At 47.9% G+C, this 71,376-nt stretch overlaps 3 protein-coding genes across 6 annotated transcripts in view; 2 read left to right on the top strand and 1 right to left on the bottom strand.

The window, feature by feature from the left end:
- Positions 1–4,446: 4,446 nt before the first annotated feature.
- Positions 4,447–26,107, top strand: LOC138662335 (myoD family inhibitor-like). 3 transcript variants are annotated; one of them, XM_069747834.1, is made up of 5 exons: positions 4,447–4,594; positions 5,685–5,818; positions 6,012–6,170; positions 12,828–13,093; positions 25,736–26,107. In XM_069747834.1, the coding sequence occupies exons 2-4, from the start codon at positions 5,695–5,697 to the stop codon at positions 13,082–13,084; spliced, it is 540 nt and encodes a 179-aa protein (XP_069603935.1). In that variant the 5' UTR covers positions 4,447–4,594; positions 5,685–5,694; the 3' UTR covers positions 13,085–13,093; positions 25,736–26,107. The 3 variants fall into 3 exon arrangements, with proteins under 3 accessions (XP_069603935.1, XP_069603936.1, XP_069603937.1); XM_069747835.1 differs by lacking the exon at positions 25,736–26,107 and adding an exon at positions 15,914–15,934 and having other exon boundaries at positions 4,474–4,594; XM_069747836.1 differs by lacking the exon at positions 12,828–13,093 and having other exon boundaries at positions 4,474–4,594.
- A 13,632-nt stretch (positions 26,108–39,739) lies between these two features.
- On the top strand, positions 39,740–48,655 carry PCSK1N (proprotein convertase subtilisin/kexin type 1 inhibitor). Its single transcript, XM_069747838.1, has 3 exons — positions 39,740–40,112; positions 45,948–46,534; positions 47,164–48,655. Exons 1-3 carry the CDS (start codon positions 40,047–40,049, stop codon positions 47,459–47,461), a joined length of 951 nt encoding a protein of 316 aa, XP_069603939.1. The 5' UTR covers positions 39,740–40,046; the 3' UTR covers positions 47,462–48,655.
- A 21,632-nt stretch (positions 48,656–70,287) lies between these two features.
- Positions 70,288–71,376, bottom strand: part of LOC138662337 (LHFPL tetraspan subfamily member 3 protein-like) — a 16,663-nt gene continuing 15,574 nt past the window's right edge. For both annotated transcript variants that reach the window (XM_069747839.1, XM_069747840.1), the window contains exon 4: positions 70,288–70,428. In XM_069747839.1, coding sequence (XP_069603940.1) covers positions 70,406–70,428 — 23 coding nt within the window. In that variant the 3' untranslated portion in view covers positions 70,288–70,405. The remainder of the gene's footprint in view (positions 70,429–71,376) is intronic.

Raw genomic sequence — 71,376 nt, forward strand, 5'->3', positions numbered from 1 at the left:
CCGGTGTTTCCTGGATGGGCCTCTTACTGTGTGGTAATAATGACCCGGAAACACGGATCTCAGGGTCGGCTGCCCTGCCGGTGTGTCGTGGATGGACCTCTTACTGTGTGGTAATAATGCCCCTGTAACGTGGCTCTCCGGGTCAGCCGCCCTGCCGGTGTGTCCTGGGTGGGCCTCTTACTGTGTGATAATAATGGCCCGGTAACGTGGCTCTCTAGGTCGGCCGCCCTGCCGGTGTGTCCTGGGTGGGCCTCTTACTGTGTGGTGATAATGGCCCGGTAACGCAGCTCTCCAGGTCGGCCGCCCTGCCGGTGTGTCCTGGGTGGGCCTCTTACTGTGTGGTGATAATGGCCCGGTAACGTGGCTCTCCGGGTCGGCCGCCCTGCCAGTGTGTCCTGGATGGGCCTCTTACTGTGTGGTAATAATGCCCCTGTAACGTGGCTCTCCAGGTCAGCCGCCCTGCCAGTGGGTCTCTTACTGTGTGGTAATAATGACCCGGTAACGCGGATCTCCGGGTCGGCCGCCCTGCTGGTGTGTCCTGGGTGGGTCTCTTACTGTGTGGTAATAATGACCCGGTAACGCAGCTCTCCGGGTCAGCCGCCCTGCCGGTGTGTCCTGGGTGGGCCTCTTACTGTGTGGTAATAATGGCCCGGTAACGTGGCTCTCCAGGTCGGCTGCCCTGCCGGTGTGTCCTGGGTGGGCCTCTTACCGTGTGGTAATAATGCCCCTGTAACGTGGCTCTGCGGGTCAGCCGCCCTGCCGGTGTGTGCTGGGTGGGCCTCTTACTGTGTGGTAATAATGACCCGGTAACGCGGATCTCCGTGTCGGCTACCCTGCTGGTGTGTCCTGGATGGGCCTGTTACTGTGTGGTAATAATGACCCAGTAACGCAGCTCTCCGGGTCGGCCGCCCTGCCGGTGTGTCCTTGGTGGGCCTCTTACTGTGTGGTAATAATGACCAGTTAACGCAGTTCTCCTGGTCAGCCACCCTGCCGGTGTGTCCTGGGTGGGCCTTTTACTGTGTGGTAATAATGACCTGGTAACGCGGATCTCCGGGTCGGCCGCCCTGCCGGTGTGTCCTGGATGGGCCTCTTACTGTGTGGTAATAATGACCTGGTAACGCAGCTCTCCGAGTCAGCCGCCCTGCCGGTGTGTCCTGGGTGGGCCTCTTACTGTGTGGTAATAATGACCAGGTAACGCAGTTCTCCTGGTCGGCCGCCCTGCCGGTGTGTCCTGGGTGGGCCTCTTACTGTGTGGTAACAATGACCAGGTAATGCAGCTCTTTGGGTGGTTCGGCCGCCCTGCCGGTGTGTCCTGGGTGGGCCTCTTACTGTGTGGTAATAATGACCTGGTAAAGCAGCTCTCCAGGTCGGCCGCCCTGCCGGTGTGTGTCCTGGGTGGGCCTCCTGCTGCACTTACTGTGTGGTAATAATGACCCGGTAACGCGGCTCTCACTGTGACACTAAACTTGTTCGGTATTTTTCTCTTTGGTACCAACAATAGATTCTGAAGTTTTGGAAAAAACTTGTCACCGTACTTTGAGTCCTGTAGTTATTTGTCCATTGCTGGAGACGTGTTGGTTTTTCTTTTACTTAATACGGAGATAGTTTACAATATTTCAGACACCATATTTTAGTGTCTTCACAATGGCTGCAAGTCCCAAGACCCCTGAGCCTAGATCACTATGGAAACCTTCACTTAAAAGGTTATTCCCTCTTCACGATGCGATTTTGTCAGATGATGCTTGTGAATATAAGCACGTTTGCAATTTACTGCTTTTTAACATTTGCTGCTGTTCTTGTGATACACATAGTGATGAGTGAACGTGCTCTCATGAGGTGTTATCCCAGCATGCTCGGGTGCTAACCAAGTGACTTGGGCATGATCGAAAAATAAAAAGTCCCCGCGGCTGCATCTCTCATAGCTGTTCAACAGCTAACAAACAGCCAATCCCCGCATGTGTTGCAGCTGTTAACAGCCGCAATGACTCAAGCATATTATTCAGTCACACCGAAGACACTCATTAACACCCGAGCATGCTGAGATAACACCTTATACAAGCATGCTCTCTCATCACTAGATATGAACACTTCTGGTTACAGCTCTTTGCCTAGGAGACAGACAGCAGCAGTGGTCTATTGTAAACGCTGCGCTCAAGCTGGCCAACAATACGCAGTAACCAAACTCCAGCCATCCTGGTCAGCTTCAAAACAAGGGCTTACAAGTTCAATAGAAAAAAAAGCTGGTACGCACTGCACATGCTCTGCTGTTTAGCAGCAGTGGTTGGTCTCCAAGGTAACGTTTTTTTATTTTTAACTAATGAGACACTTTTACGGCCAAGGGGGTAAGGCTACTTTCACACTAGCGTCGGAATCTCCCCGTCGCAATGCGTCGGGCAGAGATTCCGACGCTAGCGTTTAACGCACTGCACAACGGGGCAGCGGATGCATTTCTCCGGCGCATCCGCATGCCCCATTGTGAGGTGCGGGGAGGTGGGGGCGGAGTTCCGGCCGCGCATGTGCGGTCGGAAAAAGCGGTCCGTCAGGAGCAAAAAACGTGACATGTAGCGTTTTTTTGCTCCCGACGGTCCGCCAAAGCACGACGCATCCGTCGCACGACGGATGTGACGTGTGGCAATCCGTCGCAATGCGTCGTCAATGCAAGTCTATGGGGAAAAAACGCATCCTGCAAGCACTTTTGCAGGATGCGTTTTTTCTGCAAAACGACGCATTGTGACGGATTGCAGTTAACGCTAGTGTGAAAGTAGCCTTAGAATGTGGTTGTACTAATTATTTATTTTTTAATCAATGTTGTTGTTTTTTTGTACATTAAATCCTTTTCTTTTTAGTCCCATTAGTGGACATGAACGTTCTTGATCACTCATAATACACAGAGATACTTCTGGATTGCAGTGTATTATGCCTGTCAGTAGAGTTGAGCAAAATGATTCACAGGACCCCAGTCCAGCTGCCACTTTGATAGTCCATAGCCAGCAGACCTCCTCCTCATTGCCAGGCCCGGCGCCATGTCATGTGTGCGTCATATTGCAACAATGGCACTGGACAGGGTTTACTAATCAAAAGTAGTCTGGATGCCGGCAAGTAGAAGGTTCACAGGGCTCTGATCCGGCAGCCTTGGACTATAGGTGCGGCTGCTGGACCAGGGTCCTGCAAATCTTTTTACCCAACCCTACCTGTCCAATAAATACTAACACTACTGAGGAGACTGTGCCAAATACGAGACCAAGATGGCAGCGATGGGGGGCCATTGTTAGCCCCCTATATGCCCCTCATTACCCTTCATTCGAGAACTGTTTAGATTCGTGTTAATAGTACCAGTGTGCTGTATAAATTGTGCCAGAGTGACCTTATTAATAGCGTCCGTGTATTTATAAATAGTGGCGTTGTTGCCCTTTAAATAGTTTGAGTGCCCCCATAGGTAGATCACTCCTTCTACTTTATGAGTAGTTTTATGGAGACATGAGAGGACACCACCAAGCTTGAATTTCTGTCTGGGGTTGCCGGAGTCATTTTCTTGGACTATGCACCATTTTTGGTGACTATTCCCACCTGCCCCTCTTCTCGAGCTTCCTGTGAGACCGAGCACTCTCCGCATCTCAACATGGTACATAAGTGCGGTATATCCTCCTCTCGGGATCAGCCGCAAACAGTGATTGAAGGCCTGGCGTGAATAATTCATCTCCGCATTCCTCTGCTGGCTCTCAGCCGCAGATTTCCATCATTCATCCCCTTACACAGCAGTAATCAAGGAGATCTTGGGGCTTCCCAGAGACTCCATAATGTATGTGCTCGCCGGGCCTGATTCATTATTTGTTGGCTTGTGGGATTCTTTCACCATTTTTGCGCCAAATTCTTCAGAAATGTACAACGTGGTTCAACGATCTTTATTTTTGTCTTAATCCTTTTTTTTAATACAACTTTTCAACGCAAAAGGTCTTCAGCAGTGGCTCCTAAGACAAAAATTGGGACGGTCTAGGACTGCCCGATATGTCGCAAGCCAATGCAACATTTTTTTGTGTGCGCAATTTGTTAATTTTTATGCAAGGAGGGAGACGAACCTGTCACATGTCGCCCGCTTTCGTGGCAAAAACTGTGACTTTTCCTGGAATTTAAAAATGGTTGCCACGCAAATGTATGAGCATTTTCTTTCCTAGAGGAGATTTGATTTCGAATTACACTTTTCATTTAACCTTAATAATGTACTATGAAAAAAGTTGGTGACAAAAATGCAATATCGTTATTTTTTGGGGGAATTTGTAAACAAATAAAAATTTTCATTATAAGAGATTTTCTTCTACAAATGTAATATCCATCCTGTGACCGTTCTAGGGCTCTGGATTGCGGGGTGCTTCCTGTTGTGTTGTGTGATGTTTTCTTTTCCATCCTCGCTATCCCTCTCATCTCTGTACATCTCTCCCTCCTCCTCAGCTCAGGATACGGTGACGCCAGCAAAAGCTTTTTAACACCATCCACAATTTAATGATGTGAGAGAAGTAGAAAGGGTGTGAAGACGAACACAGTGAGCACGGGAGTAATGAGCCTGGAGCCATCCATATCACTGATAAAACCTGCAGGGGTGAGTATACTGACTACACTGCACAGCAGACAAAATGACCATCAGGTGACACAATGAATGATTGTACCACAACGTATAGTGACCATAGAGGACAGGCCGTGTGTGTGTGTGTGTGTGTAGTGACCAGAGGGGGACAGGCCGCATGCGTAGTGACTGGAGGGGGCTGTGTGTGTGTGTGTGTGTGTGTGTGGTGATCGAAGGGGGATGGGCGATGTGTGTGTGTGGTGACCAGAGGGGGGCCGGGCCTGACCATGTGTGTGTAGTGACCGGAAGGGGCCTGGCCGTGTGTGTGTGTAGTGACCAGAGGGGGACAGGCTGTGTGCGTAGTGACCAGAGGGGGACGGACCGCATACATAGTGATCAGAGGGGGACAGGCCGCGTGCATAGTGACCGGAGGGGCCCAGGCCGTGTGTGTGTTGTGACCGGAGGAGACCTGGCCATGTGTGCGTAGTGACCGGAAGGGGTCTGGTCGTGTGTGTGTGTGTAGTGACCAGAAGGGGACAGGCCGCGTACGTAGTGACCAGAGGTGGACAGGCTGCATATGTAGTGACCAGAGGGGGACAGGCCGCGTGCATAGTGACCGGAGGGGCCCAGGCCGTGTGTGTGTAGTGATCGAAGAGGGATGGGCCGTGTGTGTCGTGACCGGAGGGGGCCTGGCCATGTGTGTGTAGTGACCGGAGGGGGACATGCCGTGTGTGTAGTGACCGGAGGGGGACATGCCATGTGCGTAGTGACCAGAGGGGCCCAGGCCATGTGTGTAGTGATCGAAGAGGAATGGGCCATGTGTGTAGTGACCGGAGGGGGCCAGACCTGGCCTTGTATGTGTGTAGTGACTGGAGGGGCTGTGCCATATGTGTAGTGACTGGAGGGGCTGTGCCATATGTGTAGTGACTGGAGGGGCTGTGCCATATGTGTAGTGACTGGAGGGGCTGGGCCATATGTGTAGTGACTGGAGGGGCTGGGCCATATGTGTAGTGACTGGAGGGGCTGGGCCATATGTGTAGTGACCGGAGGGGATGGGCCGTGTGCACGCTGACCAGAGGGAATGGGCCGTGTGTGTATAGTGACTTGAATTTCCTTATTTTCTCAGGTATTACAGGATGAGTGACTTGGCCTCCAGCAGTGCTGAAACATTAGTGAGAACATCGGAGTGTCTTCCTACTGCAAAAAAATCTGCAAAAATCCATTTTGGGGAAGTGATTGATGACCACGGTGCTGTGCTAGGTGATCAGCGGTGTATGATGAATCTCTGAGCCCCTCATAGTACAGATATAATACATCCCTTACAACCGCTAGGTCTGAATAGACCCGTAGGGCTAATCAGGTTTTCGCTGTTTGGATTCACTGACAGTAAGCAGAGATCCTAGAACACATTTGCTTTGTCCAGTCTTATCCCACTGTCCATTACTTTTCCTAGGAGACCTCCAGGCAGTGACGCAGCCACCTCACCAGCAGGTTTTCAGAAGTGCAGATGTCACCGGCAAGAAGCAGAAATCCTCCCGGAGAAGCGGCAAAATGAGCAGCGTGCAGGGACCCGTGCTCTCCGCCAGCCACATAGAGGAGGCTGCAGGGGATGGTGAGTCTTGGGATCCGCTGAGCACATGGAAATAGGTAAAACAAACAGCAGATGCAGTAAAATTCACACTTCTGTAACCACTAGTGTCACCAGTTCTGTCTCACAGGGCGGAGTTTTATGCACAGAACACTTTCTTGTGATTTTCTTGTGACACCGATGACTACATGAAGTGACGACTGACCTATGTACTGTAGTTGGCATCAAAATCCCACCTGCCCAATGCAAATCAGGTTCATTAGTAAAATGGGCAAACTTTCTGCCGTTTGTTCTTGTTTCACTGGTTTATTGCAATGTGAAAAGCTGAGCAACTAATATAACAAGTGGTTTCTCCAAATTCACCACAAAATGCCACTTTTACAGACTCCACAGTCTCAGCATTATTCACGCTTTCATGACCAACACTTTAGTATATAGCAGATCTCCTCTGGCTGTCATAACCTGCTGTAGATGTGATACACAGCCAGATACCATCTTCTGGCAGAGTTCTTGATGAATCTTATCTCATTCCTCATGAAGAATGGCCTCAAGGTCACTAATAATCTTGGGATTGTTGTAGCTGCCTGCTTCACATCCTACCAAACATTTTCTATGGGGTTCAGGCCAAGCAACTGTGACGGCCGCTCAAGAATCTTCCTGGACTTAGGGTACCGTCACACTGAAACGACGCTGCAGCGATACGACAACGATGTCGATCGCTGCAGCGTCGCTGTTTGGTCGCTGGAGAGCTGTCACACAGACAGCTCTCCAGCGACCAACGATCCCGAAGTCCCCGGGTAACCAGGGTAAACATCGGGTTACTAAGCGCAGGGCCGCGCTTAGTAACCCGATGTTTACCCTGGTTACCAGCGTAAACGTAAAAAAAACAAACATTACATACTTACATTCTGTGTCTGTCCTCCGGCGCTGTGCTTTCCTCTGCACTGTCAGCGCCGGTCAGCCGTAAAGCAGAACGGTAACGTCACCGCTCTGCTTTCCGGCTGGCCGGCGCTGACACAGGATGCAGGAGGAGTGCAGAGAAGCAGAGCGCCGGGGACAGACAGCTGAAGGTAAGTATGTAGTGTTTGTTTTTTTAACGTTTACGCTGGTAACCAGGTGTTTACCCTGTTTACCAGTGAAGACATCGCTGGATCGGCGTCACACACGCCGATTCAGCGATGTCAGCGGGAGATCCAGCAACGAAAGAAAGTTTCAGACGATCTGCTACGACGTACGATTCTCAACGGGGTCCCTGATCGCAGTAGCGCGTCAGACACAGCGAGATCGTAACGATATCGCTGGAACGTCACGGATCGTGCCGTCCTAGCGATCAAAGTGCCGCTGTGTGACGGTACCCTTATTCTTAAACCAAACCTTGGTGTACTGTGAGGTGCTGAGATCAGTGTCCTACTGGGAGGTCCAATGATATCAAAACTACAGTTTCCTTGAAGAAGGACTGACAATTTCCATAATACATTAAATTCATCTTGCCCTCCATACGCCACAGGTTTCCAATGCCAGGAGGAGGCAAAGCAACCCCAGAACATCACTGAGCCACCACCATGCTTCACTGTAGACATAATCAAGCTACCACCATGCTTCACTTTAGTCACCACAAAGCACTCCGCCATGCTTTACTGTAGGTATCACCCAGCTACCATTATGTTTCACTGTAGACATTACTGAGCCACCACCATGCTTCACTGTAGACATTATTGATTCACCACCATGCTTCACTGTAGACATTACTGAGCCACCACCATGCTTCACTGTAGACATTACTGAGCCACCACCATGCTTCACTGTAGACATTACTGAGCCACCACCATGCTTCACTGTAGACAATACTGAGCCACCACCATGCTTCTCTGTAGACACTACTGAGCCACCACCATGCTTCACTGTAGACATTACTGACCCACCACCATGCTTTGCTTCACTGTAGACATTACTGAACCACCACCATGCTTCACTGTAGACAATACTGAGCCACCACCATGCTTCTCTGTAGACACTACTGAGCCACCACCATGCTTCACTGTAGACACTACTGAGCCACCATCATGCTTCACTGTAGACACTACCGAGCCACCACCATGCTTCACTGTAGTCAGTAAAAGTGGCATTTTGTGTTGAATATGGAGAAACCACTCATTATATTGGTTTTGTTCTTGTTTCATTGTTTTTGGGTTGTTTTTTTTTTTAGAAATAGCAGAAAGTTTGCACATTTTGCTAATGAACCTAATTTCCATCATTTTGATTGCAGTTGTGTATCTAATGGTGGCGGCCGCCATAGCACAGCAAACTTACTGCACATTTTCTTTAATGCGGCACTGACAGCAGTGTCAGGTTTATGAGATCTGTCCGAAGAAAAATGATAAATTAATTGGATCTTGTTACATGTCAGCAATAAACTGTATACACTGCCAGTGATGAAGACACCAGCTTCAGAGGATCGGGGATGGTGCATTATCAGGCATAAACAGCTGCCCTGACCAAAGAGAAGCACCCATACGTGAACCCCAGGCAGCTCAGAAATTACAGAAATCCCTTAGTTGCTTTATATTTAGTTTATTCATTGGTAGAAATTATTTCCCTGCAGATTCCACATGTAATAAGATTATTCTGTTTTGGGGCCAGATGCATAAACAAGTGAATTACATGTAAAAAAAAAAAAAAATTGCAGCTGCATTTTCCATTATTATATAATATAATATGCAGTAATGCTCCACCTACATTTACTCATCAATGAATTCATATTACAGCATTGGGTGTTAATCGCCATCAGAGAGAATCCCCAAATAAGTGTCCGCTATAAGCAGTTCCTATAAACAGTGCGAACCACAGAGGTACCCTGTGGAACTGCTACAAACAGTGCCAGCCATAGAGAGCCTCTATAAGTGTCAGCCATGGAATTCCTTAAAGTGTCAGCCATGAGAAGTCACTATATATAGTGCCAGCCATAAAGAATCCATATAAACAATGCTATTCATAAGTCCCTCTAAACAGTGTCAGGCGTGGAGAGTCCCTCTAAAGAGTGTCAAGGGTACAGAGACCCTCTAAAGAGTGTCAAGGGTATAGAGTCCCTCTAAAGAGTGTCAAGGGTACAGAGTCCCTCTAAACAGTGTCAGGGGTGGAGAGCCCCTCTAAACGGTGTCAGGGATGGAGAGTCCCTCTAAACGGTGTCAGGGGTGGAGAGTCCATCTAAACGGTGTCTGGCGTGGAGAGTCCCTAAACGATGTCAGGGGAGGAGAGTCCCTCTAAACTGTGTCAGGGATGGAGAGCCCCTCTAAACTGTGTCAGGGGTGGAGAGTCCCTCTAAACGATGTCAGGGGTGGAGAGTCCCTCTAGACTGTGTCAGGGATGGAGAGTCCCTCTAAACGATGTCAGGGGTGGAGAGTCCCTCTAGACTGTGTCAGGGATGGAGAGTCTCTCTAAGCTGTGTCAGGGATGGAGAGCCCCTCTAAACGGTGTCAGGGGTGGAGAGTCCCTCTAAACTGTGTCAGGGATGGAGAGCCCCTCTAAACGGTGTCAGGGGTGGAGAGTCCCTCTAAACGATGTCAGGGGTGGAGAGTCCCTCTAAACTGTGTCAGGGATGGAGAGTCCCTCTAAACGGTGTCAGGGGTGGAGAGTCCCTCTAAAAGGTGTCAAGGATGGAGAGTCCCTCTAAACGGTGTCAGGGATGGAGAACCCCTCTAAACTGTGTCAGGGGTGGAGAGTCCCTCTAAACTGTGTCAGGGATGGAGAGTCCCTCTAAACGGTGTCAGGGGTGGAGAGTCCCTCTAAACGGTGTCAAGGATGGAGACTCTCTCTAAACGGTGTCAGGGGTGGAGAGTCCATCTAAACGGTGTCTGGCGTGGAGAGTCCCTAAACGATGTCAGGGGAGGAGAGTGCCTCTAAACTGTGTCAGGGATGGAGAACCCCTCTAAACTGTGTCAGGGGTGGAGAGTTGTTATGACCTGGTGGTCAGGACAATAATGGACCTGGTGGTTAGGACAATAATGGACCTGGTGGTAAAGAGCACACGGAAAGACCTGATAGTTACTGATAATAAAGGACGAGCTCTGAGACGTGGGATCTCTGCTGACCGCAATCCCTAATCCTATCAAACACACTAGAAATAGCCGTGGATTGCGCCTAACGCTCCCTATGCAACTCGGCACAGCCTAAGGAACTAGCTAGCCCTGAAGATAGAAAAATAAAGCCTACCTTGCCTCAGAGAAATTCCCCAAAGGAAAAGGCAGCCCCCCACATATAATGACTGTGAGTAAAGATGAAAATACAAATACAGAGATGAAATAGATTTAGCAAAGTGAGGCCCGACTTACTGAACAGACCGAGGATAAGAAAGGTTACTTTGCGGTCAGCACAAAAACCTACAAAAAGACCACGCAGAGGGCGCAAAAAGACCCTCCGCACTGACTCACGGTGCGGAGGCGCTCCCTCTGCGTCCCAGAGCTTCCAGCAAGCAAGACAACAATAAAAATAGCAAGCTGGACAGAAAAAAAGCAAACCCAAGAAATACAAGCTGGAACTTAGCTTCTGCTGGGAAGACAGGTCACAAGAACGATCCAGGAGTGAACTAGACCAATACTGGAACATTGCCAGGTGGCATGGAGCAAAGATCTAAGTGGAGTTAAATAGAGCAGCCTGCTAACGAATTAACCTCGTCACCTGTGGAAGGAAACTCAGAAACACCCACCAGAGGAAGTCCATGGACAGAACCAACCGAAGTACCATTCATGACCACAGGAGGGAGCCCGACAACAGAATTCACATCAGAGAGTCCCTTTAAACGGTGTCAGGGATGGAGAGTCCCTCTAAACGATGTCAGGGGTGGAGAGTCCCTCTAAATGATGTCAGGGGTGGAGAGTCCCTCTAGACTGTGTCAGGGGTGGAGAGTCCCTCTAGACTGTGTCAGGGGTGGAGAGTCCCTCTAAACGGTGTCAGGGGTGGAGAATCCCTCTAAACGGTGTCAGGGGTGGAGAGTCCCTCTAAACGGTGTCAGGAGTGGAGAGCCCCTCTAAACTGTGTCAGGGGTGGAGAGTCCCCTTAACGGTGTCAGGGGTGGAGAGTCCCTCTAAACTGTGTCAGGGATGGAGAGCCCCTCTAAACAGAGTCAGGGGTGGAGAGTCCCTCTTAACAATGTTAGGGGTGGAGAGTCCCTCTAAACGGTGTCAGGGGTGGAGAGTCCCTCTAAACTGTCAGGGGTGGAGAGTCCCTCTAAACTGTGTCAGGGATGGAGAGCCCCTCTAAACGGTGTCAGGGGTGGAGAGTCCCTCTAAACGATGTCAGGAATGGAGAGTCCCTCTAAACGGTGTCAGGGGTGGAGAGTCCCTCTAAGCTGTGTCAGGGATGGAGAGCCCCTCTAAACGGTGTCAGGGATGGAGAGTCCCTCTAAACGGTGTCAGGGGTGGAGAGTCCCTCTAAACGATGTCAGGGGTGGAGAGTCCCTCTAAACGATATCAGAGGTGGAGAGTCCCTCTAAACGATGTCATTGGTGGAGGGTCCCTCTAAACGATGTCATTGGTGGAGAGTCCCTCTAAACGGTGTCAGGGGTGGAGAGTCCCTCTAAACGGTGTCAGGGATGGAGAGCCCCTCTAAACGGTGTCAGGGGTGGAGAGTCCCTCTAAACGGTGTCAGGGATGGAGTGTCCCTCTAAACGGTGTCAGGGGTGGAGAGTCCCTCTAAACGGTGTCAGGGGTGGAGAGTCCCTCTAAACGGTGTCAGGGATGGAGAGTCCCTCTAAACTGTGTCAGGGGTGGAGAGTCCCTCTAAATGGTGTCAGGGATGGAGAGTCCCTCTAAACTGTGTCAGGGATGGAGAGTCCCTCTAAACGGTGTCAGGGATGGAAAGTCCCTCTAAACGGTGTCAGGGATGGAGAGTCCCTCTAAACTGTGTCAGGGATGGAGAGTCCCTCTAAACTGTGTCAGGGATGGAGAGTCCCTCTAAACGGTTTCAGGGGTGGAGAGCCCCTCTAAAGGGTGTCAGGGGTGGAGAGTCCCTCTAAACGGTGTCAGGGGTGGAGAGTCCCTCTAAACGGTGTCAGGGATGGAGAGTCCCTCTAAACGGTGTCAGGGGTGGAGAGCCCCTCTAAACGGTGTCAGGGATGGAGAGTCCCTCTAAACGGTGTCAGGGATGGAGAGTCCCTCTAAACGGTGTCAGGGGTGGAGAGTCCCTCTAAACGGTGTCAGGGATGGAGAGTCCCTCTAAACGGTGTCAGGGGTGGAGAGTCCCTCTAAACGGTGTCAGGGATGGAGAGTCCCTCTAAACGGTGTCAGGGATGGAGAGTCCCTCTAAACGGTGTCAGGGATGGAGAGTCCCTCTAAACGGTGTCAGGGGTGGAGAGCCCCTCTAAGCTGTGCCAGGCATAGTCTCTATATAGAGTGCTCTTCATGAAGTGTCCTTATACATATAGTTAATTAGAGAGAGCTTCTTCATGCAGTGTCGGCCATGTAGTGCCCACACAGTGCCGCCTGTAGTGTCCCGATAATCTGTGTCAGTCAGAGCGTGCTCCCATAATTGTGCTACGCAGTGCCCATATACAGTGCGAGGCAGAGAGTATTCCTATAATTGTGGCAGTGTACGAATATTGATCTGGTTGAATTAATGGCAGACTGAATCATGTTTGGGCCTCAGCCTGAAGGATGTCTCACCGATTTTTGTCCTTTCCTCACACAGTGTCGGACCTCACGGCCTCTCTACTCCTTGCATGCCTCTTCTGCCATTTCTCAGACTGTGTGGTCCTCATCCCGAGCACCTGTAGCTCAGGTGTGCGCTGTCTCTGCTCTCATAGCTGTCTCCCGGACCTGTATGACCTCTGCTGCTGCCCCTCCTGCTGCTGCACTAACACCTGCTGCGAGTTTCTGGATGTGTGTCGGCATACGGCCGAGTGTCTGGAGCTGGCCATGGAGATCTCCGCGCTGTGCTACCACTGACTAACCCAGGTCATTGTCTCCTGACTGCTGTCATTATAGTGTCCCGCACAGCGCCGAACATGTGGCCGTGTCTGGTACTGCAACCCAGCCCAAGAGCTATAGAAATAAGATGCCTGGCCACGTCTATTAAGGCCACTCCACAGGCATCCAGGTAGCTGAAATATGAGGTGTTCTATCTACCAGGATCCTCATACTCAGCACATACAGACCGTCTGTTGCTATACAATGACGTAAAAGTTTGGGCACCCCTGGTCAAAATGACTATTATTGTGAACGGTTAAGCAAGCTGAAGATGACATGATCTCTAAAAGGCCTAAAGTTAAAGATGACACATTTCCTTTGTATCTTTGGAAAAAAACATATATTGTCATTTTTTACATTTTCAAAATTACAAAAAGGAAAATGGGCTGATGCAAACGTTTGGGCACCCTTGGAGATTTGTGTGCTCTGATAACTTTGACCAAGATTTCAGACCTTAATTAACCTGTTATGGTTATGGATTGTTCACTATTATTGAAGGAAAGGCCATGTGATGCAAATTTCCCAGCTTTATAAAACCCAGCCTCCACTAACCTTGTGCCAAAAAACAGCAGCCATGGGTTCTTCTAAGCAGCTGCCTAGTACTGTGAACATGAAAATGGTGGAGGCTCACAAAGCAGGAGAAGGCTATAGAAGATAGCAAAGTGTTTTCAAGTTGTCCTTTCCTCAGTTCAAAATGTAATTAAGAAATGGCAGTTACCAGTAAGGGTACCGTCACACACTGCCATTTCGATCGCTACGACGGTACGATTCGTGACGTTCCAGCGATATCGTTACGATATCGCTGTGTCTGACACGCAGCAGCGATCAGGGATCCTGCTGAGAATCGTACGTCGTAGCAGATCGTATGGAACTTTCTTTCGTCGCTGGATCTCCCGCTGTCATCGCTAGATCGGTGTGTGTGACACCGATCTAGCGATGCGATCTAGCGATGCGTTCGCTTGTAACCAGGGTAAACATCGGGTAACTAAGCGCAGGGCCGCGCTTAGTAACCCGATGTTTACCCTGGTTACAAGCGTAAAACTAAAAAAAAACAAACAGCACATACTTACATTCTGGTGTCCGTCAGGTCCCTTGCCGTCTGCTTCCCGCACTGTGACTGCCGGCCGTAAAGTGAAAGCAGAGCACGGCGGTGACGTGTGCTTTCACTTTCACTTTACGGCCGGCAGTCACTGAGTGCGGGAAGCAGAGACGGCAAGGGACCTGACGGACACCAGAATGTAAGTATGTGCTGTTTTTTTTTTTTTACGCTGGTAACCAGGGTAAACATCGGGTTACTAAGCGCGGTCCTGCGCTTAGTAACCCGATGTTTACCCTGGTTACCCGGGGACCTCGGCATCGTTGGTCGCTGGAGAGCTGTCTGTGTGACAGCTCCCCAGCGACCACACTACGATTTACCTACGATCACGGCCAGGTCATATCGCTGGTCGTGATCGTAGGTAAATCGTATAGTGTGACGGTACCCTAACAGTGGAGGTCAAGATAAGATCTGGAAGATCAAACAACATTAGAAAGGCAAATCAGAACCTCTGCTTGACTGCAAAATACCTTCAGAAAGATTTAGCAGAGTCTGGAGGTGTGGTACATTGTTCTACTGTAGAGAGACACCTGTACATATATGGTCTTTATGGAAGAGGCATCAGAAGAAAACCTCTCCTGCGCCCACATCATAAAATTCAGTGTCAGAAGCATGCAAGAGAGCATCCAAACAAGCCTGATGCATTTTGGAAACAAGTCCTGTGGACCGATGAGGGTAGAATATAACTCTTTAGCCACAATGATCAAAGGTTTGTGTGGAGAAAAAAGAGCACAAAAATTTAGGAAAAGAACATCTCACCAAACATTAAGCATGTGGGTGGATCAATCAAGCTTTGGGGTTGTGTTGCAGCTAATGGCACGGGGAACAGTTCATGGGTAAAGGGAAAAATGGGTCTAATTAAATTTCAACACATTCTTCATGCAAATATAACACCATTTGTAAAAAAAGCTGAAGTTGAAAAGAGGATGGCTTCTACAAATGGATAATGATCCTAAACACACGTCAAAATCCACAATTGACGACCTCAAAAGGTGCAGGATGAAGGTTCTACAATGACCCTCACAGTCCCCTGATCTGAACATCATTGAAAATCTGTAACTAGACCTCAAAATAGCAGAGGATGCAAGACGACCCAGGAATCTCACAGAACTGGAAGAGTTTCCCAAGGAAGAATGGATGAAAATCCCCCAAACAAGAATTGAAAGACTCTTTTCTGACTACAAAAATGATTTACAAGCTGCGATTCTTGCAAATGGAGGTGCTACTCGGTACTAACCATGCAGGATGCCCAAACTTTAGCATAAGCCCATTTTCCCTTTTTGTAATTTTAAAAATTACATTTTTTTGCCTAAATTAAAAAGGAAATGTCTCATCTGTAACTTTAGCTTTTAGTTTGTGTAACTGTTCACTATAACAGTAATTTTGACTAGGGGTGCCTAAACTTTTACATGCCACTGTACCTGCTCTCCCCTGCCTAATAACCATGTAGACAATTGTGCCCGCTATCTCCCTTTTGACCTCTGTCTCTCTCTCTGTAGACAGGTGTGCATGCTGTCTCTCTCTCTCTGTAGACAGGTGTGCCCGCTGTCTCTTTCCTGACCACTGTCTCTCTCCCTGTAGACAGGTATGCCCGCTGTCTCCCTCCTGACCTCTGTCTCTCTCTCTGTAGACAGGTGTGCATGCTGTCTCTCTCTCTCTGTAGACAGGTGTGCCCGCTGTCTCTTTCCTGACCACTGTCTCTCTCCCTGCAGACCGGTGTGCCCGCTGTCTCCCTCCTAACCACTGTCTCTCTCCCTGTATACTGGTGTGCCCGCTGTCTCCCTTCTGACTACTGTCTCTCTCCCTGTATACTAGTGTGCCCGCTGTCATCCTCCTGACCACTGTCTCTCCCTGTATACTAGTGTGCCCGCTGTCTCCCTCCTGACCACTGTCTCTCTCTCTGTAGACAGGTGTGCCCACTGTCTCTCTCCCTGTAGACAGGTGTGCCCGCTGTCTCCCTCCTGACCACTGTCTCTCTCCCTGTAGACAGGTGTGCCCACTGTCTCCTTCCTGACCACTGTCTCTCTCCCTGTACACAGGTGAGCCCGCTGTCTCCCTCCTGACCACTGTCTCTCTCCCTGTACACAGGTGAGCCCGCTGTCTCCCTCCTGACCACTGACTCTCTCCCTGTACACAGGTGTGCCCGCTGTCTCCCTCCTGACCACTGACTCTCTCCCTGTAGACAGGTGTGCCCGCTGTCTCCCTCCTGACTACTGTCTCTCTCCCTGTAGACAGGTGTGCCCACTGTCTCTCTCCCTGTAGACAGGTGTGCCCGCTGTCTCCCTCCTGACCACTGTCTCTCTTCCTGTAGACAGGTGTGCCCGCTGTCTCCCTCCTGACCATTGCCTCTCTCCCTGTAGGCAGGTGTGCCCATTGTCTCTCTCCCTGTAGACAGGTGTGCCCGCTGTCTCCCTCCTGACCACGGTCTCTCTCCCTGTAGACAGGTGTGCCCACTGTCTCCCTCCTGACCTCTGTCTCTCTCCCTGTAGACAGGTGTCCCCGCTGCCTCCCTCCTGACCACTGTCTCTCTTCCTGTAGACAGGTGTGCCCGCTGTCTCCCTCCTGACCACTGTCTCTCTCCCTTAGACAGGTGTGGCCGCTGTCTCCCTCCTGACCACTGTCTCTCTTCCTGTAGACAGGTGTGCCTGCTGTCTCCCTCCTGACCACTGTCTCTCTCCCTGTAGACAGGTGTACCCGCTGTCTCCCTCCTGACTACTGTCTCTCTCCCTGTAGACAGGTGTCCCCGCTGCCTCCCTCCTGACCACTGTCTCTCTCCCTGTAGACAGGTGTGCCCGCTGTCTCTTTCCTGACCACTGTCTCTCTCCCTGTAGACAGGTGTGCCCGCTGTCTCCCTCCTGACCTCTGTCTCTCTCTCTGTAGACAGGTGTGCATGCTGTCTCTCTCTCTCTGTAGACAGGTGTGCCCGCTGTCTCTTTCCTGACCACTGTCTCTCTCCCTGTAGACAGGTGTGCCCGCTGTCTCCCTCCTGACCACTGTCTCTCTCCCTGTAGACCGGTGTGCCCGCTGTCTCCCTCCTAACCACTGTCTCTCTCCCTGTATACTGGTGTGCCCGCTGTCTCCCTTCTGACTACTGTCTCTCTCCCTGTAGACAGGTGTGCCCGCTGTCATCCTCCTGACCACTGTCTCTCCCTGTATACTAGTGTGCCCGCTGTCTCCCTCCTGACCACTCTCTCTCTCTGTAGACAGGTGTGCCCACTGTCTCTCTCCCTGTAGACAGGTGTGCCCGCTGTCTCCCTCCTGACCACTGTCTCTCTCCCTGTAAACAGGTGTGCCCACTGTCTCCTTCCTGACCACTGATTCTCTCCCTGTACACAGGTGTGCCCGCTGTCTCCCTCCTGACCACTGACTCTCTCCCTGTAGACAGGTGTGCCCGCTGTCTCCCTCCTGACTACTGTCTCTCTCCCTGTAGACAGGTGTGCCCGCTGTCTCCCTCCTGACCATTGCCTCTCTCCCTGTAGACAGGTGTGCCCATGGTCTCTCTCCCTGTAGACAGGTGTGCCCGCTGTCTCCCTCCTGACCACGGTCTCTCTCCCTGTAGACAGGTGTGCCCACTGTCTCCCTCCTGACCTCTGTCTCTCTCCCTGTAGACAGGTGTCCCCGCTGCCTCCCTCCTGACCACTGTCTCTCTTCCTGTAGACAGGTGTGCCCGCTGTCTCCCTCCTGACCACTGTCTCTTTTTGTAGACGGGTGTGCCCGCTGTCTCCCTCCTGACCACTGTCTCTCTCCCTTAGACAGGTGTTGCCGCTGTCTCCCTCCTGACCACTGTCTCTCTTCCTGTAGACAGGTGTGCCTGCTGTCTCCCTCCTGACCACTGTCTCTCTCCCTGTAGACAGGTGTCCCCGCTGCCTCCCTCCTGACCACTGTCTCTCTCCCTGTAGACAGGTGTGCCCGCTGTCTCCCTCCTGACTACTGTCTCTCTCCCTGTAGACAGGTGTCCCCGCTGCCTCCCTCCTGACCACTGTCTCTCTCCCTGTAGACAGGTGTGCCCGCTGTCTTTCTCCTGACTACTGTCTCTCTCCCTGTAGACAGGTGTGCCCGCTGTCTCCCTCCTGACTACTGTCTCTCTCCCTGTAGACAGGTGTGCCCGCTGTCTCCCTCCTGACCACTGTCTCTCTCCCTGTAGACAGGTGTGCCCGCTGTCTCCCTCCTGACTACTGTCTCTCTCCCTGTAGACAGGTGTGCCCGCTGCCTCCCTCCTGACTACTGTCTCTCTCCCTGTAGACAGGTGTGCCCGCTGCCTCCCTCCTGACCACTGTCTCTCTTCCTGTAGACAGGTGTGCCCGCTGTCTCCCTCCTGACCACTATCTCTCTCCCTGTAGACAGGTGTGCCCCCTGCCTCCCTCCTGACCACTGTCTCTCTCCCCGTAGACAGGTGTGCCCGCTGTCTGCCTCCTGACCACTGTCTCTCTCCCTGTAGACAGGTGTGCCCGCTGTCTTTCTCCTGACCACTGTCTCTCTCCCTGTAGACAGGTGTGCCCGCTGTCTCCCTCCTGACTACTGTCTCTCTCCCTGTAGACAGGTGTACCCACTGTCTCCCTCCTGACCATTGTCTCTCTCCCTGTAGACAGGTGTGCCCGCTGTCTCCCTCCTGACCACTGTCTCTCTCCCTGTAGACAGGTGTGCCTACTGTCTCTCTCCCTGTAGACAGGTGTGCCCGCTGTCTCCCTCCTGACCACTGTCTCTCTTCCTGTAGACAGGTGTGCCCGCTGTCTCCCTCCTGACCACTGTCTCTCTCCCTGTAGACAGGTGTGCCCGCTGTCTCCCTCCTGACCACTGTCTCTCTTCCTGTAGACAGGTGTGCCCGCTGTTTCCCTCCTGACCACTGTCTCTCCCTGTAGACAGGTGTGCCCGCTGTCTTTCTTCTGACCACTGTCTCTCTCCCTGTAGACAGGTGTGTGTTATGATACGGTGACCTTGGAGCCGCATGGAACTTTCTCTGGAGTTGGTGGAAACTATACTGACCGCAAATCCTGAACTTAACTCTGCAACTAGAAGTAGCCGTGGGGTGTACCTAACAAATCCTAGACACCTCGACACAGCCGGAGGACTAAATACCCCTATAGATGGAAATAGGAATTCTACCTTGCCTCAGAGCAGAACCCCAAAGGATAGGCAGCCCCCCACAAATATTGACTGTGAGTAGTAGAGGAAAAGACACACGCAGGCAGGAAACAGGATTTAGCAAAAGAGGCCACTCTAGCTAAAATAGGAAAGGATAGGACCGGATACTAAGCGGTCAGTATTAAAACCCTTCCAAAAATATCCACAGCAGAAAATACCAAAAAACTCCACCATCTAACTAAAGATGTGGAGCGTATATCTGCAACTCCAGAGAATCCAGCAAGACTGAGAAAACACTGACAGAATCTAAGCTGGACAAGAGAAAACAAATGAATAGCACAGAATTATTAAGCACACAGCACGTGTGCCACAGAAACAAAAAACAGACACTTATCTTTGCTGAAATGGCAGCAAGGCAGGAGGAACCAGACAAAGATCCAAAACCTCCCAGAACCATGGACAACTGGCAAGGACTAATGAATCCTGCACACCTAAATACCCCAGTCAGAGCTGCAATCAGCAGATACACCTGACCAGGACTGCAACTCAGGGACAACTGCATTAACACCTACAACCACCGGAGGGAGCCCAAAAGCAGAATTCACAACAGTACCCCCCTTGAGGAGGGGTCACCGAACCCTCACCAGAGCCCCCAGGCCGATCAGGATTAGCCAGATGAAAGGCACGGACCAAATCAGCAGCATGGACATCAGAGGCAAAAACCCAAGAATTATCCTCCTGGCCATAACCCTTCCATTTGACAAGGTACTGAAGCCTCCGCCTCGAAAAACGAGAATCCAAAATCTTCTCAACCACATACTCTAACTTTCCATCAACCAACACAGGGGCCGGAGGATCAACAGAGGGAACAGCGGGCTCCACATATTTCCGCAATAAAGATCTATGGAAGACATTATGGATAGCAAAAGAGGCCGGAAGCGCCAATCGAAAAGACACCGGATTAATAATCTCAGAAATCCTATAAGGACCAATAAACCGAGGCTTAAACTTAGGGGAAGAAACCTTCATAGGAACATGACGGGAAGACAACCAGACCAGATCCCTAACCCGAAGCCGGGCACCAACACACCGACGACGGTTAGCAAAACGTTGAGCCTCCTCCTGAGACAACACCAAATTGTCCACCACATGAGCCCAAATCTGCTGCAACCTGTCAACCACAGAATCCACACAAGGACAGTCAGAAGGCTCAACCTGCCCAGAAGAAAAACGAGGATGAAAACCAAAATTACAAAAGAAAGGCAAAACCAAAGTAGCCGAACTAGCCCGATTATTAAGGGCAAACTCGGCCAATGGCAAGAAGGCCACCCAATCATCCTGATCAGCAGACACAAAGCATCTCAAATAAGTCTCCAAAGTCTGATTAGTTCGCTCGGTCTGGCCATTTGTCTGAGGATGAAATGCAGAAGAAAAATACAAATCAATGCCCAGCCTAGCACAAAAGGCCCGCCAAAACCTAGAAACAAACTGGGAACCTCTGTCGGACACAATATTCTCCGGAATACCATGCAGACGAACCACATGCTGAAAAAACAACGGAACCAAATCTGAAGAGGAAGGCAATTTAGGCAAAGGCACCAAATGAACCATCTTAGAGAACCGGTCACAAACAACCCAGATAACAGACATCTTCTGGGAAACCGGAAGATCAGAAATAAAATCCATAGAAATATGCGTCCAGGGCCTCTCAGGGACTGGCAATGGCAAAAGCAACCCACTAGCACGGGAACAACAAGGCTTGGCCCGCGCACAAGTCCCACAGGACTGCACAAAAGAACGCACATCACGTGACAAAGAAGGCCACCAAAAGGACCTACCAACCAAATCTCTGGTACCAAAAATACCAGGATGACCAGCCAACACAGAACAGTGAACCTCAGAAATCACTCTACTAGTCCATCTGTCAGGAACAAACAGTTTCCCCACTGGACAGCGGTCAGGTCTGTCAGCCTGAAATTCCTGAAGAACCCGTCGTAAATCAGGGGAAATGGCAGAAAGGACCACCCCTTCTTTCAGAATGCCGACCGGTTCAAGAACCTCAGGAGAATCAGGCAAAAAACTCCTAGAGAGGGCATCAGCCTTAATAGTCTTAGAACCCGGAAGATACGAAACTACAAAATCAAAACGGGAAAAAAACAAGGACCATCGAGCCTGTCTAGGATTCAGCCGTTTGGCAGACTCGAGGTAAATCAGATTCTTATGATCGGTCAAGACCACAATACGGTGCTTAGCTCCCTCAAGCCAATGTCGCCATTCCTCAAACGCCCACTTCATAGCCAACAACTCCCGATTGCCGACATCATAATTGCGTTCAGCAGGCGAAAACTTACGGGAAAAGAAAGCACACGGTTTCATCAAGGAACCAACAGAATCCCTCTGAGACAAAACGGCCCCTGCCCCAATCTCAGAAGCGTCAATCTCAACCTGAAACGGAAGAGAAACATCCGGTTGGCGCAACACCGGAGCGGAAGTAAATCGGCGTTTAAGCTTCTGAAAGGCAGAGACAGCCGCAGAGGACCAATTCGCCACATCAGCGCCTTTCTTCGTCAACTCGGTCAAGGGTTTAACCACGCTAGAGAAGTTAGCAATGAAACGGCGATAAAAATTTGCAAAACCCAAAAATTTCTGAAGGCTCTTCACGGATGTGGGTTGAATCCAATCATGAATGGCCTGAACCTTAACCGGATCCATCTCCATAGATGAGGGAGAAAAAATGAAGCCCAAAAAAGAAACCTTCTGCACCCCAAAGAGACACTTAGACCCCTTCACAAACAAAGCATTGTCACGAAGGATCTGAAATACCATCCTGACCTGTTGCACATGAGACTCCCAATCATCGGAAAAAATCAAAATATCGTCCAAATATACAATCAAGAATTTATCAAGATAAGTCCGGAAGATATCATGCATGAAGGACTGAAAAACAGATGGAGCATTAGTGAGCCCGAATGGCATCACAAGGTATTCAAAATGACCTTCGGGCGTATTAAACGCAGTTTTCCATTCATCACCCTGCTTAATACGAACAAGATTATATGCCCCCCTAAGGTCAATCTTAGTAAACCAACTAGCCCCCTTAATCCTAGCAATCAAATCAGAAAGCAAAGGTAAAGGGTATTGAAACTTGACCGTGATCTTATTCAAGAGGCGATAATCAATACAGGGTCTCAAGGAGCCATCCTTCTTAGCAACAAAAAAAAATCCCGCTCCCAACGGTGAAGAAGATTGCCGAATAATGCCCTTTCGCCAAAGACTCCTTAATATAATTCCGCATGGCGGTATGTTCAGGCACAGACAGGTTGAAAAGTCGGCCCTTAGGAAACTTACAGCCTGGAATCAAGTCAATAGCACAATCACAGTCCCTGTGCGGTGGAAGGGAACTGGACTTGGGCTCATCGAATACATCCTGAAAATCAGACAAAAACTTAGGTATTTCAGAAGAGGAAGAAGAGGAGATTAACATCAAAGGAACATCATTATGAATCCCCTGACAACCACAACTAGTCACAGACATAGACTTCCAGTCCAACACAGGATTATGTACCTGTAACCACGGAAAACCCAGCACGATAGCATCATGCAAATTATGCAACACCAGAAATCGACAATCTTCCTGATGGGCTGGCGCCATGCGCATAGTCACCTGTGTCCAAAACTGGGGCTTATTTTTAGCCAAAGGTGTAGCATCAATGCCCCTTAAAGGAATAGGGTTCTGCAAAGGCTGCAAGGGAAAACCACAACACTTGGCAAACTCAAAGTTCATTAAGTTCAAGGCGGCGCCTGAACCCACAAACGCCATGACCGAAAATGATGACAATGAGCAGATCAAGGACACAGATAACAGAAATTTAGGTTGTACAGTACTGATGGTAAATGAACTGGCGATCCTCTTTGTCCACTTAGGGCAGACAGAAATGACATGAGAAGCGTTGCCACAATAATAACACAACCTATTCTGACGTCTGAAACCTTGTCGTTCCATTCTAGACAGAATCCTATCACACTGCATTGGCTCAGGAATTTGCTCTGAGAACAACGGCACAGCGCGCACAGTTCTGCGCTCCCGCAAGTGCCGGTCAATCTGAATGGCCAGACACATAGAATCACTCAGAACGAAAGGCGTGGGAAACCCCACCATAACATCTTTAACAGATTCAGAAAGACCCTTTCTGAAAATTGCCGCCAAAGCATCATCACTCCATTTAGTCAACACAGACCATTTTCTAAATTTCGGACAATACAATTCTGCCACCTCTTGACCCTGAGACAGGGCCAACATGGTCTTCTCCGCTTGATCCACAGAATTAGGTTCATCATATAATAATCCCAAAGTCTGAAAAAAGGAGTCTGCTTTAAGCAAAGCCGGATTCCCAGATTCCAGGGAAGATGCCCAATCCTGTGGATCGCCACGCAGCAGGGAGATGACGATTTTAACCTGCTGAATGGAATCACCGGAGGATCGAGGTCTCGGAGCAAAAAACATTTTACAGTTGTTTTTAAAACTCAAAAATTTGGACCTGTCACCAAAAAACAAATCAGGAGTAGGAATCTTCGGCTCTAAAACAGGAGTCTGAACAATATAATCAGAAATACCCTGTACCCTAGCAGCAAGCTGGTCCACACGAGAAGCTAATTCCTGAATATCCATGCTAGCACAAGACTCCTCAGCCACCCAGAGAAAAAGAGGGAAGAGAAGACAAAGCAGACTGCAGAAAAAAAAATGGCTCAACACCTTCTTCCCTTCTTCTGAGATGCATTTAACTCATTATTGGCCAGTTGTACTGTTATGATCCGGTGACCTTGGAGCCGCATGGAACTTTCTCTGGAGTTGGTGGAAACTATACTGACCGCAAATCCTGAACTTAACTCCGCAACTAGAAGTAGCCGTGGGGTGTGCCTAACAAATCCTAGACACCTCGACACAGCCGGAGGACTAAATACCCCTATAGATGGAAATAGGAATTCTACCTTGCCTCAGAGCAGAACCCCAAAGGTTAGGCAGCCCCCCACAAATATTGACTGTGAGTAGTAGAGGAAAAGACACACGCAGGCAGGAAACCGGATTAAGAAAAAGAGGCCACTCTTGCTAAAATAGGAAAGGATAGGACAGGATACTAAGCGGTCAGTATTAAAACCCTTCCAAAAATATCCACAGCAGAAAATACCAAAAAACTCCACCATCTAACTAAAGATGTGGAGCGTATATCTGCAACTCCAGAGAATCCAGCAAGACTGAGAAAACACTGACAGAATCTAAGCTGGACAAGAGAAAACAAATGAATAGCACAGAATTATTAAGCACACAGCATGTGTGCCACAGAAACAAAAACCAGACACTTATCTTTGCTGAAATGGCAGCAAGGCAGGAGGAACCAGACAAAGATCCAAAACCTCCCAGAACCATGGACAACTGGCAAGGACTAATGAATCCTGCACACCTAAATACCCCAGTCAGAGCTGCAATCAGCAGATACACCTGACCAGGACTGCAACTCAGGGACAACTGCATTACCTCCTATAACCACCGGAGGGAGACCAAAAGCAGAATTCACAACAGGTGTGCCCGCTGTCTCCCTCCTGACCACTGTCTCTCTCCCTGTAGACAGGTGTGCCCGCTGTCTCCCTCCTGACTACTGTCTCTCTCCCTGTAGACAGGTGTGCCCGCTGCCTCCCTCCTGACCACTGTCTCTCTCCCCGTAGACAGGTGTGCCCGCAGTCTTTCTCCTGACCACTGTCTCTCTCCCTGTAGACCGGTGTGCCCGCTGTCTCCCTCGTGACCACTGTCTCTCTCCCTGTAGACAGGTGTGCCCGCTGTCTTTCTCCTGACCACTGTCTCTCTCCCTGTAGACAGGTGTGCCCCCTGTCTTTCTCCTGACCACTGTCTCTCTCCCTGGAGACAGGTGTGCCCCCTGTCTTTCTCCTGACCACTGTCTCGTTCCCTGTAGACAGGTGTGCCCGCTGTCTCCCTCCTGACCACTGTCTCTCTCCCTGTAGACAGGTGTGCCCGCTGTCTCCCTCCTGACTACTGTCTCTCTCCCTGTAGACCGGTGTGCCCGCTGTCTTTCTCCTGACTACTGTCTCTCTCCCTGTAGACAGGTGTGCCCGCTGTCTCCCTCCTGACTACTGTCTCTCTCCCTGTAGACCGGTGTGCCCGCTGTCTTTCTCCTGACTACTGTCTCTCTCCCTGTAGACAGGTGTGCCCGCTGCCTCCCTCCTGACTACTGTCTCCCTGTAGACAGGTGTGCCCGCTGCCTCCCTCCTGACTACTGTCTCTCTCCCTGTAGACAGGTGTGCCCGCTGCCTCCCTCCTGACTACTGTCTCTCTTCCTGTAGACATGTGTGCCCACTGTCTCCCTCCTGACCACTGTCTCTCTTCCTGTAGACCGGTGTGCCCGCTGTCTTTCTCCTGACTACTGTCTCTCTCCCTGTAGACCGGTGTGCCCGCTGTCTCCTGGCTGTCCTGTTTTGCGAGGTCTCCATTCTCTGCTCTGCAGTCCTCGGGTGTTTAAGCTGCGGGCTCTGCAGTGATGGTGCCCTGTGTGGATCATTTTGCCCCAGTGGACTAATGTGTGCCCGGTTGTGGCCTTGTGAGCCTGGTTGTGCCGTCCTGGACGAGGGCTGCCGCTCATCAGACTGCCTGGACATCTGCCTGGAGTGCTGTTCCCTCTGCTTCCCGTCCTGAATGAAGAATCTGCAGCTCCACTAATTCTCAGTGGGAGTAACGCCGGGAGCAGACTGGTAGAGATTCATACCGTGCCCCATGCTTGTACCCTCATCTCAATAAAACTGCTCTGACTCCTGTGTATATTGGCACTTGTCATAGCTCCTTTACTGTTTATCCACCAGGGGGCAGCACTGCAGGGTATCCTGACAAACTGCATACTAAGAATCATATCTCACGGCAGGCGTAACTATAGGAGTCACAGTTGTGACCAAACAACATCGTCCCATTGATCCACAGGTGCTACGCCACCTGACAGGAATAAATTTATAGGTAAGGTTATAGGAAAACTTATCTACTCTTAGATCCAGTTATTACCAGTCACCAGAGAGCGAGCCATGGTACGAAGGAATGTGGTCGTTCTGGTTACTGTTCAGTGGGGATCCTGGGACTATCTCGTCATGGGAACCCATAAAAATGTTTGCTATAAAGCCCCTATGCCTTCTACTTATGTCCCTAGTTCATAAATGTCACGTTAGCAAGTGAGAATCGTACCACCAATGAAATTCTGTCTTTCTGCAGTCACCACTAGGGGGAGCTCCCTGTATACAGAGGTACATGATAAGATCCTGTCTGCAGCCACCACTAGGGGGAGCTCCCTGTATACAGATACATGATAAGATTCTGTCTGCAGCCACCACTAGGGGGAGCTCCCTGTATACAGAGATACATGATAAGATTCTGTCTGCAGCCACCACTAGGGGGAGCTCCCTGTATACAGAGATACATGATAAGATTCTGTCTGCAGCCACCACTAGGGGGAGCTCCCTGTATACAGAGATACATGATAAGATCCTGTTTGCAGCCACCACTAGGGGGAGCTCCCTGTATACAGAGATACATGATACGATCATGTTTGCAGCCACCACTAGGGGGAGCTCCCTGTATACAGAAATACATGATAAGATTTCGTCTGCAGTCACCACTAGGGGGAGCTCCCTGTATACAGAGATACATGATAAGATTATGGCTGTCTGCAGTCACCTTTAGGGGGAGCTCATTCCATACATGTACATGGTGATCTCAATAACAAAACATTGTGTAGCAGACTTCCCCCAAGTGGTGGGATTATGTCTTTCCAGTGATGTAGCTATAACCCACATCTATAAAGACACTGATACTCAGCACAGAGATTTCTGGACTATCTCTGTGAGTATAGGACACCTCTGCTTATTGGTTACACAGTTTATATTGGTTGTTTTCTTATGTTGTGTGCTCTGTCTCTGTGCACAGAGGGGGTTATAATGTTATCTCACCGACCATCAGATCAATATTTCCTGTTACATCGATGGAAAATAATTATTTCCCAAGCAGAATTGTAATATGTTTTGGGCATATGGGTGACGACAAGCAAATCCCTGTATATTAGGAGGAGGTGACGGGTCTGATCTCTGTATATTTCGAGGAGGTGACGGGTCTGATCTCTGTATATTAGGAGGTGGTGACGGGTCTGATCTCTGCATATTAGGAGGAGGTGACGGGTCTGATCTCTGTATATTAGGAGGTGGTGACAGGTCTGATCTCTGTATATTAGGAGGTGGTGACGGGTCTGATCTCTGCATATTAGGAGGAGGTGACGGGTCTGATCTCTGTATATTAGGAGGAGGTCACGGGTCTGATCTCTGTATATTAGGAGCAGGTGACGAGTGTGATCTCTGTATATTAGGAGCAGGTGACAGGTGTGATCTCTATATTAGGAGCAGGTGACGGGTTTGATCTCTGTATATTAGGAGGAGGTGACGGGTCTGATCTCTGTATATTAGGAGCAGGTGACAGGTGTGATCTCTGTATATTAGGAGCAGGTGACAGGTGTGATCTCTATATTAGGAGGAAGTGACGGGTTTGATCTCTGTATATTAGGAGGAGGTGACGGGTCTGATCTCTGTATATTAGGAGGAGGTGACGGGTCTGATCTCTGTATATTAGGAGTAGGTGACGGGTCTGATCTCTGTATATTAGGAAGAGGTGACGGGTATGATCTCTGTATATTAGGAGCAGGTGACAGGTGTGATCTCTGTATATTAGGAGCAGGTGACAGGTGTGATCTCTGTATATTAGGAGGAGGTGACAGGTGTGATCTCTGTATATTAGGAGGTGACAGGTGTGATCTCTATATATTAGGAGCAGGTGACAGGTGTGATCTCTGTATATAAGGAGGAGGTGACAGGTCTGATCTCTGTATATTAGGAGGTGACGGGACTGATTTCTGTATATTAGGAGGAGGTGACAGGTCTGATCTCTGTATATTAGGAGTAGGTGACAGGTGTGATCTCTGTATATTAGGAGGAGGTGACAGGTCTGATCTCTGTATATTAGGAGGTGACGGGACTGATTTCTGTATATTAGGAGGAGGTGACAGGTCTGATCTCTGTATATTAGGAGGTGACGGGACTGATTTCTGTATATTAGGAGGAGGTGACAGGTCTGATCTCTGTATATTAGGAGGTGACGGGACTGATTTCTGTATATTAGGAGGAGGTGACAGGTCTGATCTCTGTATATTAGGAGTAGGTGACAGGTGTGATCTCTGTATATTTGGAGGAGGTGACAGGTCTGATCTCTGTATATTAGGAGGTGACGGGACTGATTTCTGTATATTAGGAGGAGGTGACAGGTCTGATCTCTGTATATTAGGAGTAGGTGACAGGTGTGATCTCTGTATATTAGGAGGTGACAGGTGTGATCTCTGTATATTAGGAGGAGGTGACGGGTCTGATCTCTATATATTAGGAGGAGGTGACGGGTCTGATCTCTGTATATTAGGAGCAGGTGATGAGTGTGATCTCTGTATATTAGGAGCAGGTGACGAGTGTGATCTCTGTATATCAGGAGCAGGTGACGGGTGTGATCTCTGTATATTAGGAGCAGGTGACGGGTGTGATCTCTGTATATTAGGAGCAGGTGACAGGTGTGATCTCTGTATATTAGGAGGAGGTGACGGGTCTGATCTCTATATTAGGAGCAGGTGACAGGTGTGATCGCCTTATATTAGGAGCAGGTTACGGGTCTGATCTCTGTATATTAGGAGCAGGTGACAGGTGTGATCTCTGTATATTAGGAGCAGGTGACGGGTCTGATCTCTGTATATTAGGAGCAGGTGACGGGTCTGATCTCTGTATATTAGGAGCAGGTGACGGGTCTGATCTCTGTATATTAGGAGGAGGTAACAGGACTGATCTCTGTATATATGGAGCAGGTGACGGGTCTGATCTCTGTATATTAGGAAGAGGTGACGGTTCTGATCTCTGTATATTAGGAGCAGGTGACAGGTGTGATCTCTGTATATTAGTAGCAGGTGACAGGTGTGATCTCTGTATATTAGGAGCAGGTGACGGGTGTGATCTCTATATTAGGAGGAGGTGACAGGTCTGATCTCTATATTAGGAGCAGGTGACGGGTCTGATCTCTGTATATTAGGAGGAGGTGACGGGTCTGATCTCTGTATATTAGGAGTAGGTGACAGGTGTGATCTCTGTATATTAGGAACAGGTGACAGGTGTAATCTCTGTATATTAGGAGCAGGTGACAGGTGTGATCTCTGTATATTAGGAGAAGGTGACAGGTGTGATCTCTGTATATTAGGAGAAGGTGACAGGTGTGATCTCTGTATATTAGGAGGTGACAGGTGTGATCTCTGTATATTAGGAGGTGAATATTAGGAGGAGGTGACGGGTCTGATCTCTGTATATTAGGAGGAGGTAACAGGACTGATCTCTGTATATATGGAGGAGGTAACAGGACTGATCTCTGTATATATGGAGCAGGTGATGGGTCTGATCTCTGTATATTAGGAAGAGGTGACGGGTCTGATCTCTGTATATTAGGAGCAGGTGACAGGTGTGATCTCTGTATATTAGTAGCAGGTGACAGGTGTGATCTCTGTATATTAGGAGCAGGTGACGGGTGTGATCTCTATATTAGGAGGAGGTGACGGGTCTGATCTCTATATTAGGAGCAGGTGACGGGTCTGATCTCTGTATATTAGGAGGAGGTGACGGGTCTGATCTCTGTATATTAGGAGTAGGTGACAGGTGTGATCTCTGTATATTAGGAACAGGTGACAGGTGTGATCTCTGTATATTAGGAGCAGGTGACAGGTGTGATCTCTGTATATTAGGAGAAGGTGACAGGTGTGATCTCTGTATATTAGGAGGTGACAGGTGTGATCTCTGTATATTAGGAGGAGGTGACGGGTCTGATCTCTGTATATTAGAAGGTGACAGGTGTGATCTCTGTATATTAGGAACAGGTGACAGGTGTGATCTCTGTATATTAGGAGCAGGTGACAGGTGTGATCTCTGTATATTAGGAGAAGGTGACAGGTGTGATCTCTGTATATTAGGAGGTGACAGGTGTGATCTCTGTATATTAGGAGGTGAATATTAGGAGGAGGTGACGGGTCTGATCTCTGTATATTAGGAGGAGGTGACGGGTCTGATCTCTGTATATTAGATGGTGACAGGTGTGATCTCTGTATATTAGGAGCAGGTGACGAGTGTGATCTCTATATCAGGAGCAGGTGACGGGTGTGATCTCTGTATATTAGGAGCAGGTGACGGGTGTGATCTCTGTATATTAGGAGCAGGTGACAGGTGTGATCTCTGTATATTAGGAGGAGGTGACGGGTCTGATCTCTATATTAGGAGCAGGTGACAGGTGTGATCGCCTTATATTAGGAGCAGGTTACGGGTCTGATCTCTGTATATTAGGAGCAGGTGACAGGTGTGATCTCTGTATATTAGGAGCAGGTGACGGGTCTGATCTCTGTATATTAGGAGCAGGTGATGAGTGTGATCTCTGTATATTAGGAGCAGGTGACGAGTGTGATCTCTGTATATCAGGAGCAGGTGACGGGTGTGATCTCTGTATATTAGGAGCAGGTGACGGGTGTGATCTCTGTATATTAGGAGCAGGTGACAGGTGTGATCTCTGTATATTAGGAGGAGGTGACGGGTCTGATCTCTATATTAGGAGCAGGTGACAGGTGTGATCGCCTTATATTAGGAGCAGGTTACGGGTCTGATCTCTGTATATTAGGAGCAGGTGACAGGTGTGATCTCTGTATATTAGGAGCAGGTGACGGGTCTGATCTCTGTATATTAGGAGCAGGTGACGGGTCTGATCTCTGTATATTAGGAGCAGGTGACGGGTCTGATCTCTGTATATTAGGAGGAGGTAACAGGACTGATCTCTGTATATATGGAGCAGGTGACGGGTCTGATCTCTGTATATTAGGAAGAGGTGACGGTTCTGATCTCTGTATATTAGGAGCAGGTGACAGGTGTGATCTCTGTATATTAGTAGCAGGTGACAGGTGTGATCTCTGTATATTAGGAGCAGGTGACGGGTGTGATCTCTATATTAGGAGGAGGTGACAGGTCTGATCTCTATATTAGGAGCAGGTGACGGGTCTGATCTCTGTATATTAGGAGGAGGTGACGGGTCTGATCTCTGTATATTAGGAGTAGGTGACAGGTGTGATCTCTGTATATTAGGAACAGGTGACAGGTGTAATCTCTGTATATTAGGAGCAGGTGACAGGTGTGATCTCTGTATATTAGGAGAAGGTGACAGGTGTGATCTCTGTATATTAGGAGAAGGTGACAGGTGTGATCTCTGTATATTAGGAGGTGACAGGTGTGATCTCTGTATATTAGGAGGTGAATATTAGGAGGAGGTGACGGGTCTGATCTCTGTATATTAGGAGGAGGTGACGGGTCTGATCTCTGTATATTAGATGGTGACAGGTGTGATCTCTGTATATTAGGAGCAGGTGACGAGTGTGATCTCTATATCAGGAGCAGGTGACGGGTGTGATCTCTGTATATTAGGAGCAGGTGACGGGTGTGATCTCTGTATATTAGGAGCAGGTGACAGGTGTGATCTCTGTATATTAGGAGGAGGTGACGGGTCTGATCTCTATATTAGGAGCAGGTGACAGGTGTGATCGCCTTATATTAGGAGCAGGTTACGGGTCTGATCTCTGTATATTAGGAGCAGGTGACAGGTGTGATCTCTGTATATTAGGAGCAGGTGACGGGTCTGATCTCTGTATATTAGGAGCAGGTGACGGGTCTGATCTCTGTATATTAGGAGCAGGTGACGGGTCTGATCTCTGTATATTAGGAGCATGTGACAGGTGTGATCTCTGTATATTAGTAGCAGGTGACAGGTGTGATCTCTGTATATTAGGAGCAGGTGACGGGTGTGATCTCTATATTAGGAGGAGGTGACAGGTCTGATCTCTATATTAGGAGCAGGTGACGGGTCTGATCTCTGTATATTAGGAGGAGGTGACGGGTCTGATCTCTGTATATTAGGAGTAGGTGACGGGTCTGATCTCTGTATATTAGGAGCAGGTGACGGGTCTGATCTCTGTATATTAGGAGCAGGTGACGGGTCTGATCTCTGTATATTAGGAGCAGGTGACGGGTCTGATCTCTGTATATTAGGAGGAGGTAACAGGACTGATCTCTGTATATATGGAGCAGGTGACGGGTCTGATCTCTGTATATTAAAAAGAGGTGACGGGTCTGATCTCTGTATATTAGGAGCATGTGACAGGTGTGATCTCTGTATATTAGGAGCAGGTGACAGGTCTGATCTCTGTATATTAGGAGGAGGTGACGGGTCTGATCTCTGTATATTAGGAGGAGGTGACAGGACTGATCTCTGTATATTAGGAGCAGGTGACGGGTCTGATCTCTGTATATTAGGAGCAGGTGACGGGTCTGATCTCTGTATATTAGGAACAGGTGACGGGTCTGATCTCTGTATATTAGGAGGAGGTAACAGGACTGATCTCTGTATATATGGAGGAGGTAACAGGACTGATCTCTGTATATATGGAGCAGGTGATGGGTCTGATCTCTGTATATTAGGAAGAGGTGACGGGTCTGATCTCTGTATATTAGGAGCAGGTGACAGGTGTGATCTCTGTATATTAGTAGCAGGTGACAGGTGTGATCTCTGTATATTAGGAGCAGGTGACGGGTGTGATCTCTATATTAGGAGGAGGTGACGGGTCTGATCTCTATATTAGGAGCAGGTGACGGGTCTGATCTCTGTATATTAGGAGGAGGTGACGGGTCTGATCTCTGTATATTAGGAGTAGGTGACAGGTGTGATCTCTGTATATTAGGAACAGGTGACAGGTGTGATCTCTGTATATTAGGAGCAGGTGACAGGTGTGATCTCTGTATATTAGGAGAAGGTGACAGGTGTGATCTCTGTATATTAGGAGGTGACAGGTGTGATCTCTGTATATTAGGAGGAGGTGACGGGTCTGATCTCTGTATATTAGAAGGTGACAGGTGTGATCTCTGTATATTAGGAACAGGTGACAGGTGTGATCTCTGTATATTAGGAGCAGGTGACAGGTGTGATCTCTGTATATTAGGAGAAGGTGACAGGTGTGATCTCTGTATATTAGGAGGTGACAGGTGTGATCTCTGTATATTAGGAGGTGAATATTAGGAGGAGGTGACGGGTCTGATCTCTGTATATTAGGAGGAGGTGACGGGTCTGATCTCTGTATATTAGATGGTGACAGGTGTGATCTCTGTATATTAGGAGCAGGTGACGAGTGTGATCTCTATATCAGGAGCAGGTGACGGGTGTGATCTCTGTATATTAGGAGCAGGTGACGGGTGTGATCTCTGTATATTAGGAGCAGGTGACAGGTGTGATCTCTGTATATTAGGAGGAGGTGACGGGTCTGATCTCTATATTAGGAGCAGGTGACAGGTGTGATCGCCTTATATTAGGAGCAGGTTACGGGTCTGATCTCTGTATATTAGGAGCAGGTGACAGGTGTGATCTCTGTATATTAGGAGCAGGTGACGGGTCTGATCTCTGTATATTAGGAGCAGGTGATGAGTGTGATCTCTGTATATTAGGAGCAGGTGACGAGTGTGATCTCTGTATATCAGGAGCAGGTGACGGGTGTGATCTCTGTATATTAGGAGCAGGTGACGGGTGTGATCTCTGTATATTAGGAGCAGGTGACAGGTGTGATCTCTGTATATTAGGAGGAGGTGACGGGTCTGATCTCTATATTAGGAGCAGGTGACAGGTGTGATCGCCTTATATTAGGAGCAGGTTACGGGTCTGATCTCTGTATATTAGGAGCAGGTGACAGGTGTGATCTCTGTATATTAGGAGCAGGTGACGGGTCTGATCTCTGTATATTAGGAGCAGGTGACGGGTCTGATCTCTGTATATTAGGAGCAGGTGACGGGTCTGATCTCTGTATATTAGGAGGAGGTAACAGGACTGATCTCTGTATATATGGAGCAGGTGACGGGTCTGATCTCTGTATATTAGGAAGAGGTGACGGTTCTGATCTCTGTATATTAGGAGCAGGTGACAGGTGTGATCTCTGTATATTAGTAGCAGGTGACAGGTGTGATCTCTGTATATTAGGAGCAGGTGACGGGTGTGATCTCTATATTAGGAGGAGGTGACAGGTCTGATCTCTATATTAGGAGCAGGTGACGGGTCTGATCTCTGTATATTAGGAGGAGGTGACGGGTCTGATCTCTGTATATTAGGAGTAGGTGACAGGTGTGATCTCTGTATATTAGGAACAGGTGACAGGTGTAATCTCTGTATATTAGGAGCAGGTGACAGGTGTGATCTCTGTATATTAGGAGAAGGTGACAGGTGTGATCTCTGTATATTAGGAGAAGGTGACAGGTGTGATCTCTGTATATTAGGAGGTGACAGGTGTGATCTCTGTATATTAGGAGGTGAATATTAGGAGGAGGTGACGGGTCTGATCTCTGTATATTAGGAGGAGGTGACGGGTCTGATCTCTGTATATTAGATGGTGACAGGTGTGATCTCTGTATATTAGGAGCAGGTGACGAGTGTGATCTCTATATCAGGAGCAGGTGACGGGTGTGATCTCTGTATATTAGGAGCAGGTGACGGGTGTGATCTCTGTATATTAGGAGCAGGTGACAGGTGTGATCTCTGTATATTAGGAGGAGGTGACGGGTCTGATCTCTATATTAGGAGCAGGTGACAGGTGTGATCGCCTTATATTAGGAGCAGGTTACGGGTCTGATCTCTGTATATTAGGAGCAGGTGACAGGTGTGATCTCTGTATATTAGGAGCAGGTGACGGGTCTGATCTCTGTATATTAGGAGCAGGTGACGGGTCTGATCTCTGTATATTAGGAGCAGGTGACGGGTCTGATCTCTGTATATTAGGAGCATGTGACAGGTGTGATCTCTGTATATTAGTAGCAGGTGACAGGTGTGATCTCTGTATATTAGGAGCAGGTGACGGGTGTGATCTCTATATTAGGAGGAGGTGACAGGTCTGATCTCTATATTAGGAGCAGGTGACGGGTCTGATCTCTGTATATTAGGAGGAGGTGACGGGTCTGATCTCTGTATATTAGGAGTAGGTGACGGGTCTGATCTCTGTATATTAGGAGCAGGTGACGGGTCTGATCTCTGTATATTAGGAGCAGGTGACGGGTCTGATCTCTGTATATTAGGAGCAGGTGACGGGTCTGATCTCTGTATATTAGGAGGAGGTAACAGGACTGATCTCTGTATATATGGAGCAGGTGACGGGTCTGATCTCTGTATATTAAAAAGAGGTGACGGGTCTGATCTCTGTATATTAGGAGCATGTGACAGGTGTGATCTCTGTATATTAGGAGCAGGTGACAGGTCTGATCTCTGTATATTAGGAGGAGGTGACGGGTCTGATCTCTGTATATTAGGAGGAGGTGACAGGACTGATCTCTGTATATTAGGAGCAGGTGACGGGTCTGATCTCTGTATATTAGGAGCAGGTGACGGGTCTGATCTCTGTATATTAGGAACAGGTGACGGGTCTGATCTCTGTATATTAGGAGGAGGTAACAGGACTGATCTCTGTATATATGGAGGAGGTAACAGGACTGATCTCTGTATATATGGAGCAGGTGATGGGTCTGATCTCTGTATATTAGGAAGAGGTGACGGGTCTGATCTCTGTATATTAGGAGCAGGTGACAGGTGTGATCTCTGTATATTAGTAGCAGGTGACAGGTGTGATCTCTGTATATTAGGAGCAGGTGACGGGTGTGATCTCTATATTAGGAGGAGGTGACGGGTCTGATCTCTATATTAGGAGCAGGTGACGGGTCTGATCTCTGTATATTAGGAGGAGGTGACGGGTCTGATCTCTGTATATTAGGAGTAGGTGACAGGTGTGATCTCTGTATATTAGGAACAGGTGACAGGTGTGATCTCTGTATATTAGGAGCAGGTGACAGGTGTGATCTCTGTATATTAGGAGAAGGTGACAGGTGTGATCTCTGTATATTAGGAGGTGACAGGTGTGATCTCTGTATATTAGGAGGAGGTGACGGGTCTGATCTCTGTATATTAGAAGGTGACAGGTGTGATCTCTGTATATTAGGAACAGGTGACAGGTGTGATCTCTGTATATTAGGAGCAGGTGACAGGTGTGATCTCTGTATATTAGGAGAAGGTGACAGGTGTGATCTCTGTATATTAGGAGGTGACAGGTGTGATCTCTGTATATTAGGAGGAGGTGAATATTAGGAGGAGGTGACGGGTCTGATCTCTGTATATTAGGAGGGGGTGACGGGTCTGATCTCTGTATATTAGATGGTGACAGGTGTGATCTCTGTATATTAGGAGCAGGTGACGGGTCTGATCTCTGTATATTAGGAGCAGGTGATGAGTGTGATCTCTGTATATTAGGAGCAGGTGACGAGTGTGATCTCTATATCAGGAGCAGGTGACGGGTGTGATCTCTGTATATTAGGAGCAGGTGACGGGTGTGATCTCTGTATATTAGGAGCAGGTGACAGGTGTGATCTCTGTATATTAGGAGGAGGTGACGGGTCTGATCTCTATATTAGGAGCAGGTGACAGGTGTGATCGCCTTATATTAGGAGCAGGTTACGGGTCTGATCTCTGTATATTAGGAGCAGGTGACAGGTGTGATCTCTGTATATTAGGAGCAGGTGACGGGTCTGATCTCTGTATATTAGGAGCAGGTGACGGGTCTGATCTCTGTATATTAGGAGCAGGTGACGGGTCTGATCTCTGTATATTAGGAGGAGGTAACAGGACTGATCTCTGTATATATGGAGCAGGTGACGGGTCTGATCTCTGTATATTAGGAAGAGGTGACGGGTCTGATCTCTGTATATTAGGAGCAGGTGACAGGTGTGATCTCTGTATATTAGTAGCAGGTGACAGGTGTGATCTCTGTATATTAGGAGCAGGTGACGGGTGTGATCTCTATATTAGGAGGAGGTGACAGGTCTGATCTCTATATTAGGAGCAGGTGACGGGTCTGATCTCTGTATATTAGGAGGAGGTGACGGGTCTGATCTCTGTATATTAGGAGTAGGTGACAGGTGTGATCTCTGTATATTAGGAACAGGTGACAGGTGTGATCTCTGTATATTAGGAGCAGGTGACAGGTGTGATCTCTGTATATTAGGAGAAGGTGACAGGTGTGATCTCTGTATATTAGGAGGTGACAGGTGTGATCTCTGTATATTAGGAGGAGGTGACGGGTCTGATCTCTGTATATTAGAAGGTGACAGGTGTGATCTCTGTATATTAGGAACAGGTGACAGGTGTGATCTCTGTGTATTAGGAGCAGGTGACAGGTGTGATCTCTGTATATTAGGAGGTGACGGGTCTGATCTCTGTATATTAGGAGGAGGTGACGGGTCTGATCTCTGTATATTAGATGGTGACAGGTGTGATCTCTGTATATTAGGAGCAGGTGACGAGTGTGATCTCTATATCAGGAGCAGGTGACGGGTGTGATATCTGTATATTAGGAGCAGGTGACGGGTGTGATCTCTGTATATTAGGAGCAGGTGACGGGTGTGATCTCTGTATATTAGGAGGAGGTGACGGGTCTGATCTCTATATTAGGAGCAGGTGACAGGTGTGATCGCCTTATATTAGGAGCAGGTTACGGGTCTGATCTCTGTATATTAGGAGCAGGTGACAGGTGTGATCTCTGTATATTAGGAGCAGGTGACGGGTCTGATCTCTGTATATTAGGAGCAGGTGACGGGTGTGATCTCTGTATATTAGGAGCAGGTGACAGGTGTGATCTCTGTATATTAGAAGCAGGTGACAGGTGTGATCTCTGTATATTAGGAGGAGGTGACGGGTCTGATCTCTATATTAGGAGCAGGTGACAGGTGTGATCGCCTTATATTAGGAGCAGGTTACGGGTCTGATCTCTGTATATTAGGAGCAGGTGACAGGTGTGATCTCTGTATATTAGGAGCAGGTGACGGGTCTGATCTCTGTATATTAGGAGCAGGTGACGGGTCTGATCTCTGTATATTAGGAGCAGGTGACGGGTCTGATCTCTGTATATTAGGAGGAGGTAACAGGACTGATCTCTGTATATATGGAGCAGGTGACGGGTCGGATCTCTGTATATTAGGAGCAGGTGACAGGTCTGATCTCTGTATATTAGGAGGAGGTGACAGGTCTGATCTCTTTATATTAGGAGGAGGTGACAGGTCTGATCTCTTTATATTAGGAGCAGGTGACAGGTGTGATCTCTATATATGGAGCAGGTGACGGGTGTGATCTCTGTATATTAGGAGGAGGTGACAGGTGTGATCTCTGTATATTAGGAGGAGGTGACGGGTCTGATCTCTATATTAGGAGCAGGTGACAGGTGTGATCGCCTTATATTAGGAGCAGGTTACGGGTCTGATCTCTGTATATTAGGAGCAGGTGACAGGTGTGATCTCTGTATATTAGGAGCAGGTGACGGGTCTGATCTCTGTATATTAGGAGCAGGTGACGGGTCTGATCTCTGTATATTAGGAGCAGGTGACGGGTCTGATCTCTGTATATTAGGAGGAGGTAACAGGACTGATCTCTGTATATATGGAGCAGGTGACGGGTCGGATCTCTGTATATTAGGAGCAGGTGACAGGTCTGATCTCTGTATATTAGGAGGAGGTGACAGGTCTGATCTCTTTATATTAGGAGGAGGTGACAGGTCTGATCTCTTTATATTAGGAGCAGGTGACAGGTGTGATCTCTATATATGGAGCAGGTGACGGGTGTGATCTCTGTATATTAGGAGGAGGTGACAGGTGTGATCTCTGTATATTAGGAGCAGGTTACGGGTCTGATCTCTGTATATTAGGAGCAGGTGACTGGTCTGATCTCTGTATATTAGGAGGAGGTGACGGGTCTGATCTCTGTATATTAGGAGGAGGTGACAGGTCTGATCTCTGTATATTAGGAGCAGGTGACGGGTCTGATCTCTGTATATTAGGAGGAGGTGACGGGTCTGATCTCTTTATATTAGGAGCAGGTTACGGGTCTGATCTCTGTTTATTAGGAGCAGGTGACGGGTCTGATCTCTGTATATTAGGAGGAGGTGACGGGTCTGATCTCTGTATATTAGGAGGAGGTGACGGGTCTGATCTCTGTATATTAGGAGGAGGTGACGGGTCTGATCTCTGTATATTAGGAGGAGGTGACGGGTCTGATCTCTGTATATTAGGAGCAGGTGACGGGTCTGATCTCTGTATATTAGGAGCAGGTGACGGGTCTGATCTCTGTATATTAGGAGCAGGTGACGGGTCTGATCTCTGTATATTAGGAGCAGGTGACGGGTCTGATCTCTGTATATTAGGAGGAGGTGACAGGACTGATCTCTGTATATTAGGAGGAGGTGACAGGACTGATCCCTGTATCTGAGGAGTTGATGGCTCCTCTCCTCTCTATGGCAGTCATCTCCCCTCATGTCTGTGTATGAGGGGTGGGTGTAAACCCAGTCTCAGGCTGCCTGTGTATAAGGGGCAGGTGGTCCGGCGGTAGGTGCCCCCCTTCCCGCAGGCTGAGCCCCCTCCCTTGCTTTCCTCGGATGCTGTGACAATGCAGCATGGGGGTGGTGCTCTCCCTCCCCCCATATTCTCCATCAGATCCCGGTCCTTCCATCCAGCAGTAACAGCATTCTCGTATCAGGGCAGCGTCTTTCTGTCAGGATGGGCCCCTGTATCCTGTTGGTGGCTGTCACTGTCTGTCTGTCTGTCCCAGGCGCTGTCAGTAAGGTGAGTGTCTCTCTTTATCTGGACTCATGTCTCTAATCCTCCTTTCCATCCGTCTTTGTGATCGCTTCCTGGGGTCTTTTTGCGTCCACAATTCTTCTTCATCTTCTCTCAGTTCCATGATGTCCCCTGAGCTCCTGAAGGTGAGGAGTAAGTTCCCCATAGACCTCAGCTGACGATCATGCATTGGTCTGTGGTCCCCATGGGACAGGACAGCACTGACTGACTGGTTTTAGCAATTCTTGGTTGCTCCTAAAATTCGCTAGCTCAGGATCCCCCCACCTCAGCTCATTGGGTGATCTGGGAAGATGGTGGGAACATCTCCATAGCACGGCTATGGGCGGACGGCTTTACCCCTCGTATCCAGGAGACACGGAGTCACTGCCCCATCCTCCTCTGATCGTAGTGACTGTCTTGATGAGACGTCTTCATGTCTATCATCTAATCATGTCATTACAAGACCACCGCCATATGACTCAGCCCTTCGCTCCAGCCTGGTGTGTGTATAATGCCCTCGGAGCCCATACATCGAGGTTACCTCATTATCTGTAATGACATTTTCTCCTGGGGCTGCTGGGATATTAGTCAGAGATATTGTTACGCCAAGAATTAATGGGTAATTTGTGCTAAATAGAGGAAGCCGCCAATAACAGAACTGGGGATCTGCTGGGCCCCTCCAAATATAGTACTATATTGTATTACGTATGTGTACTGCCATGTTACATATACATGTAGCACCATACTACAGATATATAGTGCCATATTATATACACATACTACCATACTAAAGATTTATGGTACCATATTACATACATATAGTACCATATTACATATATATATATATAGTACCACACAATACCATATTATATTCATACAGCACCATACTACAGATATATAGTGCCGTATTACATACATATACTACCATATTAACGATATATATAGTATCATATTACATTCATATATAGTGCCATACACTACAGTATTATATACATACAGTACATACTACAGATATATAATAGTGTCGTATTACATACATATACTACCATACTAAAGATTTATAGTACCATGTTACATATATATATATAGTATGGTACACTACAGTATTGCATACATATGGTACCATACTACAGATACACTACCGTTCAAAAGTTTAGGGTCACTTAGAAATTTCCTTATTTTTGAAAGAAAAGCACAGTTTTCCAATAAAGCTCACATTAAATGATTCAGAAATAGACTCTATACATTGTTAATGTGGTAAATGACTATTCTAGCTGCAAACGTCTGGTTTGTAATGCAATATCTTCATAGGTGTATAGAGGCTCATTTTCAACAACCCTCACTCCAGTGTTCTTATGGTACTTTGTGTTTGCTAACTGTGTAAGAAGGCTAATGGATGGTTAGAATACCCTTGAAAACCCTTGTGCAAGTATGCTAGCACAGCTGAAAACAGTTTGGCTGATTAGAGAACCTATAAACCTGACCTTCCTTTGAGCCACCCACTCCTGCCTCTGTGACCCGCTGCTCCTCCGATACCTCTCCTCCACGTTCCCACCACGGCCAGAGCCAATACATCCGGACTATAAGACGCACCCCCCATTTTCTTCCACATTTTGGGAGGAAAAAAGTGCATCTTATAGTCCGAAAAATGCAGTATATAGTACCGTACACTACCATATTTTATACATATAGTACCATATTACAGATACAGTTAAGTCCATATATATTTGCACAGAGACAACATTTTTCTAATTTTGGTTAAAGACATTACCACAATGAATTTTAAGCAAAACAATTCAGATGCAGTTGAAGTTCAGACTTTCAGCTTTCATTTGAGGTTATCCACATTAAAATTGGATGAAGGGTTTAGGAGTTTCAGCTCCTTAACATGTGCCACCCTGTTTTTAAAGGGATCAAAAGTAATTGGACAATTGATTCCAAGGCTATTTCATGGACAGGTGTGGGCAATCCCTTCGTTATGTCATTCTCAATTAAAGATAAAAGGCCTGGAGTTGATTTGAGGTGTGGTGCTTGCATTTGGAAGGTTTTTCTGTGAAGTAAACATGCGGTCAAAGGAGCTCTCCATGCAGGTGAAACAAGCCATCCTTAAGCTGCGAAAACAGAAAAAACCCATCCGAGAAATTGCAACAATATTAGGAGTGGCAAAATCTACAGTTTTGTACATCCTGAGAAAGAAAGAAAGCACTGGTGAACTGATAAATGCAAAAAGACCTGGGCGCTCACGGAAGACAACAATGGTGGATGATCGCAGAATAATCTCCATGGTGAAGAGAAACCCCTTCACAACAGCCAACCAAGTGACCAACACTCTCCAGGAGGTCGGCGTATCAACATCCAAATCTACCATAAAGAGAAGACTGCATGAAAGTAAATACAGAGGGTTCACTGCACGGTGCAAGCCACTCATAAGCATCAAGAAGAAAAAGGCTAGACTGGACTTTGCTAAAAAACATCTAAAAAAGCCATCACAGTTCTGGAAGAACATTCTTTGGACAGATGAAACCAAGATCAACCTCTACCAGAATGATGGAAAGAAAAGTATGGCGAAGGCGTGGTACAGCTCATGATCCAAAGCATAGCACATCATCTGTAAAACACAGCAGAGGCAGTGTGATGGCTTGGGCATGCATGGCTGCCAGTGGCACTGGGTCACTAGTGTTTATTGATGATGTGACACAGGACAGAAGCAGCCAAATTAATTCTGAGGTATTCAGAGCCGCCATACTGTGTGCTCAGATCCAGCCAAATGCAGCCAAACTGATTGGTCGTCGTTTCATACTACAGATGGACAATGACCCAAAACATAAAGCCAAAGCAACCCAGGAGTTTATTAAAGCAAAGAAGTGGAATATTCTTTAATGGCCAAGTCAGTCACCTGATCTAAACCATATTGAGCATGCATTTCACTTGTTAAAGACTAAACTTCAGACAGAAAGACCCACAAACAAACAGCAACTGAAAACCACCGCAGTGAAGGCCTGGCAGAGCATCAAAAAGGAGGAAACTCAGCGTCTGGTGATGTCCATGAGTTCAAGACTTCAGGCAGTCATTGCCAACAAAGGGTTTTCAACCAAGTACTAAAAATGAACGTTTTATTTAAAATTATTTAATATGTCCAATTACTTTTGGTCCCTTTCAAAACAGGGTGGCACATGCTAAGGAGCTGAAACTCCTAAACTCTTCATCCAATTTTAATGTGGATACCCTCAAACGAAAGCTGAAAGTCTTAACTTCAACTGCATCTGAATTGTTTCATTGTGGTAATGTCTATAACCAAAATTAGAAAAATGTTGTCTCTGTCCAAATATACTGTATATGGACTTAACTGCACATAGTACCATATGACATGGAATTCAAGAAAACCGGCGCACAACCATGGAAAAATATATATAAACAGGGGGTGCAAGTAGTAGAATAACTGAACGAGAAAAAAAGAAGAAAAGACACTACTACAATATGCACACCACCCAATAATCATATAACACAAAACACTTTATTGGCACACATGATAAAAACATAATTAAAATCACTATGCCACTAATCATAACCTGGGTACATAATATAAATCCCTACAAATTTCAATATACAGCCTGTTAAGCAGAACAATGGAATACACTATATAAGATCATACCACCCTTCCTAGCAGCTCATGGGGTATCTAAGAGCATGTACAGGGCATGATAGATTTAACAAAAACCTTAGAAGGCAAGTAAACAAGGCTACCCATATAATGGTAGCAGAAAAGTCCCCAAGTACCAGCATGGAACCATGTAATGGTTAACAAAGTTGTAGTCTAATACAAACCGGCACTTAAGGAGACAGGCTGAAGTACCCAGGAGGACTAGTGGACCATAGCCCCACGCGTATCGCCTCCCGAACGAGGCTTCGTCAGGGGAAGTGCATAGGCAGCATCAATAGTAAAAAGTTGGTCACATAGGGTTAATAGCAGCGTTAACCGAGTGCGTTACCCGCAGCCTAGCGGCCGCGACCAATAAGCGACGCCGGATTTCCAGGACAGACAGACAAACGGAAGAACCCCTTAGACAATTATATAGTAGATGGAGAGCTGTGTGGGGACCATTATAGTATTTGGAAGGCTAGGTGAAAGATATTATTATATTTGGAGGGCCAGGATATTTTTTGGAAAGCTATGTGGGGGCCATTATACTATATGGAGGGTGATGTTGGAGCCTTTATACTTTATGGGGACTATATGCATTCCATTATACTGTATGTGAGCAGTTAAACAGTGTGAAGGTTTGTGTGGGGTTCATCATAATGTGTGGAGGCCATTATACAGTTTGTAGGGCTGTATGGAGGCCATTATACCGTTTGAAGGACTGTGCGGGGGGTCCATTATACTATGTCTTTTATGTATGTGCTTCGTCCATGCATGTGTCTGTATGTATGTGCTCCGTCAATTCATGTGTCGGTATGTATTTGCTCCGTCCATGCTTATGTCTGAATGTATGTGGTCTGTCCATGCATGTGTCGGTAAGTATGTGCTCTGTCCATGCATATGTCGGTATGTATGTGCTCCATCCATGCATGTGTCTGCATGTATATAAAGTTGTGTGAAATTGTGTTTGCTCCTTCCCGATTTCCTATTCTTTTGCATGTTTGTCACAATTAAAAGTTTCAGATTCCCAAACAAATTTAAATATTAGACAAAGATAACACAAAATACAGGTTTTAAATGATGGTGTTTATTATTAAGGGAAAAATAAATCCAAACCTCCAGGGCCTCGTGTGAAAAAGTGATTGCCCCCTAAACCTAATAACTGGTTGGGCCACCCGTAGCAGAAACAACTACAATCAAGCATTTGCAATAACTGGCAATGAGTCTTTTACAACACTCTGGAAGAATTTTGTCCCACTTATCTCTGCAGAATTGATGCAATTCAGCCACATTGGAGGCTTTCCGAGCATTAACCGCCTTTTTAAGGTCATGCCACAGCATCTAAACTGGATTAACGTCAGGACTTTGACTAGGCCACTCCAAAGTCTTAATTTTGTTATTCTTAAGCCATTCAGTGGTGGCCTTGCTGGTGTGTTTTGGATCATTGTTCTGCTGCATAACCCAAGTGTGCTTCAGCTTGAGGTTAGGAACAGATGGCCGGACATTCTCCTTCAGGACTTTTTGGTAGACTGATGAATTTAAGGTTCCATTTACCACAGCAAGTCTTGCACATGCCAGCTCACTCCTCTGGTGCAGGCTGCACATGCCGACAGCCCTAACTACAGAAAAAAACCCTTGAAAGAGACCATAAAGGCCGAAACGTTGGGGATAGTATTTTCTGTTATACTCAATTTTCAGTTGTGAATTCCAATAAATCTAATTTCTTTCACCATATGGACTATGTTTTTCGAGTGCTTGAGGTTACCTTTATTATTGTGCCATATAGTGTCCATATAACAGTGCTACATAGTGCCTAAATAACAGCACCATTCAATGCTTACATAATAGTGCCATATAGTATCCATATAGCAGTGTTACATGTTGCATAAATAATAGCACCTTATAGTGCTTATATATTAGTGCTATACACTAACATTTAGTGTCCAGTTCATTTGGCTCTGGGTCCTTCTCCTCAGTGTACCGTGTTAGGATGACTTCTTGTCCAGGTAGACCTCCTTTCTGACTGTAAGCTCTTTAGGGCAGTAATGTTAGGCCAGTTTTCCGCCATTGCTCCATAATTGTTATAATGTCCCTCAGGGCTAAGCACTAAATGCATTTTTATGGATTATAACAAAGCATGATGTAGAGCACAGAAACTCACAGCATTTTCTCTTATTGCACTTTTTTTTCTCCTCATCCAGCCTCTGGGTGTACTGAGCCGTGATGACTTTGGAGTTGCTCGAAGGGTCAGAAGAAGCCTTCCTTATGAGGCTGACATGATGTCCTACATGCCCTCAGAACCAGTCCGCAACGAGCCTTTATACCCTGACCTAAGCCAAGCAATGCTTGCCAGATTGGCAGCCTACCCTCAAGAAGAACTTCTGGCCCGAGCCTTGGAGAGGATGGGCAACCTCCGAAAAGTTGAACCCACCCATGATAGCCCGTCCCTCCAACAGCTGGTAGAAGAAGGGCAGAGGAGAGATAAGGAGGCTATGTATCTAGCCAACCTTCTGCACTTGTGGAATCAGATCAACCAGGGTAAGGCCTACATTGACCAACTTCAGGGTTTCCAAGGTCCTGTCCCATCAGACATATCGGAATATCAGAGGCTGTATCCAGACTATGACGAGACTGCCGTGGTGGCCAGCCGGACGAGACCACAGATTTCAAGAAACCAGATGGCACAGAGTCATTATAGGCAAAATCGGGCTTATGTAGGTCCAGCTTTACATCTTCAACCAGAAGAGACCAATGAAGATGGATATCCCATGGATGAGGAGATGTTAAGGTAAGAGTCAGTATACAAAGCACCAATACTGTCTAATTGGTGGCCATGGGTAGAGTGAGACTGCCCTGGATATCAGTCAGAAACTAATGATGCTGCAAAGATTGGGCAGTGTCATCACTTAATGACTGACACTGTCATTGGAGAGGTTTAAAGGAGATACACATTTCATTATAATAAATGCTTCAAATTATAAAGTCAGTAATTAATGTTCTAGCTCAGTCATCCCTGGGTAAAACCAGTTGTGTTTTGCCATTTTACTACGATTAGTTACGTAATTTTTGCCACTATTGGCTGCAAGTATTTTTCATAGGCAACAATGCACCAGCGCCCCCAACTCTGCAACTCATCAAAACGACAGAATTGTGGCAGACTCTGGTTTAGCATGAGCAGTCAGTGATACATGAAAGACATAAAGTCTCCCAGCAGCACAGAGAGTATCAGAAGATGGTTGTGCTGATCCCTTGGAAAGTTGTAACTTGTCCATATGTTGTGTCTGTATGCAGTATTTCAGGGACCACGTGCAAGGAAAGGAACCACAAAGCGCCATAGCATAAGGAGCAATGTTTCCCAGCAGCACAGAGTATTTATGAACTATCTTATAATGGTGTTTTTTTCCAATGCTCTCACAGGTACCTTGTAACTCGTGTCCTATCTGCAATGAATGAGGCTGAAATGTCTCAGCGTCTACCACCAAGTGTCCCTCGACGCATGCGGCGCTCGTTGGATGACGACCATGATGATGAGGACACCCCAGCCAATCTGCTGCGTGTCAAACGTCTGGACACCGACAACGCAGTCCCTGACTACTCCTCTAATGGGCTGCTCCACAGGAAGCGGATGGAAAGTAGCCTTGATATTCAGAGCCGGCCCCAACATTTTACAGATCAAAGGGTTACGGAGCAACTGCTGAAGTATTTCCCCGAATAACCCTCCACTTAACCACCACATCCTGCTCATTCTACACATAGATTCCTCATGTGACACCACATAAATATCTGTATCTGTCCATCCATCCATGGGTCGGATGCTGTGACTTTCTGCCATGTTGTTCTCCCGCTCGGTCATTGGACTGGATGACCGCCATGGGGTCACAGCTTGTCCACTGGCCCGAGCCTTGCAGAATGTACAACCCATGCCCAACAAAGACAGCAAAAGTACTCGAGTGGGCCCTCTATCCACCTTCCACCCCAATGACACCTGTGAGCGAGCGCCATCTTGGATTTTTATGAACCTCCAGTATGAAGAACCCACAGTGTTCATATTGAACGTTAGATTATTTCGATTAGGTCATAACCCAAACCCACCACCAGTCCCTAAGGATTGATAGACCACTCAATACTCGCTCATCACTAGAACTTGTCCAGTGACCTTGGTGGAGATCTAGAAGCTTAATAAGAGTGTGTCTTTAAGATCAGAGATAAGCGGCGTCATAACTGTTGGTGATAGCTCTCCGACCATTAAAAAAACCACAACGCCCAGAAAGGAGAATCATTTACACGACAAATTCCTAATGTTTAGTGAAAGTACTCCAAAAGTGGAGTTACCCTTTAAATTGGTGGGCATTATATTTACTCAGACCCAGAGAAGAAGAATGTAAGAAACCATTGAAATCTTGGCATATTTATTTTCACATATCAAATCCTGATACAATCTCCCGAAAAGCTGCTGCAGGGGACTTAAGTGACCCCCACACACATCTGTCCTTATACTACCAGCATAATATGGGCCTAATGGATCAAAACCATCTCCAGGGCAAAGTGCTCTTAGTGTCCATAGCAACCAATCAGAACTCCGCTTTCATTTTGTAAACTGCCTGGTAGAAATGAAACACAGAATCTAATTGGTCGCTATGGACAACATGGAACCTTAGATACATGAGTCCTGCTGTCTCCAGAATGTATCTCCTCCCATATCCACAGCACTGGTCCCAGTACTGCCAGACCCATGTCTATGTATATCTGCCCCTGCTACGTGCCCATCCATCGTCGCCCTGCTCTGTGTCCCAGTTTTTAATGTGTGTTATTTTTCTATCCTCGCTTATCGCATAGATGTGCACTGAGCAGTAAAGAGACGTCACTTATTGTATATTGCTCTGCAGGTAAATAAAATGGTGTATCCATACCCGGCTCTTACTCCCATGTGACGCGGTACTACACATGTATAACATATATCATTCTCCGCCAACCCAAGGCGTGTGCATCACAGGTTGTAAGTGTAGGCCGGCGACCCAAGGCGTATGTATCAGAGGTAGTACATGCAGACCGGTGACCCAAGGCATATGCATCACAGGTAGTACGTGCATGCTGGCCACCCAAGGTGTATGCATCACAGGTAGTATGTGCAGGCCGGGGACCCAAGGCGTGTGCATCACAGGTAGTATGTGCAGGCCGGTGACCCAAGGCATGTGCATCACAGGTAGTACGTGTAGGCCGGTGACCCAAGGTGTGTGCATCACAGGTAGTATGTGTAGGCCGGTGACCCAAGGCGTGTGCATCACAGGTAGTACATGTAGGCCAGTGACCCAAGGTGTATGCATCACAGGTAGTACGTGTAGGCCGGTGACCCAAGGTGTGTGCATCACAGGTAGTACATGTAGGCCAGTGACCCAAGGCGTGTGCATCACAGGTAGTACATGTAGGCCAGTGACCCAAGGTGTGTGCCTCACAGGTAGTACGTGCAGGACGGTGACCCAAGGCGTGTGCATCACAGGTAGTACATGTAGGCTAGTGACCCAAGGTGTGTGCATCACAGGTAGTACGTGCAGGACGGTGACCCAAGGTGTGTGCATCACAGGTAGTACGTGTAGGCCGGTGACCCAAGGTGTGTGCATCACAGGTAGTATGTGTAGGCCGGTGACCCAAGGCATGTGCATTACAGGTAGTACATGTAGGCCAGTGACCCAAGGTGTGTGCATCACAGGTAGTACGTGCAGGACGGTGACCCAAGGTGTGTGCATCACAGGTAGTACGTGTAGGCCGGTGACCCAAGGTGTGTGCATCACAGGTAGTATGTGTAGGCCGGTGACCCAAGGCATGTGCATTACAGGTAGTACATGTAGGCCAGTGACCCAAGGTGTGTGCATCACAGGTAGTACGTGCAGGACGGTGACCCAAGGTGTGTGCATCACAGGTAGTACGTGTAGGCCGGTGACCCAAGGTGTGTGCATCACAGGTAGTATGTGTAGGCCGGTGACCCAAGGTGTGTGCATCACAGGTAGTATGTGTAGGCCGGTGACCCAAGGGGTGTGCATCACAGGTAGTACGTGCAGGACGGTGACCCAAGGCGTGTGCATCACAGGTAGTACCTGTAGCCCAGCGACCCAAGACGTGTGCATCACAGGTAGTACCTGTAGGCCAGCGACAGAAGGCGTGTGTATCACAGGTAGTATGTCCAGGCCGACGACCCAAGGCATGTGCATCACAGGTAGTACGTGCAGGTTGGCGACGCAAGGCGTGTGTGGAGCGCCCCCGTGGGATACTCGGTACCGGGTCCTTCGGTTCCCAGTGGACATGTCACGGTGGTTGACCCGGTCCATGGCCCTCGGGAGGTCCGTTGATGAAATGGGGAAAGGTCTTTAAAGGGATAATGTTCGTGACGCCACCTGTGGTATTCGGTCAGGGTGACCGACGCTGCTTAGGGGTCCGCTGGGGTGATGTTATGGCAGCTAGATGGTATACCTTCCCACAGGTGAAGTATGTCCCCAGGGCTTGCCAGAGTGTAGATGGTGGATGATGTAAGGCGCAATGAATAACGAGGACACAAGGTTGCAGTCTCTTTACCTTTACTGAAGGCTTCAGCATCCACAGTCCAGGGTAGGGACCACAGGGTAGGCAGAGTCCGGCCGGTCTGATGGCAAATCCAGAGTCCCCTTATCCAGGTGGAATTCAATAGCCTTTCTCTAGCGCCTGGGCGTTGTAGTACCTCCCTGCTGAGCAACTCGGTAAGGTCCTCACAACTATTATAGATGTTAAGTCTCCTCTCTCTCCCCCTGACGGATAGGACAAACCCGTATGACTGGTGGCCTGAGGCTTTTTACAGGGACCCTAGAGACGCCCAGGCCCCCACAAGTTGCCACCCTGCCTCCTGGGTATATGGTCGGGCAGCCAACGTGGAATCAACTGTCCTGCCAGTCTCTGAAGTAAAGGCATAGAGATCCTTACTCCCTCGGTGTTCTGGCTACGGGTAGTGCACTTCAGAAGGAGGCAGCCTCTAGCTGGTCTCCCTGATGTTCCCCTCCTGTTGCTATGACTTCGTTGCTCACTCACTGCAACACAATTCCTTTCGTGTCCTTTCTTAGGATGCTGCCGCATGGGATGCAGGCGCAGCTCCGTGTACCTTCTTCTTCCACAGGCTGCAGTCTGGAGCTGGCTGGAACTCACTCCAACCAGCCTTTGCCAAACTCGGTCGGGATTCACTGACTATCTCCTACTCCCTCCATTCAGCTTCTGTCCCTCTTTCCAATCAACCCACCAGTTTTACCTAAGTGTGAGGAGTGCCCTAATAGAAGCATGGCTCCCCCTGGCAGACTGGAGTGTGAAATGTGTTTTGTGGTTGTGATACCTGGACAGAAGATCTCCTTCATTGCCTTCAGATGTAACATCACTCCCCCTGGTGGAAGAACAACATTACTGCAATGACCAGGACTCTGGGGCGCTGCACGTGCATCACAGGTAGTATGTCCAGGCCGATGACCCAAGGCATATGCATCACTTGTAGTACATGCAGGCCGGTGACCCAAGGCGTGTGCATCACAGGTAGCATGTCCAGACCGACGACCCAAGGCATATGCATCACAGGTAGTACATGCAGGCCGGTGACCCAAGGCGTGTGCATCACAGGTAGTACATGCAGGCCGGTGACCCAAGGCGTGTGCATCACAGGTAGTATGTCCAGACCGACGACCCAAGGTATATGCATCACAGGTAGTACATGCAGGCCGGTGACCCACGGTGTATGCATCACAGGTAGTACATGCAGGCCGGTGACCCAAGGTGTATGCATCACAGGTAGTACATGCAGGCCAGTGACCCACGGTGTATGCATCACAGGTAGTTCATGCAAGCCGGTGACCCAAGGCGTATGCATCACAGGTAGTACGTGTAGGCAGGCGACCCAAGGCATATGCATCACAGGTAGCACGTACAGGCCGGCGACCCAAGTTGTGTGCATCACAGGTAGTACGTGCAGGCCGGCGACCCAAGGCGTATGCATCACAGTTAGTATGTGCAGGCCGGCAACCCAAGGCATGTGCATCACAGGTAGTATGTGCAGGCTGGTGACCCAAGGCGTATGCATCACAGGTAGTACGTGTAGGCAGGCGACCCAAGGCATAAGCATCACTGATAGTACATGCAAGCCGGCGACCCAAGTTGTGTGCATCACAGGTAGTACGTGTAGGCAGGCGATCCAAGGCATATGCATCACAGGTAGCACGTGCAGGCTGGCAACCCAAGTTGTGTGCATCACAGGTAGTACGTGTAGGCAGACGATCCAAGGCATATGCATCACAGGTAGTGCGTGCAGGCCGGCGACCCAAGGTATATGCATCACAGGTAGTACCTGTAGGCCGGCAACCCAAGTTGTGTGCACCACAGGTAGTATGTGCAGGCCGGCGATTCAAGGCGTATGCATCACAGTTAGTATGTGCAGGCCTGCGACCCAAGGCATGTGCATCACAGGTAGTATGTGCAGGCTGGTGACCCAAGGCATGTGCATCACAGGTAGTATGTACAGGCAGGCGACAGAAGGCATGTGCCTCACAGGTAGTGCGTGCGTGCAGGCCGGTGACATTTCATGCTCTCTGTCTTGGTGGGCTGCTCTTCACATTTATCATTCCCATTTTGGGGTCCATATGACTTTTTTATTTTTATTTTTACTTCATGTTTTTCGAAGGCCCCCAAAAAATATTCTGCTATTTTTTTTTTATTTTGGCTTTCACCATCCTGGATTCTAATATTTTGTCAGCATGATACTTAAGCCTGCGGCAGCAACAAAAATGTTATTTTTTGTATTTTTTTTGATGGGAGTTACAAGAATTTACATACATGGCCGATATTGAGACCTTCAGTAGGCCACTGGCTACCATAGCAATGCCATTGGCACCCCATTTGCATGCCACTGTACCTCCCAACTGTCCCAGATCCAGCAACAATTTGAGTAGCTGTCACCACCGGGAGGTTTGGGTATGTCGGAACTTCAAATGCTTTTTTGTTCTTAGGACACGGACACAGTTGAACCGTTGGATTTATGCTACATCATTCCGTTCATGTAGAGATCGGACTGACCTTCAGGTCATGGCTGGGCAGCAGGGAGCAGCTCAGTCGCTGAGGAGCAGGCAAATGGGATGCTTATGCAGCGCCCCAAGGTCCTGGTCGTTGCAGTAATGTTATTCTTCCACCAGGGGGAGTGATGTTACGTCTGAAGGCAATAAAGGAGATCACCTTACCAGGTATCACAAACCACACAACACACTTACACACTCCAGGCCGCCAGGGGGAGCCATGCTTCTATCTATTAGGGCACTCCTCACAATTAGGTAAAGCTGGTAGTCTGGCTAGGAAGTCAGAGGGAGAAGCTGGCTGGAGTGAGAGGGAGCCAGATGCAGACTGAGGTCTGTGGAGAACGAGGGTTCACGGAGCTGCGCCTGCCCCACGTGTGGTAGCATCCTAAGAAAGGACACGAAGGGAATTGCGTTGCTGAGAGTGAGAAACGAAGTCATAGCACAAGGAGAGGAATCCAGAGGGAGTTCTTCCCTGCAATAGGCTGCCTCCCTCAGAGGCGCAGAAGCCAGTAGCCTGAACACCGAGGGAATAAGGATCTCTATGCTTTACTTCAGAGACTGGCAGGACAGTTAATTCCACGTTGGCTGCCCGACCTTATACCAAGGAGGCACGGTGGCAACTTGTGGGGGCTGGGGCGTCGTAGGGTCCCTGTAAAAAGCCTCAGGCCATCAGTCATACGGGTTTGTCCTATCCTATCCATCAGGGGGACAGAGAGAAAGAGACATTACATCTACGATAGTTGTGAGGACCTCACCGAGAAGCTCAGCAGGGAGGAACTACAACACTCAGGCGCTAGAGGAAGGCTACTGATTTCCACCTGGATAAGGGGACTCTGGATTTGCCTTCAGACCGGCCGGACTCCGCCTGCGGTGTGGTCTGGTGCTCCAGACTGTGGACACTGAAGCCTTCAGTAAAGGTAAAGAGACTGCAATCTTGTGTCCTCGTTCTTTACTGAGCCTCACACCATCCATCATCTACACTCTGGGAAGCCCTGGGGACATACTTCACCTGTGGGAAGGTATACCATCTAGCTGCCATAACATCACCCCAGTGGACCCCTAAGCAGCGTCGGTCACTATGACCGAATACCACAGGTGGCGTCACAAACACTATCCCTTTAAAGACCTTTCCGCCATTTATTAATGGACGTCCCCTAGGGCCACGGACCGGGTCAGCCACCGTGACATCCCCACTGAGAACTGAAGGACCCGGTACCGAGTACCCCACTGCCCTACTGGGGGCGCTCCACTTATATGGAGGCCACTGTGGGGGCTTTATACTGTGTGTTGGGGTAATGTACTGTGGGAGCATCATATTGTGTGTGAAGCTGTGGGGGCCATCATACTGTGTGAGGGGCCTGTATGGACATGATAATGTGTGGGGAGCAGTGGGAGCATTATACTTTGTGTGAGGGGCCATCATACTATGTGGGGGGGCTGTGAGGGCAGCATACCGTGGAGTAATCTTGGTTCTGCCCCCATATCTCCGGAATAAGCTCGGTTCTGCTCCCATATCTCTGGAGTAAGCTCGGTTCTGCTCCCATATCTCTGGAGTAAGCTCGGTTCTGCTCCCATATCTCAGTATTAAGCTCGGTTCTGCTCCCATATCTCCAGAGTAAGCTTGGTTCTGCTACCATATCTATGCAGCAAGCTCCATTCTGTTCCCATATCTATGAACCAGAATGTTTTTAAAGCCTGCTATCTCTGCTACTTTTATGCAGTGGCCAGAGATTATTAGGGAAAAGGAGGGCCACCGCAACTCAAGGGCCACTGCCTTGTGATTGCCCCCCAGACTGAAAAATGCCAGCCAGCCCCTGCCGTGTGTGGGGGATGTGGTGGCATGCTTCTTAGTTTAAGTTAGTTTAGGGTCCTGCTTATTATGTGAGTCTGTGTGCAGATAATCAGATAGTCAGGACAGGGAGAGGTTGTAGGAAGAAATCACCACTTCAGGGTCTGCAGATCTGGTCAGGAGAGGAGGAAGCACAGGTCACAGTCTTCTGTTCTGTGCTCTGTCCTGGGATGGGAACCTCAGGCCTGTCTGTGGACCGTTTATGGCCCTCGATGACCTTTTAACCGGCCCTCACGGACAGATTCCCGGATACTTCAGTGCTTGGGCCGGCAGCTGTATTTTGATGGCCGCCAGTCCACTAATTTCTGCTTGTTTTGAGCATGTGCATGCAGCATTCACTACTGAACGCTGAGGCGTGAGCAGTGACATATTGCGTCCTGTCGTCAGTGTCAGCGTCAGGATGTACTTTATGGGGGGAGCTAGGGCGCAATTTGTATGGCCCCCAAAGGATGGTCTAAATATTCAAATGGCCTTTGGCAGAAAAGAATGTTCCTCATCCCTGCGGGCCTGGCTGCTCCAGGAGACTCCACGTGAGATACACCCCAGGTAAGTGCATGTCTTAGTGTGGATGCACTATCTATATACCATATATAATTGTCTAAGGGGTACTTCCATCTGTTTGTAACGGAAATCCCGCGTCGCTGAATCGGCGACGGACACAGTCCGGCCGCGAATTCGCTCTTCCCCTCTCCCCTCCAGTCAGTGCCCTCTCCCTACTCCCCAGTCACTGCCCCCATAGCGGTTTAGCAGTCTGTAAAATGGACTGCGTTACACCGCGGCATAACGCGGTGTAACGCAGTCTATTAACGCTGCCATTAACCCTGTGTGACCAACTTTTTACTATTGATGCTGCCTATACAGCATCAATAGTAAAAAGATCTAATGTTAAAAATAATTTAAAAAAATAAAAAATCATTGTATTCTCACCTTCTGGTGCCTTTCCTGCTCCTCGCGACGCTCCGGTCCCAAGAATGCATAGCGGCAATGACCTGACATGACGTAGCGGCCTTGTGAGATGATGACGTACCGGTCTCGTGAGTCCGCTACATCATCACTTGTTATTGCCGCAATGCATTCTTGGGACCGGAGTGTCACGAGGAGCATCGCTAAATGCCTGGGCTGGATCCGGGGGCCGCCAGAAGGTGAGTATATAACTAATTTTTGGAACGCCCCGTCAGGGCAATGGGGGTACTCGGTACCGGGTTCGGTCGGCTCAAAGGGGGGAATGTCACGGTGGCTGACCCGGTCCGTGGCCCTGGGACGTCCGTATAAAAGGGAAAGGTCTTTAAAGGGATAAAGTTTATGTTCGTGACGCCACCTGTGGTATTCGGTCAGGGTGACCGACGCGGTTTTAAGAGGTCCGCTGGGGTGATGTTATGGCAGCTAGATGGTATACCTTCCCACAGGTGAAGTATTCCCCCAGGGCTTCCCGGTGTGTAGATGGTGGTATGGTGAGAGGCGCAGAGAAGAATGAGGACACAAGGTTGCAGTCTCTTTACCTTTACTGAAGACTTCAGCATCCACAGTCCAGAGCACCAGACCACAGGGCAGGCAGAGTCTGGCCGGTTCGGAGGCAAGTCCAGAGTCCCCTTGTCCAGGTGGAAATCAATAGCCTTCCCTTGCGCTGTAGTGGTGTAGTCCCTTACTACATAAGCTTCAAATAAGGGCCTCACAGATGTGGTGTCTCTCTCTCTGTCCCCCGAAGTTGGATAGGACAAAACCCGTATGACTGGTGGCTTGAGGCAGTTTATAGGGACTCTAGCATGCCCCAGTCTCTGAGGGGTGCCACCGTGCCTCCTGGGTGCAGGAGCAGACAGGTAATGTGCAATTAGCTGTCCTGCCGGTCTCTGAAGTAAGGCGTAGAGGTCCTTACTACCTCGGTGTTCTGGCTACCGGTGTTCTGCACCTCAGAATAAGCCAGTCTGTTCGGGGCTGGTACCTGTTGTGAATTCTGTGGCCAAGCTCCCTCCTGTGGTCGTGAGTGGTACTGCGGCTGGTTCTGTCTATAAGCTTCCTTTGGTGGATGAGAGTGGTACTGCGGCTTCTGAGTTTCCTTCCTCAGGTGATGAGGTTAAGTCGTTAGGTGCTGCTCTATTTAACTCCACCTGGTGCTTTGATCCTGGCCTCCAGTCAATGTTCTAGTATTGGTTTTGCTTCATCCTGGATCGTTCCTGTGGCCTCTCTATCCTGCATAAGCTAAGTTCTGCTTGTGTTATTTTTGTTTGCTATATTTTCTGTCCAGCTTGCTATATTGGTTTTTCTTGCTTGCTGGAAGCTCTGAGACGCAGAGGGAGCACCTCCATACCGTTAGTCGGTGCGGAGGGTCTTTTTGCCCCTCTGCGTGGTTGTTTGTAGGTTTTTGTGTTGACCGCAAAGCTATTTTTCCTATCCTCGGTCTATTCAGTAAGTCGGGCCTCACTTTGCTAAATCTATTTAATCTCTGTGTTTGTATTTCATCTTTACTCACAGTCATTATATGTGGGGGGCTGCCTTTTCCTTTGGGGAATTTCTCTGAGGCAAGGTAGGCTTATTTTTCTATCTTCAGGGCTAGTTAGTTTCTCAGGCTGTGCCGAGTTGCATAGGGAGCGTTAGGCGCAATCCACGGCTACCTCTAGTGTGGTGTGTTAGGATTAGGGATTGCGGTCAGCAGAGTTTCCACGTCTCAGAGCTCGTCCTATGTTTTTGGTAAATGTCAGGTCACCTTGTGTGCTCTGAACTTCAAGGTCCATTGTGGTTCTGAATTACCTGTTCATAACAGTACTGGAGGCCCAAAGTACTAATGCTTCTCAATAGAGGGAAAAGAGAAGTTCTGAGACCATTTTTTTTTTCTTTGCACTGTGTTCTGTCTTTCTTTTCCCCTTTACATCAGGGTGGTTCAGAACACAGGTGTGGACATGGACATTCAGGGTCTGTCCTCTTTGATGGATAGTCTCACTATAAGAGTACAGAACATTCAAGATTTAGTGGTTCAGAATCCTATGTTAGAACCTAAAATTCCTATTCCTGAGTTATTTTCTGGAGATAGAGCTAAGTTTTTGAATTTTAAAAATAATTGTAAACTGTTTCTGGCTTTGAAACCCCGCTCCTCTGGTGACCCAGTTCAACAAGTTAAAATCATTATTTCTTTATTACGTGGCGACCCTCAAGACTGGGCATTTTCCCTTGCGCCAGGAGATCCTGCATTATGTAATATTGATGCGTTTTTTCTGGCGCTCGGATTGCTGTCCGACGAACCTAATTCAGTGGATCAGGCAGAGAAAAATTTGCTGGCTCTGTGTCAGGGTCAGGATGAGATAGAGATTTATTGTCAGAAGTTTAGAAAGTGGTCCGTGCTCACTCAATGGAATGAATGTGCGCTGGCAGCTATTTTCAGAAAGGGTCTCTCTGAAGCCCTGAAGGATATCATGGTGGGATTTCATATGCCTGCTGGTCTGAATGAGTCTATGTCTTTGGCCATTCAGATCGGTCGACGCTTGCGCGAGCGTAAATCTGTGCACCATTTGGCGGTATTATCTGAGCATAAACCTGAGCCTATGCAGTGCGATAGGACTTTGACCAGAGCTGAAAGGCAGGAACACAGACGTCAGAATGGGCTGTGTTTCTACTGTGGTGATTCCACTCATGCTATCTCCGATTGTCCTAAGCGCACTAAGCGGTTCGCTAGGTCTGCCACCATTGGTACGGTACAGTCGAAATTTCTTTTGTCCGTTACTTTGATCTGCTCTTTGTCTTCCTATTCTGTCATGGCATTTGTGGATTCAGGCGCTGCCCTGAATTTGATGGACTTGGAGTTTGCTAGGCGCTGTGGGTTTGTCTTGGAGCCCTTGCAGTGTCCTATTCTATTGAGAGGAATTGATGCTACGCCTTTGGCCAAGAATAAGCCTCAGTATTGGACCCAGCTGACCATGTGCATGGCTCCTGCGCACCAGGAGGATATTCGCTTTCTGGTGTTGCATAATCTGCATGATGTGGTCGTGTTGGGGTTGCCATGGCTACAAGTCCATAACCCAGTATTAGATTGGAAATCAATGTCTGTGTCCAGCTGGGGTTGTCAGGGGGTACATGGTGATGTTCCATTTCTGTCTATCTCATCATCCACCCCTTCTGAGGTCCCATAGTTCTTGTCTGATTACCGGGATGTATTCGATGAGCCCAAGTCCAATGCCCTACCTCCGCATAGGGATTGTGATTGTGCTATCGATTTGATTCCTGGTAGTAAGTTTCCTAAGGGTCGACTGTTTAATTTATCTGTACCTGAGCACGCCGCTATGAGGAGTTACGTGAAGGAGTCTTTGGAGAAGGGTCATATTCGCCCGTCATCGTCGCCATTGGGAGCAGGTTTCTTTTTTGTGGCCAAGAAGGATGGTTCGCTGAGACCTTGTATTGATTACCGCCTTCTAAATAAAATTACGGTCAAATTTCAGCACCCCTTGCCGCTGCTGTCTGATTTGTTTGCTCGGATTAAGGGGGCTAGTTGGTTCACCAAGATAGATCTTTGTGGTGCGTATAATCTTGTGCGTATCAAACGGGGCGATGAATGGAAAACAGCATTTAATACGCCCGAAGGCCATTTTGAGTACCTGGTTATGCCATTCGGACTTTCTAATGCTCCATCAGTGTTTCAGTCCTTTATGCATGACATCTTCCGAGAGTACCTGGATAAATTCCTGATTGTATACTTGGATGATATTTTGGTCTTCTCGGATGATTGGGAGTCTCATGTGAAGCAGGTCAGAATGGTGTTCCAGGTCCTGCGTGCTAATTCTTTGTTTGTGAAGGGGTCAAAGTGTCTCTTTGGTGTTCAGAAGATTTCATTTTTGGGGTTCATTTTTTCTCCTTCTACTATCGAGATGGACCCTGTTAAAGTTCAGGCCATTTATGATTGGACTCAGCCAACATCTCTGAAGAGTGCAGAAGTTCCTGGGCTTTGCTAATTTTTATTGTCGCTTCATCGCTAATTTTTCTAGCATTGCTAAACCGTTGACTGATTTAACCAAGAAGGGTGCTGATGTGGTCAATTGGTCTTCTGCTGCTGTGGAAGCTTTTCAGGAGTTGAAGCGTCGTTTTTCTTCTGCCCCTGTGTTGTGCCAACCAGATGTTTCGCTTCCGTTCCAGGTCGAGGTTGATGCTTCCGAAATTGGAGCTGGGGCTGTTTTGTCGCAGAGAAGTTCTGATTGCTCGGTGATGAAACCATGCGCCTTCTTTTCCAGGAAATTTTCGCTGCTGAGCGAAATTATGATGTTGGCAATCGAGAGTTGTTAGCCATGAAGTGGGCATTCGAGGAGTGGCGTCATTGGCTTGAAGGAGCTAAGCATCGCGTGGTGGTCTTGACTGATCACAAAAACTTGACTTATCTCGAGTCTGCCAAACGGTTGAATCCTAGACAGGCTCGTTGGTCGCTGTTTTTCTCCCGTTTTGACTTTGTGGTTTCGTACCTTCCGGGCTCTAAAAATGTGAAGGCGGATGCCCTGTCTAGGAGTTTTGTGCCCGATTCTCCGGGTTTGTCTGAGCCGGCGGGTATTCTCAAAGAGGGGGTAATTTTGTCTGCCATCTCCCCTGATTTGCGGCGGGTGCTGCAAAAATTTCAGGCTAATAGACCTGACCGTTGCCCAGCGGAGAAACTGTTTGTCCCTGATAGGTGGACGAATAAAGTTATCTCTGAGGTTCATTGTTCGGTGTTGGCTGGTCATCCTGGAATCTTTGGTACCAGAGATTTGGTGGCTAGATCCTTTTGGTGGCCGTCTCTGTCGCGGGATGTGCGTTCTTTTGTGCAGTCCTGTGGGATTTGTGCTCGGGCTAAGCCCTGCTGTTCTCGTGCCAGTGGGTTGCTTTTGCCCTTGCCGGTCCCGAAGAGGCCTTGGACGCATATCTCTATGGATTTTCTTTCGTCATTTGGGTGGTTTGTGATCGCTTCTCTAAGATGGTCCATTTGGTGCCCTTGTCTAAATTGCCTTCCTCCTCTGATTTGGTGCCATTGTTTTTTCAGCATGTGGTTCGTTTACATGGCATTCCAGAGAACATCGTTTCTGACAGAGGTTCCCAGTTTGTTTCGAGGTTTTGGCGAGCCTTTTGTGCTAGGATGGGCATTGATTTGTCTTTTTCCTCGGCTTTCCATCCTCAGACAAATGGCCAGACTGAACGAACCAATCAGACCTTGGAAACATATCTGAGATGTTTTGTTTCTGCTGATCAGGATGATTGGTTGTCCTTTTTGCCTTTGGCTGAGTTCGCCCTTAATAATCGGGCCAGCTCGGCTACTTTGGTTTCACCGTTTTTCTGCAATTCTGGGTTCCACCCTCGTTTCTCTTCAGGGCAGGTTGAGTCTTCGGACTGTCCTGGTGTGGATACTGTGGTGGATAGGTTGCAGCAGATTTGGACTCATGTAGTGGACAATCTGACTTTGTCCCAGGAGAAGGCTCAACGTTTCGCTAACCGCAGGCGCTGTGTGGGTCCCCGACTTCGTGTTGGGGATTTGGTTTGGTTGTCATCTCGTTATATTCCTATGAAGGTTTCCTCTCCTAAATTTAAGCCTCATTTCATTGGTCCATATAGGATTTCTGAGGTTCTTAATCCTGTGTCTTTTCGTTTGACTCTTCCGGCTTCTTTTTCCATCCATAACGTGTTCCATAGGTCATTGTTGCGGAGATACGTGGCACCTGTGGTTCCATCTATTGATCCTCCTGCTCCGGTTTTGGTTGAAGGGGAATTGGAGTATATTGTGGAGAAGATTTTGGATTCTCGTGTTTCGAGACGGAAACTCCAGTATCTGGTTAAGTGGAAAGGTTATGGTCAGGAAGATAATTCCTGGGCCTTTGCCTCTGATGTCCATGCTGCCGATCTGGTTCGTGCCTTTCATGTGGCTCATCCTGGTCGGCCTGGGGGCTCTGGTGAGGGTTCGGTGACCCCTCCTCAAGGGGGGGGTACTGTTGTGAATTCTGTGACCAAGCTCCCTCCTGTGGTCGTGAGTGGTACTGCGGCTGGTTCTGTCTATAAGCTTCCTTTGGTGGATGAGAGTGGTACTGCGGCTTCTGAGTTTCCTTCCTCAGGTGATGAGGTTAAGTCGTTAGGTGCTGCTCTATTTAACTCCACCTGGTGCTTTGATCCTGGCCTCCAGTCAATGTTCTAGTATTGGTCTTGCTTCCTCCTGGATCGTTCCTGTGGCCTCTCTATCCTGCATAAGCTAAGTTCTGCTAGTGTTATTTTTGTTTGCTATATTTTCTGTCCAGCTTGCTATATTGCTTTTTCTTGCTTGCTGGAAGCTCTGAGACGCAGAGGGAGCACCTCCGTACCGTTAGTCGGTGCGGAGGGTCTTTTTGCCCCTCTGCGTGGTTGTTTGTACGTTTTTGTGTTGACCGCAAAGCTATCTTTCCTATCCTCGGTCTATTCAGTAAGTCGGGCCTCACTTTGCTAAATCTATTTCATCTCTGTGTTTGTATTTCATCTTTACTCACAGTCATTATATGTGGGGGGCTGCCTTATCCTTTGGGGAATTTCTCTGAGGCAAGGTAGGCTTATTTTTCTATCTTCAGGGCTAGTTAGTTTCTCAGGCTGTGCCGAGTTGCATAGGGAGCGTTAGGCGCAATCCACGGCTACCTCTAGTGTGGTGTGTTAGGATTAGGGATTGCGGTCAGCAGAGTTTCCACGTCTCAGAGCTCGTCCTATGTTTTTGGTAAATGTCAGGTCACCTTGTGTGCTCTGAACTTCAAGGTCCATTGTGGTTCTGAATTACCTGTTCATAACAGGTACCCTTCTGGTATCGTCTCCTGTGCTTTGCTTTCCTTCACGCTCACTGCAATATAATTCTGCCTTCAAAATGTCTCTTTCTGGGAGCTGCAGCTCTTAGGGCATGCACAGCTCCGTGGACCCTCTGTCCTCTAAACCATTTTTTTAAGGGACCACCTCACACTTGAAGTGACTTTGAGGGGTCTATATGACAGAAAATTCCCAAAAGTGACACCATTCTAAAAACTGCACCCCTCAAGGTCCTCAAAACCACATTCAAAAAGTTTATTACCCCTTTAGGTGCTTCACAGGAATTTTTGGAATTTAAAAAAAAAAATTGAACATTTAACTATTTTTCACAAAATTTTTACTTCAGATGTCCACAAATGTCATACAATTTTCCTGAGTACGCCGATACCCAATATGTTGGGGTAAACCATTGTTTGGGCACATGGCAGAGCTTGGAAGGGAAGGAGCACCATTTGACTTTTCAATGCAAAATTTGCTGGAATTGAGATTGGACACCATGTGGTGTTTGGAGAGCCCCTGATGTGCCTAAACAGTGGAAACCCCCCACAAGTGACACAATTTTGGAAAGTAGACCCCCTAAGGAACTAATCTAGATGTGTGGTGAGCACTTTGAACCTCCAAGTGCTTCACAGAAGTTTAAAATGTAGAGATGTAAAAAAAAATCATATTTTTTTCACAAAAAAACGATCTTTTCGCCCCAAATTTTTTATTTTCCAAAGGGTAACCGGACAAATTGGACCACAAAAGTTGTTGTGCAATTTGTCCTGAGTATGCTGATACCCCATGTGTGGGGATAAACCAATGTTTGAGCGCATGGCAGAGCTCGGAAGGGAAGGAGCGCTGTTTGACTTTTCAATGCAAAATTGGCTGGAATTGAAATCGGAACCCATGTCGCGTTTGTAGAGTCCCTGATGTGCTTAAACATTGAAACCCCCCACAAGTAACACCATTTTGGAAAGAAGAGCCCCTAAGGAACTTATTTAGATGTATGGTGAGCATTTTTAACCCCCAATTGTTTCACTAAAGTTTAGAATGTAGAGCCGTGAAAATTAAAAAATCATTTTTTCTTTCCACAAAATGATTTTAGCCCGCAATTTTTTTTCCCAAGGGTAACAGGAGAAATTGGACCGCTAAAGTTGTTGTCCAATTTCTCGTGAGTACGCTGATACCCCATATGTGGGGGGAACCACTGTTTGGGCGCACGGCAGAGCTCGGAAGGGAAGGTGTGCCGTTTGGAATGCAGACTTAGATGGATTGGTCTGCAGGCATCATGTTGCCTTTGCAGGGCCCCTGATGTGCCTAAACAGTGGAAACCCCCCATAAGTGACACCATTTTGGAAAGAAGAGCCCTAAGAAACTTATCTAGATGTGTGGTGAGCACTTTTAACCCCCAATTGTTTCACTAAAGTTTAGAATGTAAAGCCGTGAAAATAAAAAAATCATTTTTTCATTCCACAAAATTACCTTTTAGCCCGCAATTTTTTTCCCCAAGGGTAACAAGAGAAATTGGACAGCTAAAGTTGTTGTCCAATTTCTCTTGAGTACGCTGATACCCCATATGTGGGGGGGGAACCACTGTTTGGGCGCACGGCAGAGCTCGGGAGGGAAGGAGCGCCGTTTGGAATGCAGACTTAGATGGATTGGTATGCAGGCGTCACGTTGCTTTTGCAGAGCCCCTGATGTACCTAAACAGTGGAAACCCCCCACAAGTGACCCCAGATTGCAAACTAGACCCCCCAAGGAACTTATCTAGATGTGTTGTGAGAACTTTGAACCCCCAAGTGTTTCACTACAGTTTATAACGCAGAGCCGTGAAAATAAAAAAATCTTTTTTTTCCACAAAAATTATATTTAAGCCCCCGGTTTTGTATTTTCCCAAGGGTAACAGGAGAAATTGGACCCCAAAATTTGTTGTGCAATTTGTCCTGAGTATGCTGATACTCCATATGTGGGGGTAAACCCCTGTTTGGGCGCACGGGAGAGCTCGGAAGCAGAGGCGTAGCTAGAGCTTTTGCCGCCCGGGGCTGTTCCCGAGTTTGGCGCCCCCCCCCCCCCCGGCTCAATACACACAAAGGTTACCAAAAATGGTTTTCCTGTTTTGTAGAACTTAAACTGGGCCTAATGGTGTCACCCCCACATGCCACACCTGTGACTTAATACCACCACACCATGACCAGGCCACATGGTGACCGAATAATACTACATACAAGGGACAAATACCACAACACCATTTCCAGACCACATATTACCACCACATAGTGACTGAATACTACAATACTGATCAGTAATAAAAAAAAACCCACAATACTATCACCATAAGTGCCAGTATTCACAGGAGATCTGTACTTAGTATGCAGTGTCTGTGTAGAGGTAATACAGAGATCACTGGTGACATTATACACAGGACCTCTATATAGTATACAGTGTATAGTGTCAGTGTATAGGTAACACTGACTCACCAGTGACGTCTCTAGGTGAAGTGCTTCATCTTTCATCCAGCACAGACAGCCATCATTCCTTCCAGCCAGGACTCGTTTCTGCAGGAAATAACACAGTTATCTCGAGCTCCGCTTGCAGAACACATTACTTAATTTTTCACAACTTCTACATTACATCACATGAAGAAAAAAAGGTGATATAGTGTCACTCTGCACAGTAACAGGACCGCCCCCCCCATTTAAAACAGTATACTCAAAAAATAAAATAAATACATCACTGCAGTAATAATATCCCTTAATTAGCCCCTATGGTAATAATATTCCCCACCCTGGCCCCGTTTCTCATTCCTGGCTCCAGCCATATGTTCTCGCATCCTGCCCTCATGAGTATCCATTCTACCCCATATGATCTCCACATCCTGCCCCACCAGCCTCCATCGTATCCGTCCTGCCCCATGATCCAATCCTGCCCCGTGTCTCCAATCATGCCCCGTATCTACATTCTGCCCATGCCTCAAGTCCTGCCCCCAGTGTGTCCAGCATATTACCCCCATGTTGTCCAGCAATCTGCCCCAGTGTGTCCAGCATATTACCCCCATGTTGTCCAGCAATCTGCCCCAGTGTGTCCAGCATATTACCCCCAGTGTGTCCAGCAATCTGCCCCAGTATGTCCAGCACTGCCCCCAGTGTGTCCAGCAATCTGCCCCAGTGTCCAGCCTTTCCCCAGTGTGTCCAGCAGTCTGCCCCAGTGTGTCCAGCATATTACCCCCAGTGTCCAGCATTGCCCCAGTGTGTCCAGCATATTACCCCCAGTGTGTCCAGCAATCTGCCCCAGTGTCCAGCATTGCCCCAGTGTGTCCAGAAGTCTGCCCCAGGGTCTCCAGCATTGCCTCAATGTGTCCAGAAATCTGCCCCAGGGTCTCCAGTATTGCCCCAGTGTGTCCAGCAATCTGCCCCATGGTCTCCAGTATTGCCCCGGTGTATCCAGCAATCTGCCCCATGGTCTCCTGTATTGCCCCAGTGTGTCCAGCATTCTGCCCCATGGTCTCCAGTATTGCCCCGGTGTGTCCAGCAATCTGCCCCATGGTCTCCAGTATTGCCCCAGTATGTCCAGAAGTCTGCCCAGGGTCTCCAGCATTGCCTCAATGTGTCCTGAAATCTGCCCCATGGTCTCCAGTATTCAGTGTGTCCAGCAATCTGCCCCATAGTCTCCTGTATTGCCCCAGTGTGTCCAGCATTCTGCCCCATGGTCTCCAGTATTTCCCCAGTGTGTCCAGCATTCTGCCCCATGGTCTCCAGTATTGCCCCAGTGTGTCCAGCAATCTGCCCCATGGTCTCCTGTATTGCCCCAGTGTGTCCAGCATTCTGCCACATGGTCTCCTGTATTGCCCCAGTGTGTCCAGCATTCTGCCCCATGGTCTCCTGTATTGCCCCAGTGTGTCCAGCAATCTGCCCCATGGTCTCCAGTATTGCCCCAGTGTGTCCAGCAATCTGCCCCATGGTCTCATGTATTGCCCCAGTGTGTCCAGCAATCTGCCCCATGGTCTCATGTATTGCCCCAGTGTGTCCAGCAATCTGCCCCATGGTCTCATGTATTTCCCCAGTGTGTCCAGCAATCTGCCCCATGGTCTCCAGTATTGCCCCAGTGTGTCCAGCATTGCCCCAGCCCCAGACAGTCAGACATAAAGAAAAAAAAAAAAAAGTAAAATCCTCACCTCTCCCGTTCCTAGCGCAGGTCCGGTGCAGTCAGCGTCTCTCCGGCACTGCGACGCTCAGGACAGAGAGGCAGAGCGGCGCGCACAGTAGTGACGTCATCGCGCCCTCTGCTCTGAGACGTCGCAGAGTCAGAGGACGCTGCAGCTGCCGGCGCCGCAGGAAACAGGAGAGGTGAGTATAGAGCGGGGGGCGGAGTCCGGTGGTGGGGGGAGCTGGCCCTGGTCGTGGCGGCGGACGGCGCCGCCCGAAGATTTAAAGGGGCGTCTTTTTTTTTTTTTTTTCTTCTCCTGCAGCGCCGGCCGCCCCCCGCATTGTGCCGCCCGGGGCGGACCGCCCCCCCCCCCCCCCCGCACCCCCCTTCCTACGCCACTGCTCGGAAGGGAAGGAGCACTGTTTTAGTTTTTCAATGCAGAATTGGCTGGAATTGAGATCTGATGCCATGTCGCGTTTGGAGAGCCCCTGATGTGCCTAAACAGTGGAAACCCCCCAATTATAACTGAAACCCTAATCCAAACACACCCCTAACCCTAATCCCAACCATAACCCTAACCACACCCCTAACCCTAATCCCAACCCTTATCCCAACCGTAAATGTAATCCAAACCTTAACTTTAGCCCCAACCCTAACTTTAGGGGATCAAATACTTATTTGTCACTGCAAAATGCAAACAAACTTATACAATGTGATTTTCTGGATTTTATTTTTGATATTCTATCTCTCAATGTTAAAATGTACCTACCCTTAAAATTATAGACTGTTCATGTCTTTGTCAGTGAGAGAACTCACAAAATCAGCAAGTGATCAAATACTTATTTCCTGTAGGAGTAATGTATGGGAGTACACTATATAACGATATTATGTGTACAATACATGGGAGTAATATATGTAAGTACACTGTAAAATGGTGTTGCATAAGAACAGTATATTTTAATAAAGTATATAAGTACATGTACTTATGTGAGTACACTATATAATGGCATTTTGTATACAGTATATAGGAGTAATACATGTGAGTACACTATATAACGGTATTGTATATACAGTATATGGAAATTGTCTCTTCAAGAGAGGAAGAGGACTAGAACTCTAGTGCTACCTATTGGAAGTAGCACTAGAGTTCTAGTGCTCATCCTCTCTGAAGAGACAATTTGCATAATTCCCAGAGGAGCATTGCGGCTTTAAGTCTCCTCATCTCGACATGCTTAAAATGTCACTCTCTGTAAGGAGAAACGATACTTCTTGGATCCCAGTAAATGGAAGTAATGTAAGGTGGGCCTTTTATATGGCTACACCTAAATAAAATGGGAATGGTTGGTGATATCAACTTCCTATTTGTGGCACATTAGTATATGGGAGGGGGGAAACTTTTTAAGATGGGTGGTGACCATGGCGGCCATTTTGAAACTGGCCATTTTGTATCCAACTTTATTTTTTTTTAACGGGAAGAGGGTCATGTAACACATCAAACTTATTGAGAATTTCACAAGAAAAACAATGGTGTGCTTCGTTTTAACGTAACTTTATTCTTTCATGAGTTGTTTAGAAGTTTATGACCACTTATAAAATGTGTTCAAAGTGCATTGTGTTGGATTGTCAATGCAACCCTCTTCTCCCACTCTGGACATACTGATAGCGACACCGCAGAAGAAATGCTAGCACAGGCTTCCAGTATCAGTTGTTTCAGATGCTGCACATCTCGTATCTTCACAGCATAGACAATTGCCTTCAGATGACCCCAAAGATAAAAGTCTAAGGGGGTCAGATCGGGAGACCTTGGTGGCCAATCAACTTTCCAGGAAACTGTTCATGTAGGAACAGGACACCCATAATTGATGGTATGGTGTTGTATATAGGGTACAAAGATAGTGGGGCCATTCTTCATCAATGGCAACCTCAATGCCACTGGATATCTGCAATTGCTGCATGATGACGTGTTGCCCTCTTTATGCACTGAAGATGGCACGTTCCCTGAGTTTTTCCAGCAAGATGGTGCACCACCACATTATGGGTGTCAGGTCAGAGCATTCCTACAAGGAATCTGACCCCCTTAGACTAGCATTTCTTCTGCGGTCTTCCTATCAGTGTGTCAAGAGTGTGAGAAGAGGGTTGCATTGACAATCCAACACAATGGGCAGCACTTTGAACACATTTTATAAGTGGTCATAAACTTGTAAATAACTCATGAAAGAATAAAGGTACGTTAAAGCCAAGCACACCATTGTTTTTCTTGTGAAATTCTCAATAAGTTTGACATGTTACATGACCCTCTTCCCATTGGAAAAAATAAAGTTGGATCCAAAATGGGCGACTTCAAAATGGCCGCCATGGTCACCACCCATCTTGAAAAGTTTCCCCCCTCCCATATACTAATGTGCCACAAACAGGAAATTGATATCACCAACCATTCCCATTTTACTTAGGTGTATCCATATGAATGGCCCACCCTGTATATGAGAACACTATATACTGGTATTGTGTGTACGGTATATCAGAGTAATGTGTGTGAAGATACTATAGAATGGTATTGTGTATGTATTTGTGCAAATTTTGGTGCATATTCCAAACCAAAAACCTTGTATTATCCGACTCCCAAAGTTTTAAATGGAAAATCCACATTTCCTATTCCATTGTGGTGACTTTCTTGCATAGATTTCAAATCAGTGTCACAGGTACAAACAATACGCATGTGCATCCATGGTACATCAACCTGCACTTCCGAGGGTCAGTCAGGTCACCAATTGGTGTCTCTGTGCACATATATGTATATTATGGCCCCTTGTAAATTTGTCATGGTAGAGAGAGATTGCACAGGGGCCATCTGCTGTCAGTGTCCTCCCCTGGTAGGGCCATCATATTGTGTCAGCAGCTGTAAGGGGTCTTCATGACATTGGGCTGGCGGGCATTATGCTGTATTGGTGGAAAACCATACTGTGTGTGGGGATCATACTGTGCTGAGAGGCTGTGTGTGGGGGCATGAAAGCAGTATCCTACTATATGGGAACACCATTGGTCTCATCGGCAGCGATAATTCTGTATGTTTCACCCTCTTTTTCACTTTCACAGGATAGCTGTTTCTTCATAAGCCTCAACTCCTTTTTCAGCTCGGGTCTCTGGATTCTACTAGTAGATTCATAACTGTTGCTGAGTATGCAGACCCCAACACAGACCACCTAAATACAAATTCCACGCCCAATCCCCAAACAAATATAAACCCCAGAACCGGCGCAGCCATGGCCAATGAACGTCCTGACTCCAGCACCACCTTCTCTTCCACCCTTTTTTCATCTTGTCTCAGTGCTTTGGCTAGAGCAGTGATGTCACGTTGACAGGTCACATCACCGCTGCAGCCAATCACTGAACTCCATGTGGACAGCATGGGATGCTGAGTTCAGTAATTAACTGCAGTGGTGAAGTGCACTGTTCACGTGATGTGACTGCTGCAACTACAGCACTGAGACGGGAGCAGCGATGGAAAGCCGGCAGTGGACCAGGGGTGGGTAATAACTGGCTTTTCTTATTATTCTACGTATATAAAAGTGTTTGGAATACACTTTTCTTAGTGGAAATCCCCTTTAAGCCCCATTCGTTCTACGCAGTAATGACCATGTTATTGAAATCTGCAGAATCCCTGCCTCTTTGTGGGACCGTGTGGAGAAAAACAGGACTGTTGGGCGGCAGGACAGCGCCAGTGCTAATGATTCACTCTGCGCACTGACGACACCGAAGAAACTATTTAATATTACACAATAAAAAACATTTTTACATGATCGGCACAGATATTGAGAAACACTGAAAATCCAAAAGCAGCGGCTCATCAGCACAGTCATGTCAGTCATCAGGGGGTGTCCGAAATGAACCCTGGAAAAAAAAAAGAGAAATGGAGGTTACCAGTAAGAAGAACACAGATATCCTGGGCTTCTAATTGGTGAAGTCATCTATTACATATCGGGGAATTATGGATCTGTGTATAGTTAAGTGAATGAGCCATTCAGAGCCCTGGGAAAGTTTGTGGCTGCACCTGTGGGGGCGGAGAAGTGGTCCCAGAGTATAAGTCCCAGAGACTCCTGAATATAAATAGATAGAAGAGGACAAGTCAAGGACTAGTGGATATAAGCTGGTGACATTATTTTTTAATGGCCCTCACTCTAGAAGTTCCTTCTCTGCTGAGTCACCGAGATCTAATTATTATCTATTCCGAGCGGTGAATAATGCAGCCAGCCTCCGAAAGTGCAAGGACAGCAAAGGAAGATGGAGGGGATCTTAGAGGAATGAAAATTAATGACAAGGAAAATAATAGGACTCATACACGCTCTCCGAGAAAGACCAGACCATTTACTATAATACTGCCCCGTATGTACAAGAATATAACTACTATATACTGCCCCTATGTACAAGAATATAACTACTATAATACTGCCCCTATGTACAAGAATATAACTACTATAATACTGCCCCTATGTACAATATAGCTACCATAATACTGCCTTTATGTACAAGAATATAACTACTATAATACTGCCTCTATGTACAGGAATATAACTACTATATACTGCCCCTATGTACAAGAATATAACTACTATAATGCTGCCCCTATGTACAAGAATATAACTACTATAATACTGCCCCCCTATGTACAAGAATATAACTACTATATACTGCCCCCTATGTACAAAAATATAACTACTATAATACTGCCCCTATGTACAAGAATATAACTACTATATACTGCCCCTATCTACAAGAATATAACTACTATAATACTGCCCCTATGTACAAGAATATAACTACTATAATACTTCCCCTATG

Source organism: Ranitomeya imitator, chromosome 2, assembly GCF_032444005.1.
Source record: "Ranitomeya imitator isolate aRanImi1 chromosome 2, aRanImi1.pri, whole genome shotgun sequence".
Classification (NCBI taxonomy): domain Eukaryota; kingdom Metazoa; phylum Chordata; class Amphibia; order Anura; family Dendrobatidae; genus Ranitomeya; species Ranitomeya imitator.

Coding starts and splice junctions, on each gene's coding strand:
- LOC138662335 (XM_069747834.1), top strand. CDS start 5,695: ATGAGTGACTTGGCCTCCAGCAGTGCTGAAACATTAGTGAGAACATCG. Junction 5,819..6,011: donor TGACCACGGTGCTGTGCTAG/GTGATCAGCGGT, acceptor TACTTTTCCTAG/GAGACCTCCAGGCAGTGACG. Junction 6,171..12,827: donor AGAGGAGGCTGCAGGGGATG/GTGAGTCTTGGG, acceptor TTCCTCACACAG/TGTCGGACCTCACGGCCTCT.
- PCSK1N (XM_069747838.1), top strand. CDS start 40,047: ATGGGCCCCTGTATCCTGTTGGTGGCTGTCACTGTCTGTCTGTCTGTC. Junction 40,113..45,947: donor TCCCAGGCGCTGTCAGTAAG/GTGAGTGTCTCT, acceptor CTCCTCATCCAG/CCTCTGGGTGTACTGAGCCG. Junction 46,535..47,163: donor ATGGATGAGGAGATGTTAAG/GTAAGAGTCAGT, acceptor ATGCTCTCACAG/GTACCTTGTAACTCGTGTCC.